Here is a 63,377-nt window from a genome sequence, read left to right on the forward strand (position 1 = left end):
TGACTTTTCTTTTTTGGTATGTGTTCTCTTCGTTTCATGTAGTTTCGTTTTGCGGTGAACGTGCACGCATCTGCAGCTAGCGTGCGACATGAAAGCGACATTATTTAGGGTGTGTTTCGAGCTCCACCAGAAGTTTGCACATTCTAGACGCTTTTGCAGGGTTCACTATGACTTATGTATGCAGTCTTTTAGCTTCGAATGTACACCTGCACGAATTAATTTGGTTTGTAGTGATTAACGTTTTTAACGTCCCGAAGCGACTAAAGCTATGATGGAGGTCGTAGTGGATTGCTCCGGATAACTTTATTTAGGTCGCCAATAGATGTTTAACATGCACTTTGATCGTAGAGTCGTACGTGGGCCGGTAAATTCCTCGTTGGCGTTTCATAATTCTCGCGTCGGCGCGGTAGCGCTACGTTAGAAGTTGGCGCCTCGGCGCCATTGTATTTCTTCAACAGATTTTATTTACTAGTTGGAACAACGTCTCATTATTTCGTATTATTGACGGCGCCTCCAGGGCACTAAAGCAGCAATGGGAACACCAAAGCTAGAACCAGGGCTGGATGTGGCTCGCCGAAGCCTGTGCATGCCAAGGGGGTGCAAGATCGGCTGTCCGCGTTCGCGGACAGCCAATTCGTATGCGCACACTTCCTGCGCCGCCTGCGTTATTGTAATTTCGCGTGCTCTTCAGATGTCTCCGTTAGCCGTTGAATGTGCCGTCCTGAAGCAGTACTTGCCAAAAAAAAATCTATTGTCACGATTACCAAAGCACCCCGCAATGAAAAAAGCGCCCGCGACTGCTGCAACATACTGCGCCCGTACGAGGAGAATTACGGAGCACCAACGAGGAATCGTTGTTCAAATTATCTATACTGCCTATGTGTGAAAACGTTGCTCATGGACACAACCTGTGCATGAGCTACGTACATCTGTAAAAGGCACGGAACAGAAACGGCCCTGCTGCCAGGCATTGCTGACCGCAGACAGTCGGAATCTCTCACGCGCCGGCCGAACAAAAGCATCCTGCAGGTACGTAAATTAACCTACGAAACCACGTGCACATACTTTCACGCTGTCAAAACCTGAAACTCTGGTAATTACTCGCGTGTCTGAGCACACCGCGTGCTTGTGTCATGTTTCAGCAACACGAATTTTCAACGTGCGCGCGCTTTACGCCTTAAATACGCCTTGAATAATGGTGTTTTTCTCTATTTCTTCCGCAAATCCGACACGACATTCTTAAGGTCAGTTACCGACTGACAAAGCAAGATCTAGATTGAAAAAACTGCTCCGTAGGACTCGAACGAACTTTTCCGCGAATTTCTTCCCGTAGCGTGTTAGCCGTCGTCTGCTACGGCAGGCCCACCACCGGCGGCGCCACCGTCGAGGCCGCGCCGAGCGGTGGAGGAGGGAAGTGAATGGCGCTACTTTGGGAGATTGAGGGGTTTTATTTCATCCTAGTGTTCCTGTATAAGCTCCCGCAGGGAGCAGAGTTGCACATAGGTCCGCCGTCGTGATCCAGCTCTGCAGCGAAGCCACTCCTCATGCGCGCAGGAGCCAAATGTCGCGCGGTGTTCCACCTTTTTCTCTAGTGGTCGCGAGCTATAAGCGCCAATTGTTCGCAGGCGCTTAGCAAAGGGCATTTCTTAATACAGGCTACGCTCGAACGAGTCATTCGTGCAGTCGGAGGGGGTGGGCTTCCAACCAACCGAAACTTTGTAAATACCTATTTAAAAACGCATATACAAACACAAACATGAACGTACAAATAGGGGTAAGACCGTCTTCGATTCCCCAAAATAAAATACTCCCGTGGCTCGAACAGCTCCAAAGTTCGCTCGCAAACGCGCAGTACGTTGCCACAAAAGGCGGTGCAATGATTTTCAGCATGCATATGAAGTTGACTTATCACTGTCAGAAAGCAAGAAATGTTTTAAAGAGTGCTTAAAACTTCACACACGTAAGGTGGACATTTAGCGCATTTTGGCTGCCGAAACCAGCCGATTAATGACCGTCGCCAAGAGGGCTATCGTGCCTGCAGTTATGTCAGTGACCGCTAACAGAGCGTCATTTATCACTAACCATCGTTCACAACAGCTGCACGTTTTCGATACATGCGGTGCAGACACAGATTTAAGCGCATTTCAAATGTTCACATGCGCACATTTTAAGCAAAGCTTACTTTTACGATTCATTCATACCGCAGACTAATCAGCTATATAGTAGCAGCAAATCTGCAAGTAGAAAAAGATTCAAGATGCAAGAGCTTCTAGATCAAATTTATTTCATACAAGGGAATGCATGAACGGCTGCTGGCCGCAGGCCAAGTGTGCTGGTTCTTGGAACCTTTGGGGCAGAATTCAAAGAAACTGGAAAGGCAACAAGCTATTAAGAGTAACAACAGGTTATTTTTATTGCACTAATCACATCAAGATGGCAAACTTGCAGAGTAATTATTCACACAGTGCAGACTGTTATCTGACAACACATTTTTCTTTATCTCTTACCACTCGGAGGAAAGCCAGTAGTTGAAGACACTGTATCAAATCAATGAAATCACTGAAGCAGGTTTTGGCCAAAAAGCCAGGTTACAAAGCTTTGTGACCAATCGCATCAGAGGCAAGGAAATTTTACGTCATTGAACAGTGCATTCACTCCACTCCCGGCCACAGGAAACAGCATTCACCAAAGCACAACGTAGATTTCTAGCGTGTTTAAATGAACGACAAGTTTTTGTTCCACTGGCTGATACATGATGCTCACAAGTTAGCACACATACAATTGCGGCTTAGCTTCTATGGCAGCAAGTAGTTAACAAAATAAATAAGCCTGTGCGCTTCAAAACAATAAGTTGACTAGAATCCATTTTACTGTTTTCAAAACTTCACACAGAGAAGGAATATATTACAATTATCACAGCTCGAGAGCTAAATATGCATATGCCAACTTAGCACCCGTTTTATCCTTGTTCCCTTGTGTGCTTTCTGCAAAGATGTCCTATCTCTTCAGAAATTGCGGTTGACGAGAGAGGTACATATTATTCATTTCAATTTTAAATTCTGAAGCGTGCATTCAACGTCAAGAAGCCCAGACTTGTTAGCAACAACGCTCTCACTATAGTATCAGTGTGTATCCAGCTAGTTTGCTTGGCTGAAGCATTTACTCCTATAGCTGACTTCCCTGCGGTTTGTGCAGTGTGGTGCACTGCACCCCGTCGTACTGGAGTACAAGTGCCAGTACGATGTGTTTCGTATCACTTAACCAAGGTCCTTGACTTCACATCGTCGAATACCGTACCTGAAACCCGCAGCTGCTCCTCTCAACACACGATCGACGGTCCACTGATTGCAATGGCGATGGCACTGACGGAAACGACGAGTTCGCATGAGTCGGCGATGCGCCCGCAAAGTTGGCTTCGCAGCGGCGCGGATCATTTGACGTCATTTTTCGCGCTCGGCCAATAGCGGTGCGAGCGGCGCCGGAAAAGGTATGCGCAACTCTGCTCCCTGCGGGAGCATATACAGGAACACTATTTCATCCTAGACGCGAGCGCTCATTTCTCACCTGGCAGAAGAATTTCACCTCCCACGAGTGTACGTTTACGTCACTTCCCTTCGAGGTCGTGCTCGCCAGCGCCTCTCCTCTGTGCTCGCACTTAGCTTGCGCTGCGTGCGTAAGGTCTCTTGTTTGCGCCCTTTGGGAAGACTGGAAATTAATATTGCTTTATCATCTGCCACAAGAGCAAGTAAACATCATGAAAGGGTTAATGCCACCAGTGAAATTCTACCTATTCTATGAAAATGGTATGAAAAAGGCAGGCGACACACATGGATTACTGGGGCGTGCTGAACAAAGTAAGTAAACAACCGGCAAATGAAACGATCTCGTTCATTGATCGCTCTTGAATGTATGATGATTTTTACTGGTCATTCACATGAATTTCATGAATACAGGGTATATATTCATTTTCTTCAAATAAAAACTTTCATTTGTTAGATCAACGCTTGTCCTGTCTTCTTTCTCGTGTTTCGTTTGTGTGTGCACTAGCTGCGCAAGAATGGAAACAAAATTAACTTCCATTGCATGCGCTAGCAGTGGTCGAGGTTAACGTGTGCCGAGAAATTGAATATGTGCACGATGCCTTGGCCATGAGAGGAGTTCATTCCTGCATCACCACTGCACAACTCAACCGAGCTAGTTAGTGGAAGATACACGCCCGCATCTTGGTCGCGCTTTAGCATTGCTGAAGCAGAAATCATTCAACTCCTGTCTCTTGACCACTGTTAAAATATTGCCAAGCTATTTACGCTGCTGCCTCTATTCTACGTTATAGGGCATGTACTAATTAAAGTTGTATACGCTTGTCATATTTGTGCCATGTGGCGATATAATTTGCATACTTCAGCACAGTGCTGATGGAAGTCTGTTGGTTGCCAATAGAGACAACACAGACTTATAGCTAACATTTTGCGGAAAACTGCAAGAAGGACTTCAGCCAACACGCACAATGTATGGCGACGATTTTTCTGGTGGCACATATGATTTCATTTCCGTATAACTGCTCCACGTCACCCACATGGCTAAGAAGTATCTGCCCTTCTGCGACATTGCAGCCGCGAAAATATTCGTCAGCTGCACAGAGCCCAAAGGCAGATTGAAGTGTGTGCATCGTGCCCTTGTCCTTCGAGTGAGACGTCCATATACAGACACACATGCATGCTGTGCGAAACCTGCGCAAACACATGTGGTGTGAAGCACAGATTGGAGAGATATACACCCGCTGGTTCAAATTTGGCCCTGCATGCGGCGCGGCAGCACCGCTCTGTGTTTGTTCGAATGCACCATCATTCGCATGACTACACGTGAACAACCAGGCTTTGGTTGTCAGTATGGGGTGAACATATTCGTTCCATATCCAGTCACGGTGAGTCTGACTTCCTAGTTTTGTCGCATGTCCATCGGCATATTCTGTGGGTAACAATTCGGCTAGCAGGAATTAGTGTATGAAAGGTGCAATAAGTACCATTGTGATTATTTGCACGACTATAGTGTTGTCATTACTTTCTCCCGAGGCCATGTGTGAGAGCCCACATCTGGCTGCCCAACGTGGACCTCTTGGGACATCGGGTGATGGCTTTGACGGTTTTGCTTCGTTCGAGACAACCTTTGTTTGAACCGAACCATAGTGCTGACATGGAGTTTGATCGCTAGTGTCGGCACCATGCTTTCTTGATCGAGGCGACAGTTACAGTAGTGTGCTTGAACTTTTCAACATGTTGAGACTTTTTGCAAGTGTTTCTTTTTTTTTTGCTTACACGGCCAACATGGAGACTGCCATTAACAATACCTGTTGGGACCATTGCTGCTAGATATTGGACATATCAAGCCTTGAAAATCGGTTAGTGACCCCTTCTAAGCAGTTTCCAAATTCACCTTGCACCTGGCAGGGTAGAGAGTGCAACACCTAAAACTTCCAAGCATGTGCTAGGTGTGCCTATATAGAACTGCATTATCTAGAACTAGCGGGTTCTTCACTGATGCCTCAAAATCACAAGCAAGAGTATCGTTCGCAGTGGGACCTTCTTTTAATGTATGTGACGGCGTTAATATGCGAATATCCATCTTTACAACCAAAGCACTATTTTCATTATAAAATATAGGCACAAGCATTCATAAAGTTGTATTACTACACACTGACTGCCTTAGCACAGTCAAAGTAACGGGAACATAGTAGTAGTATAACACTTTTATTCAGCCAAAAATTACAGGCCGAGCATATCGACCGCCTGGGCGGCCAGTCGACGCTGTTCTTCTTCACCTTCAGCGCCAAGCCAGACGAGCCAGGTGGTGATGGAAAGCGAAGGGGGAGGGTAGGAACTTGATTGCTGAGCAGTCGGACAGTAGAATAGGCAATGGGATAGGTCTGCATAAGTAGACGGGCAGTTGGGACAGGAGGGGTCGGAGTGATAGCGATAGAGAAAGAGGCGGGAAGGGGCAACCAGTGCATTCATTTGGATGTGCCGCAGAAGGCGAGCCTCCGGCACAGTGAGTGATGGATGAGGGGGAGTGTAGAGGCGCTTGTCGAGACGGAGCTGGAGGTAAACTTCCTTGATAGTGCGGCGCAGGGAGAGTACCCCAGAATCCTGCGAGGGCCCCGACCAGGGGATCAACGGTGCCCGGTTAAAAACATCACGGGCGAGCTGATGGGCCAGCTCATTGCCGTCAATCCCCGAATGCCCAGGGACCCAGCGGAGGAAAACGGTGGAAGGTTGCAGTGCGGAGACCGCTCGTTCGACCTCTTGTTGGAGTGAATGGGGTAGGGTGCGGTTCTGTATGTGGCGAATGGCGGCTTGGGAGTCGGTGTATATCGTGTACTCTGGGAGCGAGGGCAGGGAGGGAAATGATTGTAGGGCATGTACAATGGAAAGGACCTCGAGAGAGAGTGCATCCGGAGGGTGTAGGTACGGCCCACTCGTGTGAGTTTCAGGTGCTGGGAGGTGGGGATGGTAGATAGCGTAGCCACAGAAACCTCGAGGGGCTATGAAAGAGGCATCCGTGTAGGCTACTCCCTGGGTAGTAAAGAGGGGGGAATGATGCTGCGCGGCCGCGTGACGACGGCCGGCATGCAGGACAGGGGACATATTAGACGGGAGGGGGAGAATGCGAAGATTGGGCGCCGGGGTGGATTTTGGAGAGGTAAAGGAGGAAACGGGAATGGGAGAGATACCCGCCTGGGCCAGTAACCACTGACCCTGACGGGTAAGAGAAAGCCGGGCAAGCTGGGAGTCACGGTGGAGAGAGAGAAGAGAACGAAGAGGATGGAAGAGGCCTGTGGCAAAGAGCTTAGCAGTGGAGGTGGTGATAGGGAGGTTAAGAGCTGCCTTGTAGAGGCCAACAAGGGCGGTCTCGAGGGTGTTAAGCTGAGTGTGGGTGAAGGAAACGTAAGGCACAAAGTACAGGAACTTGTTGAGGGCGAGCGCATGGGCAACTCGGCACGCATGAGCCTCGTGGAGGCCCGAGCGCCGAGTGACCACGCGCCGCAGGAGGTGAGTTACCGAGTGACAAGTCCTGACCGCGTGGTGTAGGGCTTGTAATTACATAATAAACGAACAATTGAAGCAAAAGAAATACCCTGAAGGCAGCTTTTGTAGGCTAAAATAGCTTCGCTGTTCAGAGAGCACACTATACTCGCACAGATACTAATGCAGTCTATACTTTCTAATAAATCGCACCCCATAGCAGCTGACATCCTTGCCCAACTATACTTCCTTTCTCATCACAGACATCACGTGTGAACCTACAGTATCCTTACAATAAATGAGAGCTCAAAAGTACACATCAGCATTCCCATAGTTTCCATGTCTCAATTTTTCTTCTCTTTGATGCTGTCTGTTATATTCATTAGCTTTCCTAGATGATTAAGTGTGGCAGGATGTCATAGCTTTCACATAAGGCTGTCCTTTGTGTAAAGTGGAGAAGTGTGCAAAAAATAGGAAAATAATTAATGTTGTAAACGGGATGAGGATGGTGATCAATTCTTCATTGCTCTGAACATCATACCCACGAAACACAAAACCTCTTAAAAACTTCTTGAAATGGCTACAAACGGCTATAGACGTCTTGGTCTATGATAAGACTGAAAATAGAATTTCTTCTAAACATAACCTCAGCACTTGGAATATGCTAGCATGTATTCTATCTGCGGCAAAACCCACTACGGGTGTCACTTGTCCGTTTTGGTAAACGCATTCAGAATGTCTAACTCAATAACTTTTCTAGATCTTTTTGTCTAAAAGTGCATGAAATGCCAAACGACGTGTTAAATGTGCGGTTACCGTCGGCCGTCGACGTTAGCGAATAAAAGACGCCTCAGACAAATCGAACTCGTTCGAAGCAACATAAGTTAATTGGATTTAATATTAAATAATTTCACACCAGAACTTCAACAATCAAGGGCGTGTTATTGTTTTCCATACAGGGCGCGCACACGACGCCTGGAAACCATTCTATGCTCGCGCAGCAGCAGGAGCGAAATGCCGGTGTTGCACAGCGGTTTCACAGAGCCACCGCGCTGCGATCACTTCGGCGGTGTAATCCAAATTTGTCGGACATCTCATTCTGTGCTGGAAACACTGGGAGGCAGGAAGTTTGAAAAAAACGGCCACTCCCGCCCGCAATGTCTCGGTCGTGGGTTCGTTAGCCAGTTGTTGAAGCCGCTCTGTACATTTATACTGGATATTAACTGGAGTCATTTAGCTGTGCTGATGCTGTTTGCCGTGTGTTTTGCATCAGTGCTTCGTGACATCGGCTGTATTGCGTGTTTTCGCCGACGGCTTACTACCACAATGGCGGGATCTGCGTTCGCCGCCTTCGTGTCTCGGTGCATCTTTGTACGTCGCACGTTCGGATAACACTTTTTCCGGTAAGTGAAATACATTGCGCTTCGTTTTTCGTCAACAATGCGAATATATTTAGGTGTTAGCCGCGGCAATTCTTGATATATGGGCTCTTCTGCCCTGCGAGTTTTCGTCATTACTTTTATACGAGGGTTCTGCATGTGTTCAGCCGTTCAGCACTACCGCGCTCCACGACTTCCGCAACAACAGTCAGAACTTTACCCTGGTTGTTAGGCTGTGGTTAACGTAGCACGAGCCAACCGAAAGGAGTGCATTCGAAGATGACGCGCTGGCTGTAATGCTGAACCAGACTGAACTCGCCTTATTTTGTGTCCTTTTGTACTTACGTGTGCGCGCGTGTGTCAGTGACTATGCAGTTTGTAGCTATCCCACTTTATAGCAAAACAAAAAATATAACTGCAATGTTTACTTCATCTATACACTTCCAAATTAAATCGTCTGCTGATGTACAAATTTCACTTGTTTTGTTCTAAATAAGCAGCAAAACCTTTAACCTAGTAGGTGCTTCATCTGGCAGGGAAATCACGACAGCTTGGCATTTATTAATCAATGACTGTGACTGGGTCACCTTATGTGTAATTGCAAATCTGCCTTTCAACTGACTTGATGCTATCTTATTTTGTCCCTTTCATTCTATAGACGGCTGGACATCCTTCTTGTACCTTGGCGCTAGCTGGATGACGGGACCTCATCATGATCAGTGTAAGCCAATGTACTGTACCCTCTCTGGTCCTCCCAGTGCTTTTTATGTGGCTTAAGGCCAGGGAGCGCTTCGTGGTAAAATAGCAAGTTGGTGTCTCACCAACGGCCATTTTTTAGCTCTGGTCCATTATAAGCTGCCACTATTATAACCAATTTCTCAGTGCCAGTGTACATACACAGTTCTACTAATAATTAGTTACCCCAAGCCTTACAAAATTTACCTGTAGGTAGTCATTGCTATGTAAGAACTCACAAATTAACTCTGCTTTGTCATAGAAGTATTCCATACATGAGTAAAAATTTTCTACAACAGTGTACATTACACCTTGCTTCCCTAATGCACAAATGTATTCAAGCCAGTATTTGATTAGTTTGGTATTCTAAATGTTTTCTGTGTGATTTAGTTTCTTTACAGGAACTTACTGTACAGCATCATCAAGCAGTCTTATTTAAGATTTATGTGTGCTGTAAAAGGTGTGCTTTGCCGCTAGAATTGATAAAACATGGGCCAAGGCTTCCATACAAGGACAAACTTCAATTTCGTTCTACCACCACGAGCACTTGGCTGGTGCTTGCAAAATGAATCACATCAAGTAGCTTGTGCCAGACTGTTTTTTAACCTTATTTTGAGGAGATCACAAAGTGATCTGTGGATGCGCCTGCGTCTGAGATATAGATTGCGCTTCAACATATGTCCGTGTAGAACAGGCATGATGCTGAGGGTTCCAGCAGTTTGCAGAGGTGCTTTTAAAATTTTGTCATGACTGCAATTTTACCTGTGCTGTTTTTTATCACCTATTTCAATAATATCATTGGATGTGTTATCAGAATTTATCAATCTATTTGCCCTGGCCCATTAGCCTGCCACATTTGCCTCTTCACTAGGTGGGCAATTATTCTGCATGGACCATTACTTGAATACACCTTTTTGTGTGCAGTAGCTTCTCAGTTGCAAGTCAGCATAGATGCTCAGAATTACCTGAGAGTATAGATACACTGATAATTTGCCACCTATACGAATCACTTCGCACTTTCTCACGCAAACAGCATGTTAACACTTCCAAGTCAGCGGGCAATGTTATCGTTTGATCACATCATGAGATACTTTCAACTTTGTATGAAGATGTTGCATCATTTGTGTGAGGTATTGCCCGAAGCCAATTAGGGTCACTTGAAAATATATCAACAAAAGTGATTGATCCAGCTAGGAGTGTTACTTTGGAACACTACTTTATCACCAGTCCTCCTTTGCATGCTACCTGCTTACTCTGTACTGTGTCATGTTTAAGTTTGAAAGAAAGGCAACAGCTAGGCAGCGCAAAATGCCAAACTTGCTTTTAGTTCAACAATATAAGACGCTATTTAACTTAATTAAGTTAGTATATCATTTACCTGCAGAGTGAATTACTGTTTTAAACTGAATATATTTTGCAGGAAGCTTCTCAGACTTGTTTGACAGGTTGATAAGTGGCTTTTTAGCCACAAAACACCATACAATAATTTAAAGGCTGACTTTGACTCTGCTATGCAACTTAATGACTATATGCCAGGAACAAGGCCTCAGAAGGGGCGCTGGCTAACACTCCCAGTGTTCTACTAGGACACATAAATACCCAAGAAAGTGGATGGGAAAACGACGCCGCTGTAGCTCAATTGGTAGAGCATAGCACGCGAAATGCGAAGGTTGTGGGTTCAGTTCCCACCTGCGGTAAGGTGTTTTTTCATCCACTTTAATTTCCATTAATTTATCGTTTATTTAATTTATTAAGCACAAGTAATTTCCCCTATGTTGTCCTTGGTGTCAGTGTTTGTTGGCTTCTCATGATAGGTAATATACTAGTCATTTTAAACATCATCGCATACATACCTTAAGATACCCGTAATTTAAGAGAAAGGAATGCTTAAATTTATTTTTAATGTGAGCCAAACTTCTTACGTAGCACATATTGCTAATTGAAGTTCCAATTTCAACATTCCCATTTCCTCCCTCTCCCTTTTTTTCTGTTCTGTGCAGGTATTGCTTTCCTATGTCTACAAGAACCATCATGGGTGGCCTGTGACAGCAAGCTTTTGTGGGCAGCCAGTGCTCTCCTACGAAGGCTGGCCTACTCTGGCAGCGGCGGCAATCATCTTCAAGATTTATCGATGATCACCTTTGCTGCTATTTGTCACTCTTCTTAATTACACTTTCTGCATCTTTTCTAATCTATTAGGTAATAAAGTATGAGTATGTGACATGGTGTGAAGTTGATGCCTTGCTGCATTTTAGCTTGCAATCACCTTTTATGCCTGAAAAGCTCATCATGCAATTTATGAAAAAAGAAATAACAGCATATTATGATTTATCTTTCAGTATCTTGTAACATGCAACATACAAGGAATTCACTACTGGATGGTATGTCGAAGAACTGGCCATTATTTCTGCGTGATGCTGTGCAAGCATTTGGCGTTACCTTACAAGAGGCACCCGGAAAGTAAGTTACAATTTACTTTTAAATGAAGCATGGACATCAGAAAAAATATATTTATATTGCTAGTTAGAGTGGTTCAGAGTTTTTCCAGATGTGTACTATCCTTTATTTCTTAACTCATTGCAGCACAGTGTTCTGTTTCGTATACTGGTGTAAGGCTATTGTGCCCCCTGTAGCTGAAAGCAGGATATAATTTTTGCCTGAACTGCAGCATCACTGACAAAATTTTTCTTTGCTAGAAACTATTTCAATTTGGTGGAGACCCAGCAGGGCGAAGTTTTGTCAATAATGGTGTGTTTCACGCAGAGATGTTCTTGTTTAGGTCAATGAGTGAACATTGGAAGTATATCAGCATACAATACAGATCTTGTTTGATTTGCAAAATAATTCTGACAGGTGGCATTCAATTGATTGGTCTAATTAAAAAGCACAAATTGACCAATGAGGCTGTACTACACTATTCCCATGTTTCACATCTGGAAAAACTACCTCTGCATCACTCTATCCGACAATAAAAACTTTTCTTTTCTGATGTCCATGCCTCGTTTAAAATAAATTGTAACTGTGGGCAAACGTCGTGTTATTGTAAGAGCTGCCGCAAAAATTTGAGGGAATGTCTAATAAAAGTCTTCAGTTGTTCTTGTCAAGCTGTCCAATAGCCAACTTTTAGCGTAACGTTAGCAGAGCTAACTGAAGTACTTCTAGACGTCCATGGCTACAAAATGTCTTGATCAAGACAGCTACTAGGCTTTTGAATTAGCCGTTGAAGACATCTTTTAGACATCAAATAGCTGCTTGCGTGTTTCGTGGGTAGTCGCACAGTGTCCTCCAGAGAGACTGATTTCTCGTTCATAGCTACATGGTTACTTCTGCAAAGCTTTATTGTTTTATTGGTGCTGTACGGTGCCATACAGCAGGAGCTAAAAAAAATTCCATGTTTATGGAAGGATCTCTGAAGAACTGAGAAGAGAGAGCTGCGACCAATTTAGAGATTTGTTACTGTAGCTGGATTACATGCTTGCACAATTTAAGTATTTGGATTGAGATAAGACAACTCAGTACCATTATTGCCCTCACTTTTTGGATGGTGACATCAAGTGTAGCCTAAAGCACTCAGTCAATGAAACTGTGCTTGATAGGTGCATGCATTGCCAAATTGGAAAACTTGCGAGCTGGTGAGTCACCTCCACCAGTACTTGGGTCAATTCTGCATACGTATTGCTGCGTGTGTAATTCACTTTTCCAACTCGCGACGCATTCACGGACAACTTTTAAGAGTTAAAATGAGTGGTAATCGTTCTCTTGTCGAACATTACGGTGGTTTCAAGTTACTAAAGAGCGCAGAAGCGAATTTTACAACGTGTACAATGAAACTGTTGAGTACTTTGCGAACTCTATACACAATGTGATTTATAATAATCTGCTTGAAAAAGGCAATATGAGCGGCTATTTAACGCTATTTTAGAGAGCAGCGCGCGGACTACACGCTCCGACATTTTTTAGTTTCGGGCAGACAACTTTTGGAGCCAAGTGACCGATCAAAGCCTTGTGATATCACTGTCACTGTGTTAGCAAAAATCATCAACTAGACAAGACGAGACGGTCATTTGGGGAATCGCCAGTCCACGGGATTCTAGACAAGCAGTTCGTCACAACACAACAGCTGCCGTACTAGTTGCAACGCCGCACAGCCGCCCACCGCGTACCAGACGATGGATGGATGGATGGATGATTGTGGCTCAACCCTTTGAATAGGGTGGCGGCGACGCGCGCCACCTAGCCTTTAATCGTTCTGTATGCATGCATACCTATGTATTTACTCCTTTACTTTTGCGTTGATATTGTCCACTAATCAGATAGCGTCCGTTTAGTTATTTCTACCTGTTCAAAGTCTATTCTACTTTCACTGTCTTTAAAACCCAAGGCTTTGAATAGTTCCCCGTTAGATTCAACTGCAGGGTGAAGTTGTTTACAAGCAAGTATCAGGTGTTCCGCCGTTTCCTCCTCCTCTCTACACGCCTCGCATACCAAATCTATCTCCTGGTATCTGGCTCGGTACGTTTTTGTCCTCAGTACACCTGTCCTGGCTTCGAACAACAATGAGCTTCCCTTAGAGTTATCGTAAATATTTTCTTTGGCTATTTCCTGCTTAAACGTCCTGTATGTCTCCAATGCCGATTTGGTTTGCATCTCTGTACTCCACATACCCCTCTCTGCCTCCTTAACCTTTTTTTTGACAGATGATTCCTTACTTGTTCCCCCGCTACTGCCCAAGTATTTGCTTGTCAATTTTCTAGTTCGCTTCCTCCACCTCGTGTCAACATTCCTCGTGTTAAGTAATTGAAAACCTTCCTAGCCCACCGAATTTCCCCCATTTTTCTCAATCGCTCCTCAAAAGCTATCTTGCTACTAGCCTCTCTGCCCTCGAAAGAAGACCATCCCAGATCCCCCTGCACTTCAAGATTTGGTGTCTTGCCATGTGCTCCCAGAGCGAGCCTACCCACCCCACGTTGCCTAATTTCCAACTGTTGCCGGGTCTCTGTTCTAATACATAGAACCGCATTGGCAAAAGTCAGGCCTGGTACCATTACCCCCTTCCATATCCCTCGTACCTATTGTAGTTCCACAGTGCCCTACTCTTCATAATCGCTGCACTTCTGTTACCTTTGGTCGTTAGATATTTTTCGTACTCTGTCAGATACTCAATGCCATTATTTATCCACACCCCAAGGTACTTGTATTTATCGACTATCTCCAGCGTGGCCTCCTAATGCTCGCCGCAACTTTTTCTTTGCTAAACTTCAAGCCTAATCTGTCTCCTTCTGTACCACATATGTCCATTAATTCCTGCAGATCTTCTGCATTGTCAGCCATTAATACAATATCATCCGCGTACATCAGTCCTGGTATTGACTTTTCAATCAATTTTCCTTGCTTGAGAAATGATAGGTTGAAGCCGAGTCCGCTTTGCTGTATTTTGGCCTCTAGGCCTTGTAGGATGGATGGATGGATGTTATGAGCGTCCCCTTTGGAACGGGGCGGTGGCTTGCGCCACGAAGCTCTTGCTACTATGCTGCCTAATATCCTACCTAGGTTAACCCATGAGAAAAAAAAAACACACTATGAACTACCACGTCCAAATTTTCTGATACCCTATTGCGAACTGTGCTTTTGTACGGCTCCGTCCTTTGTCGTTTCCCTACTTTTCTTCCACCATCCTCCAATCGCCTCTTACTGATGTCTATTGCGGACCTGTTTGCTTTACCACTGCTCCCGCTGAACCCAAGGGCTTCAAGGAGGCCAGTGGTGCCTAAATCGACCGCTGGATAGATGTCTTCACATTCTAATAAAATATGATCCGTCGTTTCCCTAGCTTTACCGCAGCAAGCACATGCTTCTTCTTCCTTTTTATATCTCGCTTTATACGTGCGTGTTCTAAGGCATCCCGATCTCGCTTCGAAGAGTAATGAGCTTCCCTTTGAGTTATCATAAATGGTTTCTTTCCTAATTTCGTTTTTTCCCCTTAAGTAGTTACTCATGGCAGGTTTCTTTTCCATTGCCGCCACCCATGAGATTAATTCAGCCTCTCTGACTCTCCGCTTGACCTTCTTTGTTGCTGTGCTGCCCACCCCACAGGCCGCATACTTGCTGGTAAGCTTCCTAGTTCTTTTCCTCCACTGTGAATCAATGCTTTGCCTGTACAGATACCTGAACACTCTCCCAGCACATTTACTTTCCTCCATATTCCTCAGCCGTTCTTCATACTCAATTTTACTGCGAGCTTCCCTCACTTCAAAACTAGTCCAGCCCATATCCCCTTGCACAGCTTCATTTGTAGTCTTCCCGTGAGCGCCCAATGCGAGGCGACCCACTGACCTTTGGTTCCCGTCGAGTCCTGATTGTACCCCTGATTTAAAGCAAACAACCGCATTTGCAAAAGTAAGTCCTGGAACCATTACCCCTTTCCACATACCTCGGAGGACCTCGTACCTATTGTATCCCCATAGCGCTCTGTGCTTCATTATGGCTGCATTTCTCTTCCCCTTGACTGTTATGGTTTTTTCCTGTGTTTCCATATATCCGTTGCCTTCGTTTATCCATATAACAAGGTATTTATATTCTGTTACCCAAAGTATTTCTTGGTCCTGTATCTCTACTGTCTGTTCACTGTTATCATTAAATACCATAACCCCTGATTTTCTAACACTAAATTTCAAACCTAAATTGTTGCCTTCCTGTCCACAGATATCAGCCAGACGTTGCAAATCACTTTGCTTGTTAGCGAGTACACAATGTCGTCCGCATAAAATAAACCTGGGAGTTGCTGCTCTATTACTGTACCTGCCTGTTTGTATGAGAGATTAAACCCGATATTACTTCCTTCTAGCGCCCTCTCCATCCTCACCATGTACATCATAAACAGCAGCGGGGATAAAGGGCACCCCTGCCTCAGTCCCTTGTTGATATGAACTTTCTCCGCGCTCCTCATCCCTTCCCATTCAACGCAAACAGTATTTTCTAGGTAAATCTCTTTCAAAAGCTGTATACAATCGTTACCTAAGCCTTCCGCTTCCAGAATATCCCACAAAATGCTGCGGTCTACGTTGTCGTATGCTCCTGTAATGTCCAAAAAGGCCACATACAACGGTCTGCTTTCTGCTTTTGATATTTCAATACACTGAGTAAGAACAAACAAGTTATCATCCAAACGCCTACCTATTCTAAAGCCATTCTGAAGCTCTCCCAAAATGTCATTATTTTCTGCGCATGCTTGAAGCTTTAATTTGATTGCCTGCATTGCTAGCCTGTATATTACCGATGTAATGGTCAACGGTCTATACGAGTGAATTCTGTCTTTCTCCCCCTTACCTTTATACATTAAATTCATTCTACTTTGTCGCCAACTGTCTGGTATTCGTCTATCTTTTAAACTTTTTTCAACTGCTTTCACGAGAGCTTCCTTACTTTTTGGTCCCAGTTCATTTATCAGCCTAACGGGAACCTCGTCTAGCCCTGTGGCTGTGCGCTTAGGAATTTTCTCTTCCGCTTTCTTCCAGTTTAAATTTGTAAGCACTAGCTCCTTTCCCCCTTGGGTCTCTTTCATGCTCTTTTTTTCTTCAAATACAACCTCGTCCTTGCCTTGGAAAGATTCGGCTGTTACTTTTTGGATGTAATTTATTGCTGCTTCTCCTTCCAGTCTGTTTTCATCTTCGTCTAGGATATGTTGTTGTATTGTTGTTGATTTCCTGCCTAATAATTTTATGTGATTCCAAAATATTCTAGGTGCGGCCTTCTTTTTCTCACGTATTTCTGACAACCAACTTTCACTTTCACCTTTTAATTTTGCTTGCACCAGTATTTGAACCATAGACTTTTTCTCCCGGTATATTTCCCATTTACCGGTTACTTCATCCTGTGGCAACTGCGCCTTCTTTGCCTGCCTGTGCTCTCGAGATGCTTTCTGTCTTTCGGCGATCTCTTCTCGTATCTCCTTGTTCCACCAGCTTTTCGGTTTCCCTTTTCCTTTCCAATGAACGTGTTGTTTCTCTTTCCGTATTTCTGTCGTTACTACACTTAGAAGCTCACCATATTCCCACCCCTTACTTGGCGACTTGCTAATTTCTTCCTCCACTCTAGTGACTATATTTGCTATTTGTTCAGCGTTCAAATTTGGGCTGGCCATTTTGCTTTCGTTGCTCTCTTTCCCAACTACATATCCCATTTTCGAAATGATGCGTTTATGGTCACTCCCTATGCTGCTAAACCCTTCCTCATCGATGACCATTTCTCTCAACTTATCCTGAATTCCTTCTGTCATCAGACAGTAATCAATGGTCGATTGCCGGTTTCCCACTTCCCACGTGATCTGTCCTTCACACTTAGGCCCTGTATTCTCGATCACGAGGTTATGTTGCTCGCAAAGGTCTAGCATTAACTTCCCGTTATTGTCGGTATAGCCGTCTAAATCCTGTATGTGGGCATTCATGCCACCTAATAGGACTATCTCAGCACCATTCCCGAAACCCCTAATATCAGCGCTTATGCATTCCACTAACTCTTTATTCTTCTCTGTGCAATTTATTCCGGTCCACAAATACGTAACTCCAAGCCAAGTTTCTTTCCCACTCATTGTACCTGATAACCAAAGATGCTCTTGACATTGTGAATTTACTCTTTTCCATTTGGCTCCCTGATGGATGAGCATTCCGACTCCCCCTCCCTTTCTTTCCGACTTAGTTCTGTTGCACCCTTCCCATACATAATTCTCAATAACTGGCGGCTCTTCTAAGTCTCTAAGGTGCGTTTCTGTAACCGCATACACCCCTATTTGTTCTCTATGTAACTGCTCCTCAATCTCTGTCCACTTTTCCTTTCTTCTGCCGCCCTGCATGTTTATGTAGCCTATTGCATGGCGAGCTCTTGTTCTTGCTTTCCTCCTTTTTCTCTTATCGACGGCGATGCTCTTCTGCTGTTCCCCTAGGGGACCTTCTTTATTACTACCTACTCTGACCTCCCGAGCGCCCGCGGGCGCCCTAAAGAAGCAACAGCGCGACCCCCAAGCCGCCAGCCCACTTCTCGTGCTAGCCTGTAATTGAAGTGGATCCCATCTCGTTTAAAACCACCACAACTTCTCACTTCCCTGTTTACTTCGACAACCTCGAAGCCTTTCTCTCGGCTCATTTTCCATATTGCCTCATTGGCAGCCATTACGGCTCTTTGTACGTGACTGTCACGCACAGGCACCTCCGGCACCGTGCACACCACGATCTGCACCTGAGGGGATAGCTCGCGCAAGTCGTCCACCCCCTTCGCCAAGCGCTGGGCTAGTCCTGGCCCTTTCCTGTTCAGGACGTCATTTAGCCCACCTGCTACTACGACAAGGTTGCGCACGTGGGCATTTTCCGTGAGCTTTTCTTTTGCTCGCTCCATGACAGAACCCAGTGTCTGCCCTGGAAATGTCCCTACCGCCACTCTTTTGTCGCCTTTCACCCTCTCCACAATTGCTTTTGAGCACCCAGCCATGTTGGAGTCGCCAGCGATAATCACCCTTTCACTCTCTCCTACCTCTCCCTGCTTCCCGGCTTCCTGTGGCTGCAGCGTCGCCTCCCGCGGGGCGTGTTGCGCTGCTTCGCTATAACTACGCCGATTCACCGGCGGCGAGCTGACTACCGCTTGCCCTGCCACCCTGCCCCCGACTTCGCATGTAGGGTCTACCCTACTTTCGGTGCTTTTGTCTCCGGCTTGGTGTCCCGACCCATCATTCTCCGCTGCGCGCATCTCAAGCGCATCGAGACGCCTATGCAGTTCTACTCTCCTTTCCTTCTCTTCTCCAAGCTCGGCCACGGTTCTTACTAATTGCGCGGCCTGCACCGCTTCCACCTTGACCAACTCGGCGACTTTCGCCTGCAAAGCTAACCGCCTCTCCCGCTCCTCCTTCAGGTCTGCTTTCAGTTCCTCGAACTTGGCTGTCCAATTTCCTTCCAGTTTTTGGACTGCTTCCCTGACCTTTTCGCACAGCCTGCACGTAAAGCTAGACTCTTCCGCGTCTGCTAAGCTCTGGAAACTGGTCTCGTCGAGGGAGCACTAGCGCAGGCACTCGTCGCACTGCACTTGCTCCGCATCCCCCGCGGCCTTCCCTTTGTTTGGTTTCATCGCTAGGCCTACTTCCTCAGGCTCAACGAACACGTCCGCCAAATCACTTCGAAGAGCTAGCTGAGATAGTTACATACGCCTATCAAACAGGTCCCGCCTAGCACCCAGGCCCAACGAGGGAAACCGCCAGACCCAGACAAAGCCGGCACGTTTACCACGCTAACCACGAATTCAAAATTTGCGCCCCCGCTCCATGCAAAACAAAACTCTTCAAAAACATCAGCCAACAAGAAGAAAAAAAAGACCACCTAGCCACGAACGAAGTCGCTAAAGCCTCGACACAGGAGCGTCCGCACGCCCAATTACTATTTAAATACAAAAAAACAGCTAATAAAAACAGAAGCAAGCTCAAAGCATGCACAAAAACTTATGATTTCGTCGTCGCCACGGAGCCCCGAAACGCACGTCCATCCGCCACAAAATCCAAGCATTGAGCCAGGTACAGGTTATAAAAGCGCCACCTACGGCCGTCGGTTGAACGAAAGTGGGCGCAAGCTGCTCCCATAGAAGTGGGATGTCTGTGCAGGTCTGGAGTTCCAGTAGGTCGTGGGTACAACCACTCCCATTGCAGCTCCCGTAGACACTAGCGCCAGAGTTCCCTCTAGCAATTTTTGTAAGAGACTCCATGGGCTTACGCACGTGGTGAGCGGGCAGGTAAACAAACTTCCCTGCTGCTGTCGCTTACGACCACTTCCAAAGGTAAACATGGATGAGTGCACGAATCAGCTCATTATACCTACGTCCGTTGCTTTCTTTGTTTATATTGTAGCGGCACGCTTGTACAAACAAAGAAGAAAAGGAGCGGGTGAACAGGATTTTGTGTTTGCTGTAGCGGCCTCGCTCCATCCAGTCCTTTAGTGCCGAGCCTTCTAAATAGACGTCTCCCACCTTGTAACAATATGTCATGCGCATAACTTTGCATCCGAGGTCGACATTGTAGTAACACAAATACGGTATGTGACACGGGTAGTCTGTCTGCTTTAATTTTGTCTGCTGTTTTTAGGACATCTATACCGCGCTACCCGGACGAACGCTACGCATTCGAGAGTTTACAGCTAAAAGAACATTTTTTCTTGTTGCGCGAGGAGCACATTTTTTCACTTTGCAACAGTTACGCGGTGAAGTGCTCAAGGCACATATCCCAGGATGGTTGTACCGTCATTTGTCTAATTTGTTTTACTGTGCTACTGCTGTCGTTACAGCTTCTTCTGATGTTAGCTGGGCCCGTCAAGGTCTAGCCTAACTCTGCACCGGTGACAACAATTAGCTGCAAGCGCTGATTGCTGCTGGTTGCTCAGTCTAGAATCTGGTATGTATATTCTCTTGCTCAAGGCATGCTGATGCTTCTCTTACTTGAGCTGCTCTTGTAAAGGAAGATTGAATTAAATGTCGTTTGAGTGATGCGTGACACCATATCACTGTTGTGCTATACAGGTGGCAAGGCATTTTCAGATCTAGGCCAGTAAGGCCGGCCAGTTACCTGTTAGAAATTCCCAAAATGCATTAAATGCGTATATAAACTTGTCTAGGCCAGAACTCTTATGATACTGTGGTGCCCTTCGTGCTTGATGTCATCACAAAAGAAACAATAGAAGAATCCAGAAAATTTGTGCCCAGCTGCCCCGAGACAGTAAATCATACAGAGATAATTGTGTTGCAAACTGTGACTATACGTCCGCAGCTGCGAGTAATTTCCTTGTGGGAATATTGTTACTTTTCAAGGTCTTTTGTGGCAGGTGCGCTATCACTTGGCAGTTGCATCCTCAATGTCTGACTCATTGTCATAAGACTGTGTCTATCTGTACAATGCAGTTGCTGCGCCACAAGCGATGCCTGCGAGTAATGGCGAAAGTGTTAGTATAGATCAGGTCTTGTACATGGGAAATGTCAGTTGGCCGAAACAATTGCATGTTAAAGAACCCCAGGTGTTCTATATTTTCGAAGTTGCCCACTGCAGTGTGCCTTGTAATCAGATCTAGGTGTTGGCTTGTAAAAACACAGTTTAAATTTTTTTAAATGGTTCAAAAAAGTTTTGTAGACGCGTAGGGTACAGTAAACATTCGTACCACAATTTGTGTGAAGCATCTCATATTAAGAGAGCTACAGACAATTACAAGTTGCCCTCCTCCATAGCCATGCATTTTCTCCTAAACTCATTTGCCGAGTGATCGGGATTAAGTTCCACCTCCACTGGCTTTGCCTCATGATGGGACGTTGTGTTGTCTACTTGTGGTTGTCTTGGAGCCAGTGTGCGAAGCAGTGTACGTTGTGAGCATTCTGTAGCAGCACCAAGTGTGTCCGATATTCCAGTAACCACAGGTGAGCTGGATGCTTTGACGGGTGGGTGGAGGCCTAAACTAAAGCCCCTCCCCATACTACTGTTGCTGTAATGAAGGAGTTTTAGCCTAGACGCATGTGAGCGGCCTGATCGGTCTACGTGGTCCAAGCAACTGGTGGTGCAGAGGTTAACCAGCGAAACGAAGAGCTAATATAGTTGTAACCAAGCCTAAACAATTTGAAACATTTAGAAAGACATGTTCATGGCTAAGTTCCTATCAAAAATTTACACCGGCAGGAAAATACAATGCACTTGGTTACTGCTATATTAGTTCTGTGGTTGAGCACTCTGCCACCAAGTGGCTGCACCTGTAGGGCGTTCACATTTCCGCTTCCACTCATCCCATAAAACACCCAGGCAAAGTCCGCTTGTGCTTGGGTTTACTTGAAATGTCGCACATGCGAGACACTGTTGTGGTATATGGTAATCCTTCAGTGTGGCGTGACGGCCGTAAATGCGCAAATCCTGGTGCCGATTGGATACCGACGAGCGCTGCAGCCACTTTGCTCACATGTTTGCCTTGCCGAGGAACATGATATTGCAGCTTGACATGTTGCCAATCGCTAGGTTTGCAGACCACAGTCCAAGGGCAATCTGTATTGCTCGCGGAAACACAGATCGAGACCAATAACGACTGCGCAGCTCATGTCATAATGGGGCATGTTGGAACACAAGCAGACAACACTTATTGTATGCCGGAAGTGCTTGAGTGTAGCGGTAAATTATCCTTGTGCATTCTCTTTCTAGTACATTCTTTTTTGTAGAAACAGATTAACTTACATTTCAACTATTACAAACCACATTTGTTCACCGTAAAGTTGGGAAAAGTATCGATAATGCGCCCTGAGCAGCGAATCGGATAGCTCGCCCTACTGGCGTCATGTGGTCACCTCAAGTCGCTTGGCCAGGGGAGGTTGAAAACTCGGAGGAGTGGCGTGCGGTGATTGGTAGTGATGTACAATCACGCTCAGAATGAGCTACAACACCAAAGCGCATGGCGAAGCGTCGCGTGTTGTAGATTATACTGAGCGTGATATTACGCTTTTAAAACCTCATAATAAATTACCCACTTTTTGTCACCTAATTATCACAAGTGCCAACTCTAACAACTCGGTACATTTCTACGAAATTGTCAAAATTCTTTCAGGGTCTGTTTAATGTGCACTTATATCTTAATGCAGAAGCGTTTTTGCATTTCACTCTGGTCGAAATGCGGCTGCTGCAGTCAGGATTGAACCTGCGACCTTGACTATAGCCGCAAAGCTACCGCTGCTAGCACAGAAGGGTCGATTTCACATGCTGCTTCTTCTGTTTTGTCGCCTAGACCCTACGGTGATGTAATGAAGCTTGGCGTGTATGCACCCCACGCCAGTTGTCCACTTGGCAAATTGCGTGTTGTCTATATTTCAGATATAGCAGAAATTTAATGTATCACCTTTAGTTTGCGAGCATGTGCTGTCTTTTTTTTTTTCTTATGTCACCCTTTCCCTCTCCCCACTCTGTATAGAAACTGGGAGGGGCAAGGCTGTTCACTCATTTCACAACTGCGTAGGTTCTACCCATCCTCTGCATTCTGTATTATCTCCCCTCGAGACTAGCACGTTAATAGAAGAGTAAAAAGCGCTGCAGTTTCTGCAATGATTTGGGGGGGGGGGGGGGGGGGGCTCACGGATAACTACAGCTCTCAAGAGGCTTATCTGGTGATTACCCTGAGGGTCTTTGGCAAATGCAGCAGGATGGAAAAAAATGAAACGAGCCTCTTGCAGCACCTTTCCTCTCTACCTCACTCCTGCCATGTACATGCACACTTTCATCCACCGCCTGAAGCGGCTTGTAATTCAGTAGCAGCAGTAAAAAATTCGAACGAACATGCAAGGAAAGATTACCTTTAAGAATCCATATATAACGACATGTTATCATAGCATGTTAGACACAACCATCAGTTATGTCTTCTGGATGGTGTTTTCATACTGTGCTTGACATTTCCATTGCTAAGTTCCCTTTAAACGAACAGTGTTAAGGCAGGGTGTAAAGGTTACCTATGAGACTTCGAATGTGCCACCATTTCCGCGCAGTGCATCTCGCAAAGCCACGGAGGGCATCGCAGCTTGGCGCAAGAAGCGCCAGCTGCATTGCATCTGCACCACTCATAATGGTACTTCATATGGATCCGGAGAGAATGAAAGAAAAAGGGCTATAAGTGAAAGGTGAAGTGGCGCCATGGCACCCCCCGTTCTGCCATTTCTCTCTGTAGGTAAGCGCGGAAACAATGTGGAACATTTGCCGTAGAAGCAGCGCAAAGCAGCAGACAGCCAATTTGTAAATGATAGTGCAGACCACGGAGCAAGAAACATTTAGGAGTGGAGACTCCGCTGTTTGCGGCGACCAGAAAACGTCACAAGCCCGCGGAACCATTTTCGTGCTGGCGGCCTGGATAGAAATTACCACCGTTTCGATTGCCAGGGCAACCAGCCGAGCGTGCTGCTCCTGTTCAGCTGCGCACGCCTGGCACGGAAGAAGTGGCCAAAGAGCACACCAAAGCCGCATGCACGCGCGCTGCATTCTTTTTTTTTTCGCTGTGGCTTCTACGACGTGCCGCATGGCGCCGCCACTGCATACGGTCCCGTTGGCGCATGCAACAATTGTGACCTTATCTGGTCGCCCGCGCTCGCTCGCGCTGACAGGAGTTTCACCTCCGAAATGTCTTACTCCGTGGTGCTGACAGAGTGCAACACCGTGTTGCTTGACACGAAGCTGCAAATTTGGAAGACTCGAAGAAGTATGAGCTTGCATTCAATGATATTGTTACACGGGAAAATGCAGACGAGAAGCTATACGCACGTATATTTACCAAATGAATACGCTGCACTTCACCAAAGGCAACAGCCCGAGCTAGCCTTTAATCATCGTCTTCACACCGCTGGCCTCTTCTGCATCGTAACTACTGGTCCATAGCACTACCCTTGTCGGTAAAAGTGCCAACCCGGTGCAACTAAAGGCCTGGCTCGGAAGCACTGTAGTAGGCCTTGAGCCTACTGACATGCACCACATCACTGGATGATCTAGTAGAGGGTGACATTGAGCTGACGACAGCAATTTCGTAGATCACTGGTGTCACCTGGTGGAGCATGCGGCAGGACCTTGTCTATCAGGAAAGGAGCTTCTCTGAAAGTCGAGCATGACGGGAGGGTTACCGCAGGAACATGTGCACACCAAGGAAAAATTGTCTGTTACAGTGGCAGGCATTGTAGAGTTGCTGCTGAGTGGCTTGCGATGCCGTCAGTCGACCACGGGCAAGTTGGCAAGCTTGGTAGGCCAAGGCGATGGCACTGCCCATACTCGCCTGTCGAGGAGGTTCAGAGAGAAATGCAGTATCCAGGGGCAAGGTTGGTTTGCGACCCTACAATAAATAGAAAAATTGTGGCAGCGTCTTGCCGAGAAGAATTATAGGCAAATGTAATGTAAGGAAGGGCAACGTCCCAAGCATAGCAGTTCTTCAAAACGTACATGGACAGCATATCTGTGAGAGTACGGTTCAACCGCTTTGTCGGTCTGTTGGTTTGAGGATGATGTGAGGTGGTCAGCTTGTGTTGTGTGGAGCAGGAACGCAAGATGTCGGTGATAATTTTTTACAAAAAGTTGTGACCACTATCAGTAAAAATCTGTCATGGGGCGCCGTGGAGCAAGGTAATGTCATAGAAGAAAAAGTGCAACGTCAGTGGCCCAACTCGTCAGGAGAGCCCGTGTGATTGCCGCCACCCTTAGTAGGTGGCGTAATCATTTGCAACGGCTACCCATTTGTTTCTAGTGGATGGCGTGGTAAAAGGGCTGAGGAGCTCTAATCTAGCATGGAAGAATTGTTCTGCAGGGACGGTGATCAGCATGTAGCGCCTGAGGCTCTTTCTGGTGCTGGCAGAAATCACAGGCAGCAACATGTTATCGGATGAGCTCAGCGTCACCAGACCAGAATAAACGGTGGCGGGTGGGGTTGTGCCTGAGAGATACCCCAAGGTGTCCTGCAGTAGATTCATCATAGAACTCAAAGAGCAGAGTGCGTTGTAGAAGTTTGGGCACGACAAGAAGATATAATCAGACCCGCCATGGTAGAAGTTCCCTCGTTAGAGAATGCCAACCTGGAGGACATATCGGCGAAGAGAGGCATTGTTAGGTCAAGAGTGCAGATGCTCAATGATTGCTCGAAGTGATAGGTCTCAGTACTGCTCAACGGCGTTGTTAGGGAAGGCAGACAGAGAAAATGCCATTGGCGGTGTTACAGACAGTGTCGTCAGGCTCGTTGACTGGGTAACGAGACAGGCAATCAGTGTTCTTGTGGAGACAGCCAGATTTGTAAATGACAGAATATGAATGTCCTTGTCAGCGCCACGCCCAGTGAGGAAGTAGACCTGTAGGGTCTTTCTGTGAGCACAACCAGCAATGTCCGTTCTGGTGTGTGATGACTGAAAAGGGTTGGCCATATAATTATAGGCATAGCTTTGCAACTGCCCAAACTAGTGCCAGATACTCGAGCTCAATGATGGAATGGTCATACTTGAAGGTTGTAAGGTGTCTGCTGGCATAAGTGGTAATATGGTCGTTGCTGTGCTGGCGTTGTGCCAGTACTGCACTGATTCCGGGGGCTGCTGGCATAGGTATGGACTTAGGTAGGTGCAGAAGGATCGCGCCTTTCCCTGTAAGTTCTCGAAAATGACGCCGTCATTAATCAGTGGTCTCTTTGTGACGCTCAGGAGAGGGTGACATTGTTATCTTGAAATGAGCTGTCATTTCTGGGTGCTTGAAAAGCTGGAGATCTCGAGCCTGACTGCCTGTTCTACTACTCAGGCAACGCTGATTGAGCTTCCTTGAGTGAACGATGAGACGTGATCAGCGCCCATGATAGCCACATGTCTGCCGGTGAAGCATCTTTTTTCTGAGGGATTGTCAGGCACAACACCCCTGCCACCAGACGGCGCATCGGGACGTTGAGTTGTTCGATGCAGCTCGGCTGGCTTGATGCTTGCATTTCTCAAAGCCATTGGGATGCAGGTTCCAAGAATTAAGATCTTCTGGCCAAAGGCATCCTAATAGGTGGGCTCCGACTTGACTGTATTGATGCAATATGACAAGCTCCATGGAACGACCTTTGCCAACCCTGCACAATGCCGCAAGCGCCACATGGAGGCCACTCATTGCCAGCCTGTACAAGTAAAAATAATCTGACAACCCCCTAGCTGAAGGGAAACCATGAAACACACGTTTCACATTAACCTGGACAAGCACGAGGAAACTTTCAACTATGTCTCCGTGCAAATAGGCACAAACGGAGTTTATGTAATGAAGCTAAGTAATCATGAATTAGAGCTTCCACAGATCAGGAAGACGAAGGGAGAACTGACTTTGATTGATTGATATCTGTAACACTTAGCACAAGATAGCTACATGATCATGACATGATGCCAAATTGCGAAATAAACAAAAGTGAAAACCATCTACAAGCCTTATCACTTAAAAATTGGCTCAGAAGGCCTGATTTATTTTGCCTTTCTTTTAGTTCACTTTTAAATTGTGGTACTGTAAGGCTACGCCCTACCCGAACAGGTGGCCATATTTATGTGACGTACCTTTGGATAATACGATGCAGCGTGATTAGAATAAATCACCAATTCTGACCTGTAAAAAAAGAACTTCCAACAAATCATGCAAACTATCGAAAGCAAGTTACAAGCAATTACACTGAGGCCTTTTATCTTCACTGACGCTTTCCTTTCTTGAGTGTTTAATTATCTGATTTTTCAAGGAAGTAATCAAACTAACTAAACAAAGTCTGCCATACCGTGAGCAGAACAGACCAACAATGTCCTGTGTTTGACAAAAGCTCCTAAAACGTTCAAAATTTAGTATTGTTGAAGAAATTGAAGTTTTTTTGCGCAATCTACAAAACGTGCCTAAAAACACTCCTGCACGTTATGACTTGTATGAACTCTTGCAAAACCATATTTTATCCACTTGCGCAACTTGTGTGTGAGCTTCCAAACTGTATGAATGAGAAGAAAGGGGGTTAACTGAGGGGCCTAGTTCTTATTAATCATATCATGAGAAGCCAACAAACAGGGAAACCAAGGAAAACATTGGGTAAATTCCTTTACTTATTAATTGAAATAAAGAAAAATAATGGCAATGAAAGTAGATGAAAAAACAACTTGCCACAGGTGGGGAACGATCCCACGTCTTTGCTTTATGCGTGCGATGCTCTAACCAATTGAGCTACTGCGGCATGGTTTCCCCATCCACTTTCTTCGGTATTTATGTTTTACTACGAGAATTAACCTTGGGAGTGTTAGCCAGCACCCCCCACTCTCAAGCCTTGTCGGCGGTTGTCAAACATCTTTTCTGCCGCAGGCAGCGTAAGTACATGATTTTTCAGGGTGCAGGCACCTGGTCAATAAACCTGCACATGCTACCTGAAGGCATCAGTGTTGTCGGATTCAAGACCCTCATTATGTAAGAATGAGAAGAAAGGGGGTTAAGCGATGGGCCCAGTCTTTGTTAATCATACCTTGAGAAGCCAACAAACAGAGACACCAAGGAAACATGTGGGAAAAAAAACTTTTATTTACTAGTTGAATTAAAGAAATGATAAATTAAAGCAATGAAAGTGGATGAAAAAACAACTTGCCGCAGGTGGGGAACAATCCCACGTCTTTGCATTACACGTGCAATGCTCTAATCCATTCAGCTACCGCGACGCTGTTTCCCCATCCATATACTTGGGCATTCATGTGTTACTACAAGAACTAACCTCTGGAGTGTTAGCCTGTGCCACCACTCGCAAGCTTTGGCAGCGAATGTGGGTCATCCTGTCTACCACAGGCAGAAAGGATGTTCCAAACTGTGTGCAACACTAACCCCGTTTGGCTGGCAATGCTACGTGTGTTGTGACATAAACTTTATGTTTGTAATTGGAGATCTAATGTGAGCCGAAAATGCTAACCACCTAACAAAATTTTGTGGCATTCCTTATGCTTCTTAAGCATTCATCGTTCAACTAAGCTAATTACAACATGAATCAAAAGAACAAAACAATTTGCAAACCTGTCTGCCTGATTTCAGATTTCAGACGAGCTGGAGAGGGTCGTGCATTTCACGGCTTTTGCAAGTTTCAGTCTTGAAGCAGGCAAAAGCCTCTAATTTGCCTGACGCACCTCGTAGCTACAACTTTAGGACAGCAGCCTCCAAGTACTGAGAGAAGATTACATTTACAGACCCACACACACACTGTTCCCGTAGGTGCTAGGCATTTGCCTTTCTTTGCCCCCGTGAGTGACCGGCTCTTGTAGCAGCCTACAGGATGCTTGCCTTTGTCCCTCTGCTTATGAAGAGACGGCTGCAGTGCTGTTAGGTGACTGTTACTACGTCTGAATCTTCATGAAGCTCTCCTTATTGCAAAGTGTGTCACGTCGATCTCTGGAAACGCCTAAGCTGGGGATTTATCGTCCTTTGCCTTTTTCAGAGTATCCGGCTGGATCCTGACCTTCGTGCATTTGCCTGTGTGGCCTTGTCGCTTCACATGTTTGGTTCCATGCTCCTTACCCCATCTGCCTTTCTCATCTTGGGCCTATCCCTTTGCTTCACCATCTGCTCTGACGTATGCAAACAGCCATAGGCAACTTTTCCTGGCAGGCTGGCCGAGCTTGCCACCTACGTACACACTTGGACTAATGGACCCTCCGTTTCTTGCGCAGAAAAAACCGCCGCTGTCTACTGCCTTCCCCTCGCTTCCAGCTACCAGCATGATTGACTCATCACTGTGCTCAGCTGCCTCAAGAATCATTTCATGGTCCTCTGACTGCTGCGCAATAGGGAATGCGCCCATCAGTCTCTGAGTCTCCTCCCATGTTTTTGCCCTGAAAGCTCCCATATTGGAGAAGGGTTCTCCTCATTCCGTCAGTGCCTGCTCTGGCCTATTCGACGATCAGTAGGTTACTTGCTCTGGCAGGCTGGTCGAAATTGCCGCCTCCGTACACACCTGGCCGTTCAGTGAAAGCTGTCCCATATATGGCTGCATGCTCTTATCAGAGTCCTGAATTATGACAAATACCACCCGCTTATCACAGCTTCTGGCTGTGTGGTTTTTTCCTCCGCAGTTGTAATACACAATGATATTCCGCGCCTCCAATGTGTGTGCACCATCAGCGGGAGCATCTTCGTTGCTTCTGCTACTTTAGGTGTGTCACCCTCTTTCTCCTGATGTGTGCTGGGGGGATTTGAAGTCTCCGGTTTAAAATTCCTACGGAAATACTTGTTACCCTTTGGCTTCCGGGAACCATATCCTGCTTTGTCGTTTGTTTCTGATTGTCACGGCTTACTTCGAAAACTTCGGAGTGGGCGGTAATGCTTGGCGAGTTCTGCTGCTCTCTCTTTTTGCCCTTCGAAGTCGGTTTGAAATGCTAGACAGAAGGGTCTAAAGAAATCCATAGCCCTATTGTAGTCTCACACTTTGTCTTCAGACAAGCAGTTCATGAAACAGCAATACTGAACAGGATTAGTGCTGGTGATATCTTGGTCCACAAGTCCCGGCTGACACCCTCTTTCTCAGTAAAACTTCATTTGGGCCTAGTTGGTACATAATTCTGAACTTAAACTTACAGCACAAACACCTGAGACAGACCACAAAAGGAAAATACGACACACACTCTTTCAAAACCGGCGAGGATATGAACTATAGCCTCTTCTGCCCTGAAAGTATGGAGCAGGAATTGCGCTATTTGCCATCTAAGTATCTGACTTTTCTGCTCAAGCTCTTCCATACCAAGAACATGCCATTGTGCTGCCTCCTGCTCATGCCTCTGGTGTGTTTCTGCTTCAAGTTTGCATCTTTTTGCCTCTTCATGCTCGCACCTCTCTGCTTCACTCTTGTGCCTTTCGGCCTCTTCATGCTGACGCATCGCACGCCTCTTCTTCTTCACATTTGCACCTCTCGCCTCTCTCCTGCTTCACACTTGCACCTCTTGCACTCCTCTGCCATTTGCTTTCTTTCAACAATGGTTTCCCAAGCCTCTTCAGCTTCCTGGACCGTCGCATTTTCTGCGTTCGTGACGTCGAGACTGCTTCTTGTGTTGCGGAGCTGGCGAGAATGCCCATCTCTTTGCAAATTAAAAGGAGGTCCTATGCTTTGAATTTCTCCATGGCGAATTACTTAGCCTTCAAAATTCACCCTTCCTTAAAACTGAAGTTTGCTACTTAAGGAAGGTGAATTAGTAAAATGATCCCCACTAGAAAACACAAACGTACCCTCCTAGCATCTGCTTACTTGTACTAGCAAGAGTTCTGGTGACATGAAGAGCAAACATCAGGGAATAGCTAGTCCATCCTTGTCACTATCAGGAGACTGCAGAATTTCTTGTTCTTCGTGCTCTCTTTTTTACAAAGCAATTTTCCTTGCCTCACCAGCCTCCTCCCAACTCCTCTCCTCATTCTGCAGAAGCTCTAATTGCTACCTTTTGCCTTTCGCAAGGCCAACCGAAATGTTCATCTGCTCATGACTTTCAAGGAGTTCTTGGATATGCAACTTCTCCATGCTCACAAAGCACCCTGTGTTCCTTCCCCACTAGCAATCGGCCCACGAGACACTATATTCTTGATGTATGTAATTATTTAACTAACAACACCAAACACTCTTATGGATTACCTGCACTATGAGTCTTGGGAAAAGAGAAGCAAACACGTAGCACTCACCACACCAATGTAGCCAATGCGAATCGATCTCATAAGCTGCCGGCCTGTATTGTGAAGTCGGTTCCATGTATGGTGCCGTGCCAGGTGCCGGCAAAAAGAAGGGTTCCGAGCGACAGTTACGAGAACAAGAAAAGGTTTTATATTCAGAAGTACATGGTTGAGTTTTATACACACGGTTCTTAACTTTAAGAGCGTACTTCATGCTGGAGTGTGTATGTCAGAGCTTCTTCCTTCTCGCATCCATCCCAGTCCACTTTTTTTTATGCCGTTTATTTCCCTCTTTCTCTCGTCAAGGGATTTCACAGGACAATCACAAACGCCTTACCATTCACCGCATCCTGCTCCCAACGTTGCACAATACAAGGCGGCTTCCACATGGCAAACTGAACCGGCCATTGATGCCTTTATCGGTAGTTCTAGACAATGACCCTCTCATCAATCAGTGACCTCTTCGTGATGGTCAGGTGAGGGTGCCATTGTTAGCTCTAAGCGAGCTGTCATTTCTGGGTGCTCGAAAGCCAAAGATCTGAAACGTGACTACCTGTCCGTAAGACTCGTGATGCTGATTCAGCTTCCTTGAGTGAACAATGAGGTGGGATCAGCACCTGTGATTGCCGCATGTCTGCAGGTGAATCATCCTTTGTTCTGATCGATTGTCAGGCACAACAGCAGCAAGATGGTGACCGTAAGGGTTGCCAAACAAGTTCTGCAGCAGCTTTTGTTTAAGTGTATCTCAACTGGTGCGCTCGTCTGCGTGTGTCCTAAGCCATACTTGAGCTGTGCAACCCACTGAGGTAAAATAATATGTAGGCAAGCATGACGGTTGAGTCACACTGGTTATTGGTACTGACGCGTTGGTACAGGCTGATCCAGTCATCGACGTCTTCCCTATCTTCCTTCATGAATACGCCAGGATCACGTGGAGTGGAGCGTGCGATGTGGCTCGTGTCAGAGCCGGTGATGTGATGTGTCAGAGCCGGTTGAGTCGAGCTGTCATCTCCGGGAGCCTTGACGGAAGGCTCGATGTACCATCCACTGCGAGCCCCATGACGAGGACAGGGCATGTCTACCTCCACCAAATATGTTACTTGGGAAGTCAAAGACAAGAAGCGACATACAAGTTTATTTACAAAATGAGTACACTGCACTTTGCCAAAAGACAACAGCCCATACTAGTAGCCTCTAATTATTGTCGTCACCTTCACAGTGCTGGCCTCTTCTTTATCGTAACTATTTGTTCGTAACAATATTTATGACTCTGAAAACTGGGAGTTTTGTCATCATGAAGGTTGTATCCAGTGGCCGTGCCTATTAATGGAAAAAGTGTAAGGGACCCTTTTTCACCATGAACTGCTGTTTCAAAAAGGCTGGCTTTATGCACTGGAGCAAAACCCCAATGGTAGTGATAGCATCATGGTGGAAGCTGCTAACATAACCGAGCCCTGGGAGCACGTCACTGTTTCTAGCCTCTGTGTTGCTTTCTAGCCTCTCTGTATTAAAAAAAAAAAAATCTGATAAGTGGTAATGCAAGCCCATCTGTATTCATGAATAAAAAATGCATGTTTACCTGCAGAAAGTATGTTTGGTCACTTTATTGTCGCTCTGAAAAAGTTGAGATAACTTTTCTGCAAAATTTGTTAGTCTCAAGATTTTAAATCTACAGTAAAAATATTCAACACTGAGGGTTCACATTTGGGGGAAAAATACTCTCGATGGTTTAAGATGAAGAAAATTGGGGGTGCATTGATTATTTAGAGATGATTGGCGACTTCAATGTCATTAGCAGTCTGATGATTGATGCACGATTATTGATTGTATGATTTGTATGATAAGTAATATAAAAAGTGCTCACACCTGGGCCCAATTTGGCGTCAAAGTGGTTTAGTAAAGAGCAGCACGTACCGAGTGCGGCTGCGAAGCAACTGAACAAGGCGTAGGTGAGTGCCGAATTGGAACGTATCTATTTCGGTGTATCTACTATTTTATTCTTCTAAGTAGTTATGCAACCCATCTGTATCTGTATTGAAAAATGAACAATGCATGTTTTTCTACGAAAAATAATAATTGGCACCTTATAGTCACTCTGAAAAAAATGTGTCAACTTTTTTGCAATATAGGTCAGTCTGACGATGTTAAACCTGCTATAAATAAGAACTCAACGCTGGGGGGTCGCACTTTGAAAAAGAAAAGTAGGCCCTAATGGGGGTTAAGAAGAAGCAAATTGGTGGTGCATCCATTTTTTTAAATGATTGTTGACCTTTATGTCATTAGCAATCTTATGATTGGTGCACAGTTGTTATATACGGCAGTGGTAGGGGTAGTGTTGGTAGTGGTGTCAAAGAGTTTCAATACTGGCACATGGACAATGACCCAACTTGGCATCAAAGTGAAGGGCAGCTTGTACAGTTGACCACAGATTGAAATGGATCACGGCTTAGGCGGCTGGAGCAGCTGCAGGGCCGCACCATGGCGCTGTTATCGCGCGCTCAGGATGAGAGTACCCAGAGTGATGTCAAACTTCGTCTCCGCACCCTTGTTTTCGCGCAGGTGCTTGTCGTGCTTAAAGAATTTCAAGTGTGGCATTCGGCCTTTCTGCTACTGACGGTTGGGACTAAGGGACGCGTGAATGCTAGTAGTTCCGCCAGCAGTAAAATGCCAGTAGATTTGCAAGTAGTTCAGCGCTTTACGCTGTCGTGCAGTAGTGCATGGCCGCAAGTCATCAAAGCGCTGCAGTGTGAAGGAACCAGAACCCGATGTTTTTTTTTTTCCTTTTCTTTTTTTTTGTCGGCAATTTTTAGTTGTGGACACAATAAAATGAAGCATGGCTTTGGTTCAGTAATGCGGACCAGTGCCAACTATTGAAAAGGGCAGCTGCTGTTGAGACGTCTGCTCTCGCATGTCCGTCCTTTTTAGCTCGCAGCCTCTCCAAACCTTTAGCATCACCTTAGCACTCTTTATTCATAGAGAACAATGCGGGATGATGTCGCTGTAACTGCAATGTCTGATGCGCTGCTGGAATAGGTTGTTGGGGGCGTGATTGTTCTCCGTGCCTAGCTTGTGCTGCAGCTTACGGTTGGCACCTTAAAGGGACTCTCACCAGGCCCCACAGCAAACTTTTGTTATATGCTGGAAGTTGTTACGTTTCCTCTAGGGAGCATTCTGCCACAGAAAATTTTCAAATCGGCTCATTAATAGCCGATATATAAATATTTCAGTGCCACAAACCCATGATTTCTGCAGGCGGGCTCTACTGCAAAGCAAGACAGTCTCTCTACTCGCCCTGTCTAGCCTCCACAAGCAAAATTCCTTCCCGGCATTCTCCCATACCGGACCTCGAGGATCGCGTGACGCATACATTTTTCTCACTTTTTTTTTCACTGCTATGCACTTCCGTTACAACAACGCGCGCGAGCTGTTCTCTTGTTCGTGAAGCGCACAAATTTTCCACGCTGTGTGCAGGGAAACCGTACTAGTGGCATAATTCACTGCTATGCTAATACTGAGGCAGAACAAGCGGATTGCAGGGCATGATCACGCGCTGGAACACAGTAGAACATGGCACAGTTTCGGTACCTGGCACGTGACCGCACGACCGTGGGAAGAAGCAGACGAAGCAGAAGTAGCTCTCTCTTGGTTCGGTGCGAAGTAAAACAAAAACACGTAGACATTCCGTTTGTGTGTTTTATTTTTTTCTCTAAACTTCAATTCGTCAATTCAAGCAACAGATCACACAAATAACAGATGGTGCCTCCAATAATTCTCAAAGTCACGCGTCGCCACGAGCAACGTCACACTGCAGACACGACTACGTAGGTGCAGGGACGGGAGTATATCATCCTCCGGCTTGGAGCGTGGCGGCTGCGAGAAGGAAAAACAGCGTTCGGTTTAAATTTCGGATCTTTCCGCGGCACATGGCAATGAAATACTTTGCAGGCACGATTGTTATCACATACTGTATGCTCTGCGCTTGTCAGCTCAACATGGCCAGACCTGGTGAGGGGCCCTTTAAAGGGACCTTGAAACGCTTTTGACGATTTTCTACAGACATACTGAGTCGTTAGAGTAGGTCCTTCTGGTCATTAATTGACACATCTAAGTGCTCTGCGTAAAGCGTGTAATTTATTATAAGGTTTTAAAAATGCACATCGCTGCCGATCGCAGTGCACTGCTCGGCGGAATTTTAAGCTGCCCCTACCCATATGACCGAAATCACCCATATGACGTCAGTGGGGCGAGCTATCCGATTGGCTGACGAGGGCGCATGATAATTTTTCCAACTTTATGGTAAACAAATGATCTTCGTAATAGTTGGAATGTTAGTTAATTTCTTTTTATAAAAAGAAAGTAGCATAAAGAGAATGCACAAGAACAATTTTTCAGTACACTTACGCACTTCCGGCACACAGCAAGTGTCGTCTGCTTGTGTTACAACATACTCCATTTTGACGAGAGCTCCGCGGTCAGAGTTGGTCTCAGTCTTTTCGTGAGCACTATGATTCGACTTTGTTGCCTTGTGGACTGCAAACGTAGCGACTGGCAATATGCCAAGCTGCGACATCGTGTCCCTCTGCAAGGCAGCTTACGAGCGAACTGGCTGCTGCGCATCGGACTGCCACTATCCGATCGGCGCCAGGATTTGCGCGTTTGTGGCCGTCACTTTACACCGGAAGATTACTAACGCAATAGCGTTTCACGAGTCCCGTATTATGGCAAACGTAAGCCGTAACGGGATGAGCCGAGATGAGCAGAAGGGCAAATGTGAATGGTCTGCACGGTGAAGCCACCTGGTGGCATAGAGCTCAACCATACACAGTAGCGGCAATGAAGCATATTCTTTTTTGCTCCTGGTGCGTATTTTTCGCAGGAGTGTAATCATCAACACATTGTTTTTATAAATGGTTAAAATATTTTACACTTGGTTAGAGCAATATTAGCGCTTTGTTTGGCTGGTTAAGCGCTGCGCCAACAAGTGTCTGGACTGTGCAGACCGATCAGGCCGCTCACGTACGTCTACGCCAAAGTTCCTTCATCAGCTTGAGTTTATGCCTCCAGTCATTTGCCGAAATGACCAGCTTGCCTGTGGTTAACAGAATACCAGACACATTCGGCGCTACGAAAGAATGCTCGCAATGCACGCTGCTTTGATAGCTCTCGCTTGGGGTCGACAGCCAAGCGGCTAGCAGAGAGGTTTCGCGCGGGCAGGGGCGGGCTCAAAACAACCGGAAGTGGACGATGTGACGTCGCATCGTGACGCAAGAGCAGTGAAGGCGGAGCTTAGCCCCGCTTGCTCGGCGAACGAGTTGAGGACGAAAAGCATGGCTGGAGAGGAGGGTAACTTCTAATAGCTTGTAGCTTCATTAATACATAACGCTTCACTTAAATTGTGGGGCGAATGTTCTACTTAAGCTGTACCCCACGCGTCTACAAAATTTGTCCGAACCGTTTCAGGGGCCCTTTAAAGGGACACTAAAGGTTACTATTAAGTCAACGGGGACTGTTGAAATACCATCACAGAAGCCTCGAAACGCTTGTTTCGTGCCAAGGAGAGACTTATTTTACGAGAAAATGCGTTCTGAAGCGTCCGCGTACCTCTAGCGCAGTTCAAATCGCCCGCCCTCCGATCGAGGAGTACTGACATCATGTTCTCTTAGTGACGTTGTGCCATCGGTGAGTAGAACGGCATCCGCAGACGGCGCTACGGCTTTTCTGCGCAAAACGCAAACGCGCGGCCAGAAACAGAGCCAAGACAGAGCCGACAGCACAGCGAAAGCGGGAGTATGGTGGCTAGCGGAAGGAGAAACGAATTACGTCTCACGGCACACGGAGAGTCCGTTTTCGTTAAACTATAGGCTGCTGCGAGCTCGCAGCGTGGTTGGCGTGGTCTGTGAGCCTTTTTGCACTCGCAACAGGGCATAAAAAAGTGCGAATCGACGCAAAACTCGTCCTAGAAACGTGCTTCGCCACAGCCAAGCTGGCATGACCCAGATGTCGTTTCCCGCACCGCCACCAGGCGCCGCTACTATACCTCAAACTCCAGCGCAATACGCCCCTAAGCTGGTACTTCATTCTATGACGCAAACTTCGACGCTCGTCGCAATGGACCCTGACACCGACAGATTGGCTCGCGATGGTGGGCTCAACTTCAGCGATTTGAGCACCGACGAGCGCGACCTGCTGCTGAGGGCTCGCACTGCCGGCGTTGTTGAGTACTACGACGGTGGCCTCGACACCGGCTCTCCGGAGCGGGAAAGCAACGAGGGCTTCCCACGACATCACATGGACGTGGCATTCTCGCTGCTTGTTCCAAATGAAAGTTTTGCGAGCCAGCAGAACCCTCACAGCACGACGCGATAACGAAAGTACTGAAACTCCAAAGCGTGTGCGGCGCAGAGTCGAGCATGCAGAGTCGAGCGAAAACGAAACCTTTCGAACACCCATATTACTGAAGGGCAATGTCAAAATGTTACTTTTTCTTAGAATCGAACAGACGTAGACAAGCCGCATTTTTTGCCGTCTTATAATCGAATGAAATGATATTTTTAATACGAGTAGTTGAGTATTAGTAACACAAATTATGAGGAGTCCTTTCGTCATCGGGCTAGTACCGGATCGTCGCTGGGGGGTCTCAAATCGTGTCATGCATTTACCTCAATTTCTCGGTTACTAAAGCTCTGTTCGCGATTAAATTGACGCCTTAGACGTTCTAGAACATTGCTCTACCACATTAACTTGAGTTTCTGGCAACCTTTAGTGTCCTTTTAAGCAAGAAAATTTATCTCACTGATTTTTCCAACAAAATCAATAGTTGCCTGCATCCATCATCTACTTACAGCGAAAAAAGTTTCCAGTTCATCCTGACTCGGAAAATGTCCAGTGACCCGATCGAGCCAATGTTTGGCTTTCTGAGCCGCATTGCCGGGTACAATGACATGCTGGACGTAAAGAGTGCAGCATGTGCAAAGTGCAGAGTGCAGAGTGCAAAGATGCTGAAGACCAGAATCGTGGCAGCTTCAACTGAAAGCAATGTTAAGAGCTTGGCCACATTCTCATCGTAGCATCTTCTTATTCAACAGGAATTGCATGGTGCGACAAGCACCTTTCATGAGGTCCTGAACTGCCTTTCAGCGCGACCATTTGTCTCCACCCCTCAGATCGCCAGCGTGGCCATGATTGACAAATACACTGTGCGTGCGGCGAGTGAGCACATTCCCTGTGCAGGCCGTATAGGCTTCCTACGGCGAGCAAAAAGCAGCACTCCTAAACACAGGCCCATCGCTCATCGAGACTGTGGTGGCCTGTTTTATCGATCTCGGGGAACTGCTGAATCTGCTCATAGGTCTTCAGAGATTCGTGGATTGTGTGCTTCCTCATTAGAGGCCCGTCGCGAAGCCCTTGAACTTTACCCACAGAGGATTGTGCAAGAGCCCATGAGCCTACCAGTGATGAGCTGTGGAAACACCGACACTGACCACCGCAAAGAGCTGCTGCTGCTTCTAAGTTCCAGGAAGTTTATCAGGCTGCCTTTTAAAAATTTGGTCAAGGAGTGGCTGACAGGAATGCTGCCGCCAAACTGCTTGAAAGGAAACCGCCTGTCAGGAAAAGTTCTCAAGTTATAGTCGAAATTTCTGCAAGGTAATGATTATCGCGATCTTGTCGTGCATCCCTGAAGCATAATTTGTGAGTAATGGAAACAAAGCCTGCTGACTGCTGAAATACCTCTTCTCTGCCTTTGCCTCCTCCTTTCCCTACTTTCCCCTTTCCCTCAGTTGGCATATCGATGAAGTGCAATACTTTAAACGGCTGAAGCAAGGTGCTTTGATCATGTTCTGCAGCAAAGGTTGAAGTGGACGAGTCGATGAACAGCGCCGAGCTGGATGCCTGCGGGATGTAGTCATTGGACAGTGGTGTGGAGACTTTTGATGAATCGTGGTCGTCATTGTCGAAGAGTCACGAGCAGGGATGCTTGGGGAGACAGCTGCTTGAGCATCATGTCTGCTCAAGCAGCATGCATATAACATGCAGACTCCGTCTGCATGTTATATTATTTCTCTAAACTTTAATTCGTCTCTTGAGACAGCAGATTACACAAATAACACATGTTGCCTTGAATAATTCTTAAAGTGTCGCATGTCACTATGAGCAACATCACAGCATACACATGTACCTAGGCGCTTTTGTTGATATAAGTCATCCCCTCATCTTGGAGCGCAGGCCCGTGAGGAAAAGAGCGAACGGTGTTTAGTTCGAAATTTTAGCTGTTTCTGTGGTGTGTAGTGATGTAATTTTAGCATCCTTGATTATGAGTCCGCATTGTATGCGCTGTGCTTGTCAGCTCAAAATGGCCAGACCTCGAAGGGCCCTTTAATGTGAAAGTGGGGGAAAATTGGGTGGGGGAACAGGTGACTGGCAACTATGTCATGAACTCTAGAATTAGAAGATGAAAGATGCGGCAGACTTCATGGAAATAAATTGTCCCTGAGTTATGAATACCTTCTTCTGGAAGCGGAATGACAGGAAGTGGGCCTGGAAAAGTCGTAATGGGGACACAAGAAATGAAATAGATTTCATACATTGTGCCGACCCTAGCATAGTGCAAGTTGTAGAAGTGTGAGGTCGGGTAAATAGTAGTGATCATAGGTTGGAGAGGTCTAGGATTGTTCTCAATTTGAAGAGAGAAAGACCAAATTAGTTGGGAGGGAGCAGGCCAGCACCCTAGACACAGTCAGGGTAAAAGTAGATGACAAGACAGGGGTGATTGGAGATCACTGGGAGAGGCTGCTCATTGAACAGTGGCACATAATAAGTACCACATACCCAGTGACCCAACCTGGCATCAAAGAAGTTTGTTGAATAGCAGCACATGCCCATTGTTACATGCTGAGCGACCGAAGTTGGGCCGGCAGTTAGTTTTGAACCCAGTTCCCATTAACAGCACAGCGACCAAATGCTCTACCCATTTGATCATAGACTACACACAAACACAAGTTGGCAGGAAAGAGGTTATGTGCAGTCATACATACATACGTACAGATCTACCGCTAAGTGGGTAAAGTCCTAAAGAATGCTTTTGCATTGAAAATGAACTGTGCACCAGCAATGTAATGTGTAGGGCGGGTAACCGGTGGCCTATCAGGGTTACTGAATTGTTATCAATCGAACTGTGGGCTCAGCGGCTGTGCCTCTAGCATGTCCACTAACCCGCTGCTCTTCGCCATGCAGGTGTTTACCGAGACAATCATCCTGACGCTTCTTCGTGTTCCGGCCGTCCCCGTTCCTTCGTGCATGCCAGTTGCGTGTGCATCATGGCCCTACTCACACGATGACCCGCTGGCGATTACGACGCATCTTCGAGCATCTACTATCAACGGAACCATACAATCGGTATCGCCCTCGCTGTTCCTGGACCTCGGTCAAGCCAATCAAGCACCATCGTCATCGACAGCCACCATCACGGCAGCTATAAATCCTCCGCATCTGTGCGACTCGTTTCGTGGGCTCAGCGGCTGTGCCTCTAGCATGTCCACTAACCCGCTGCTCTTCGCCATGCAGGTGTTTACCGAGACAATCATCCTGACGCTTCTTCGTGTTCCGGCCGTCCCCGTTCGTTCGTGCATGCCAGTTGCGTGCGCATCATGGCCCTACTCACACGATGACCCGCTGGCGATTACAACGCATCTTCGAGCATCTACTATCAACGGAACCATACAATCGGTATCGCCCTCGCTGTTCCTGGACCTCGGTCAAGCCAATCAAGCACCATCGTCATCGACAGCCACCATCACAGCAGCTATAAGTCCTCCGCATCTGTGCGACTCGTTTCATGGGCTCAGCGGCTGTGCCTCTAGCATGTCCACTAACCTGCTGCTCTTCGCCATGCAGGTTGGTTCACCACGCAGTTTATTTGCTAAAAGGACGAACAATTACCTCTTGGTACAGCTGCCGAGCCCCCAGTGTTTGTTTTCTATGGCGTGTGAGTGCTTTGCTGTTGCCCGTTTCCTGTTGCTGCAATCAGGCGATATTGAGCTGAATCCTGGACCCCATACGGTGGCAGTCTTAGAGGAGCTAAAGAAGCTGTCTTCTGGGCAATCTCAACTTCTCTCTCGGAAGTCCAGGATCTTAAACAGAAGTTACTGGCAACTAATGACGCCCTGGTCGAACTCAGTAAACGCTTAACAAGCGTTGAAGCAAACTGCCAGCAAATTGAGCCCTTGAGGCAGCAGCTCGGAACCGTGCAAACTGACACCGCTGAGACGGTTCATCGGGTTTGTAACCTTGAAGCTCGCCTTGATGATGCCGATAATCGCTCTCGGCGCAATAACTTGATTTTTTATGGTATAACGGATACTAACAAATCTGAATCATTTGCTCAGTCAGAAGAACTGGTTATTTGGCTGTGTTCTGACCAGTTAAATGTTTCTTTAGAGCCAAGGGAAATCGAGCGAGCGCATCGCCTTGGTCGATACATTCCCGGTCGTAACCGGCCCATCATTGCTAAACTTTCCTGCTTTAAAACAAAAGAATCCATCTTGTCGAATGGCCGCAAGCTTAAAAACACTTCATACAGCATGGGTGAGGATTTTTCTAAGCCAGTAGAGAACGCGCGAAAACATCTTCTCGCTTTTGCACGAAACCAATCAGTTCCTTTTTCTCTCCGCTTTAAAGCATTATTCATAGGTTCGAAACGCTACATTTTTGATCCAGCTTCCCAAATCGTAAAAGAACTATAGCTATCGCGTAGTCACCAGCATTCGTCCCGACGTGCTCTGCCTGTCCCCCGAGAACCTTTTTCAATCTCCGTTATTTTTACTAACATAAGAAGCTTTCTTCCGAAAAGGCAACAAGTATCCGATCTAGTATCTTCGTCTGGCAGTGACTTACTCATACTAACTGAAACATGGCTTACCAATGATATAACTGACGGTGAAGTTCTGAGTGAACTACCGAATTTTGATGTTTTTCGTAAAGATAGGCAGGGTACTCGGGGTGGTGGCGTTCTTATCGCAGTAAAAAAACATCTAATGTGCTCCAAAGTTAATGTGGCCACTGACCTAGAAGTTGTGTGGCTTATCATTCGCGCTAATCCGCAGCTACTACTTCTTGGCGTCTGTTATCGTCCCCCCAATGCTAATCCTGACTTCCCCCGCCAACTCAATAACACCTTGAACCAATTAACAGAAAAATTCCCGAACGCGCGCATCTTGCTCTTTGGGGATTTCAATTACCCACATATCGAATGGTCAAATTATTCTAGCACAGTTACTAGCACGACAGGAACTAGAGAATTCTTAGATATCTGCCTTAATTTTAACCTCTCCCAGATGATAACTGAGCCAACGTGTGCAACTCATGTCTCGGCTAACATACTAGACCTCATACTAACCACTCATCCTGAAAGCATGTCCTCCATTAGCTACCTAAGCGAAATAAGTGATCACAAAGTAATCCATGCTGTTTTCTCATTTTCACCTACAGTACGTCGTTCAGATCAGAAAACAATCCGCATGTATGAAAAAGGGAATTATACCACCATAAACAGCGAACTCATTGCATTCTATCAATCATTTGAATTAGGTTTTGAAAATCGCTCAATGCAAGAAAACTGGTTACTCTTCCAAAATAAGATGACTAACCTCGTTGCGCAGTTTATACCAACCACCTTACTTCGCTCTAATCGCAATAAACAATGGTTCACTAACGCACTAAAGAAACTGGAAAACAAAAAGAAACGTCAGTTTTGCTTCGCTAAACTGAGGCCAAGCCCTAGCTCCTGGGAAAAATACTATGTATCTGAACGCGCCTACCTGATAGCTATCCGGCAACAGAAGCACTCATTTTTTCATTCAGACCTACCCCGCATACTCAGCAGTAACCCTAAAAAATTTTGGCAGGTTATCAATCCCCAGTCATTCTCTGGTGTCAGAATTTCGAAAGATGGTGAAATCTTACCTGATATCGACTGTGCGAAACTGTTTAACAATGCATTTTCATCTGTGTTCACCACCGAACTACACGTGCCTCTTCCTGTTTTCACTGTTGCTGCCATGGCTCCAATGCCGGATATTATTTTTTCGCCAGATGGAATATCCTCACTAATTGATAATCTTAAATTATCTTCATCAGCTGGTGTTGACGATATCACGTCAAAGCTTTTAAAAAACACGAAGCGCATCTCTGCCATGTATTTAACCCTGCTGTATTCCCAATCACTATCATCAGGCACGCTTCCTAACGAGTGGAAAAAGAGCAAGGTCGTTCCAGTCTACAAATCAGGTAACCGTAATTCACCTTTAAATTATCGTCCAATATCCATAACTAGTATACCTTGCAAAATAATGGAACACGTCATATACTCATACGTAATGAATTTCCTAGACAGTAATAACTTTTTTCATCCGTCGCAACATGGCTTCCGTAAAGGGCTGTCATGTGACACTCAATTAGCTACATTTCTTCATGACCTACACTCAAATCTCGATACTAACACTGTGACCGATATAATTTTTCTTGACTTTGCAAAGGCGTTTGATAAAGTAGCTCATCAACGCTTATTATTAAAACTTTCTCGCTTGAACTTCCACCCCAATGTCCTAGCATGGATAAAAGAATTTCTTAGTAACCGATCACAGTCCGTCAGTGTTAAAAATACTACCTCAGAATTTCTTCCTGTAACATCAGGCGTACCCCAAGGTTCAGTCTTAGGTCCCCTCCTGTTCCTAATACACATTAACGACCTTCCATTGCATGTTTCCTCTCATATTCGTATGTTTGCTGATGATTGTGTTGTCTATCGAACTATTACTAATAGTAATGACTGCATTTATCTTCAATATGACCTGAACAACATTACAGCCTGGTGTGATCAATGGTTAATGGTAGTAAACAATAATAAATGTAAATCTATGTCAATTTCCCGCAGCCGTAATCGGCATGACTTCATCTACACAATTAATGACACTCCAATCGACACTGTTAACTCTATTAAGTACCTAGGCATTACGATCACGCATGATTTAAACTGGTGCTCGCATATAACTAACATAATATCATCTGCTAACAAAACCTTGGGATTTCTGAAACGCAATCTCCGCAACGCTCCTCAACAAGTAAAACTACTAGCATATAAAACACTGGTTAGGCCAAAACTCGAATACGCATCACCCATATGGCATCCTCACCAGATTTACCTCAGCAACGCATTAGAATCCATACAGAACCGTGCCGTAAGATACATTCACTCGACATACTCATATGATATCAGCGTATCACCATTAAAAGTAGAATCTGGTTTGGACACATTAGCGCACCGTCGCCGTATCGCGAGCTTATCATTATTCCATAAATTCTTCACCAGCTCGCTTCGCCATGCACCTTACATTGTACCACCTTCACGCATATCGCTGCGCACAGGCCACCCACTAAATGTTGCTCGCCCTAGCGCGCGCACTGTCACCTGCTCGTCATCATTTTTTCATCGTACAGCTAAAGACTGGAACGGCCTTCCCCACCACGTCGCTGCCATCACCACCTCATCTGCCTTCGTGGATGAAGTAACGAATATTCTGTCTTCAAAATAAGATAGTGGGCGACCTCCTGTATTTTTGTACCACCCACCCCTTATGTAATACCCCGCAAGGGGTCTTTAAGGTAATAAAATGAAAATGAAAATGAACTGACGTGCAATCCTGGACAGCAGACAGGTAGAGTGATGAAATAGAAAATTTGCAAGCACGGCATGGTATTGTCACGTAGTAGTGACGGTGAGTAAAGCAGCAATACTAAACGTGAGAAAACTAGCGTTTTATTGGGTCAACTTGTGCCCTCAAAAAACATGTTATACTCAGAGAACAGCGATAGTGCCAAACACAGTCCGTGATCGGTGAAAATCTGAACAGTGGGTCAAGCACGTCGGCTTTTATCGATCAGTCGTCAAATGTTCCATAGTAGCCACTGGGACCTGCGTACCTTCCACAAAGTTCTACACCATTTGTGTCGTGCATACATGCACTCAGCTTATGCAAGGTTTGGCGACAACAGACAGCGGATAGAAGCATCGATAACATTTAAAAACTTCCGATACATGTAGATGCGTCCTGCGCTGAGCGATAACACTTTGTAGATGGTAAAAGCGCTCACCCGTAAAAAATAAACGAGGTCATGTGTCAATATCATCTGGCACAAGGCATGGTGTGACAGGAGATCCTACAGTTGACATTAAATATGCTGATGTCAATGACCTTAGGATGGTGCAATAACTTTTCATTACTTGGACTACACGAATAGCTTTATAATGCATGAGATGAAAAAGTGTCTCAAATAGGTTCTGCTGTCATAAGCCTTCCACAAAGAAAAGGTTGCCCTGCATTCGAGTATTCAGTGTGGATTGTCCTTTGTAGCCCTGTAGGAATACTGAACTGGAAGGGTTATTTTCTGTTCCTTGGCTATGCTCCTGTATTTATTCTATTGTATTTTACCTCTTGTTCTTGATGCTGTAACAGTACTGCTATCGCCTCACTTATTTTCTGCAGGCCTCACAAATGCGATGAGCCTAGCTGAAACCATCACTGCCAAAATGGCATGCCATGCCCCTTCAAAGATCGGTGGTCAGGTCGAGGTTGGCATGCAGTGCAGCTTGCCTCTGGCTGACAAGTCTGTTGGGTGCTCGTTCAAACCAGGGAGTGAGTCTAGGAGCGTGCAGACTACGGAGGCTGTGGAACAGTTAAGCTCCACCTCAGGTGGGCAGTGACCGGCACTTCTCTTGCGTTTGCTTGCTTGTGTGTGTGTGGTAAATGGCCAAGCCTGCCTAGCTTGGGCACAACTTGCTCAAGCGTGTGCAACGTTCTGCTGCTGATGACAAATTAACAGGTTTTTTATTCTTGTCTGCATACTGGTTGAGGCAAAATGCGAAAATAATGCTAGCACACTGAAGCACCTTAGATTGCAGAGCTTAATGCAGAGCCGTGTTGAGCTGGTGTTGTTGCAGCCCTTACATTGCTTTATGATAACCTTACACCCAGTGAGTCTCTTAGCTATGTATAGATAGGTGTAGGAGTGTATGACCAGGAATATAGATCAATCCAGAATGTAAGTTGACCTCTGAGTTCGATGTGAATAAAATTCAAACAAAATTCTTTAATGCAGTCAACTATAATACATACCTTGTTTTTTCAATATGCTCATTCATTGAGCGAGCTGAATACGGCACGGGAGCTGTAAGGATTCTTGTCCTGGGACAGGTTTTGGTCACAACATCCCAGAGCACATCATTGGTGATGACTAAGCGGAACTAGGCATGCGCAACACTGCCCTCAGGCAATGAGCAGCATGCACTGGGCTCCTGAGTTGCACGCCAGCAATCGCTTCAGATGACCTGCACGCATCTTGAGATGGTTTTAGTCCTCTCCCGTCGATAGCAGCTTCAGGTTCTTTTTTTCCATGTTTACAGCCTGCACTGGCCGACGGGACCTCTTTTATACCACCTGTTTGTGTCAGTGGATAGTTATTCCATCTCAGCACCCTTGTTACAACGTGTTATCCACCTGTGCTGATGCGAAGAGTGAAGCCTTTTCCCTCTGATAAATGAGGCACTAGTGAGCAATTCAAATGCCTTTGCAATGAATTGAATCTGCTGTCATCAGGAGAACTGGTGCGCGGTGCTCACAAGAAAATTCAATTGCAGTATCTTCAAGTTTACTGTCAACAGGGTAGCCATTGCACAACAAAGCCTCCAATGGAAATCGACATTTGCTCTGTTTTACTTTCTATTCATATAAAACCATATGACGCACTGCCACAATCTTGCTTCGCGCTTCCACCCATTTTATCACGTTTTCAGACGCACTTATAAAGCCCTGACATGTTATTTTTGCACAACTCGTGTTTGGACAAAGTTTGCAAATTTGGCATGTTTGCCACAATAATGACAAAAACTATGATCCTTTCTCCACTTTGACAACTGCAAACAAGAAAAATTTATTTTGTTTCACAGTATACTACATGACAGACACAGGAAGATCGTGCTAGTTATTCTGCGACAACTGACCAAAACCCAACCTGTCCTTGGTAATTCAGGTGCGTACAGTTGCAGTGTAAGATTAGCAGAATGATTTACAACATGTTTAATAACATGAAGTCGAATTCGAATATGTTTTTTTTTTCACAGCATAATAATGACACAATCGCCGACTGATTTTTTGGATGGCCTATTTTCTGGGCCGGCTGGAATATTTTAATTCTGCAATATTATTGCCAATCTGTTCCATATAGTTATGTATAATAATAACATAAATTTTGAATGTTTCGAAATGTTCTCGTTTAATTTTTCTGAATTTTTCTCCCGATCGCAAGTTTGACACTACCGAAAATGCAAACAACATCGCTGTCATTTTGTTTTCCTGCAGCCTCAAAGCAGCGTTGCACACATCTCGCATGCCAATTCAGAGCTACCATTTCAGGTGCAGCCTCAATAGGCACCACTTGATGCACTCTCCCACGTGCCTTTGTGCTCTCATTGCTGTTGGCACTCGTCAGTCGCATATGGCCAGTGGTCCTCTTTGTATCGCCTCTCATGTGCATTGTGGTTTTCTTCAGCTGCATACTGTGATGCTAGGCTTAGCCACTTCAACAACCGATTCTATTCTGTGGTTTCATCGCCAGTTGTTAACAATGGTGCCGACACTGGCTTTGTCATCCGCCGCCTTCCGGCAAAGGCTTTGAAGTGAGGAAATCATAGCATAGTGACAATGGAAAAGAAGGCCACCATTATCAGGAAAGTGCACAGGGGCTTGTTGCAATCACACGTCGCAAAAAAATTACAACTCTCGAAGCAGACAATATCAGTCCACATAAGCAACAAGGTGACCATTTTGGAAGCCACTGAGAAATCTTCCCGATCTCGACAGAAGAATGTCAGCCACAGTGCCCACCCGAAACTTGAAGCTATTCTAATGTGACTGAAAGCCATGATCGCCATGCAAGATCTGGTGTCCGGTGATGTTTCAAATCAAAAGGCAGAAGCCGTAGCGCTTCATATGAACATTGAGGATTTTCAACTTAGTGATGGCTGGGTCCAAAATGTTGGGCCCCTCACCAGATGTGGCCATTTTGCGCCGACAAGCACCGTGTATACAATGCGTGCTAGCGATCGTGTCTGCTAAGTATTACATCGCTATGTGCCATGGAAAGAGCTGAAATTTCAAACCAAATGCCGTTTGCTCTTCTTGCGAGCTTTGTGCTCCCATCAGGAGAGTTGACATATTTCTCACAAGTGCGCCTACGTACATTGCACTGCTGTAACGTCACGCATAGTGACACATGACTCTGTCTGGTCTACGGCGAATTCGTCAGAAAAAGGCGCTCAAGAAAATGACAGGCCAGTGAGTGAGTTAGTGTGGACACTCAAGCAGGGTGGCTCCATAGTCGCACCTGGGGTACTCAACTGCACTCGCGACGAAAAGCAGGCAGCGAGCGCGAACAGAGCATGGGGGGTGCTAGTACGCACCTGTTTCACGCGCGTCTCAAAGAGTTGAGCAAACCCAAAACTGGCACGGATAGGACTAGGGTACACCTGTAGGTGGTCGACGTGACGAAAGGGGTTTCCAAAGAAGGGATTGCTCCTGGTGGCCAAAAGCAGCGGGTAGGTACCTCATGCTGTAGGTGTCATCTGTGTTGAAGAAAATTAAGTCCATGGCCAGGGGATCAAGCAGGAACGAGGGCTGAAAAAGGGTCTGCAGTGATGACATGCTGAAACCAAGTTGGGTGGCAGTTATATGGAGGTGGGTTTGCACAAGGCACACCCTGCGAGCGATGTTCAGGGAAGGGCACGGCACTCCTCCACTCCGCAACACACAAAAACACTTGGGCAGGGTTCATTGAGTCTGACATGGCGCAGAGAAGGCTCCAGAATCACAGCGCCAACAAGCATAGGTTTATTCAACCAAGACACAGCACAGTGTGACAGTCACGGCACCTATGGGAAAAGGCTCACCGCAAGACCGATCGAGTATGCGTGTCGCTGCGCTAGGGCTAACTGCGAAGCGGCCCACCAAGTGTGAAAACGAAAGAATTGCGGGAGCAAAGGTCCTTGTAACCACCTAGGTGCAGGCCTGTGGGCATCTGCCGTGGCAATGAAGCGCTCAGCGAAAGAGAGCTCGGGTGGAGAGGTGCCCGGGGCCTGCCACTCGGGAGGCCAATTGGGGCGTATCTTGGTGACACTGGCTCACGTGTTGATTTGACCCTGGGAGGGATAAATACGGTTTGTGCAAGAAATTAGCTTCGGCACGCTAGTTGTGTCAGCAATGTTGCCGTTATGGTGGCACTTCCCGGAGATCAAGCTAAACGCAGTGCAGGAGTTGGGGGACGAGGCACAGGAAGGCACCTCAATTCCCACACCATGCAACGTCCGGGGAACAGATGTCAGTGACGAGCCGAATGCTATAACCCAAGTTAGCCCATGATTCATACACACCTGCCCACTTGCCTTACATTGTGCGAAGGGTGTGGCAGATTCGGAGCCTGTCCAGTTGCCATCATGCTACAACACTTGATCCTCCCACCACCGCCACCACAGCAAGGACAACGAACAACACTGGCGAAGCAGTGTTTGGAAGCACAAGCATGGGTACAACATATCAACGACAGAGCCAAGGCCTCCTAAGACCATGCACAACCACAAAAAGGACACAAGCTGCTACAAACACCGTCGCACAAATGACTACGTTACCACTGAAAAAGACCGCTGCTAGCAGTCAGCCCAGTTTCGAACAGACCCGCGTGAGCCAAAAGGCTCACCTTCATTGACGAGCAGAGATATTTTCCGCGAACTACATGGAAGAGTCCGCTATCGCCGAAGGCACCCAATGACTCAACATTAGACGACTTAAGTCAAGTTCGATGGAAAGTGCTGCGACACAGGCATGATGTACAGCAGATCGTCATGCTGGTGTATCAGCGAACACCTTGCTGGCGCCTAAATCTAGAACAAGAACGGCGTGGGCAAATCGCTATTGATGAACTCGTCCAAAAAGAAAAAAAAAAACCCTCTGACGACTCTGCGGCTGCTAAGACGTTGTCAGGTGATTCCTGGGCTTCCCTTCCAGCCTGGTGGGATGCGAGTATCAACCGTAGTTGCTGCCGCAGCGAGCATGTTAGCCTGTTGCAGACTCGGAAAGTGACAAAGTCAGCAGGTACAACTTGCACTGATTCGACTGCTGGCAGCTGAAGTACTCCGTAAGGACAATGTGCTTAAAGGAGCCACCAAGAAAATCTGGACAGTGCCAATGACTTCCTCATCCATAGCTAACTGAAGAACATCAAATAGAAGGAGCATTGTCATAATCGTCCGACTTGTCAATTTCCTTGCACGTAGCAGCGTGTTGTGAACAGAAGAAAGGGGACAGAACCATGCGTACAGGTCAGGCAATACGAGGTTCCATTTATTGCTTCTAAAACATTGGTGATAATTACTGTGCACTATTTAAAAAATTTAGATACTGTTCGTTTCGGCTTTTGCTTAAAAGCACATGCTCTGAAAGCATTGGAGTTTCCGTTAGAAAAAGCCAAGTGCAACACATGGTGAGAGAGAAGGCAAAGTGTGCAGTGTGTGGGGGGTCCCTCAAGGTAGAGGATGTGCCAGGTGAGAACAGGGAGGAAATCAAGTCAATCGCCAGACATTGTGATGTCGATGCTAAGCTCAAGAAAATCGAGGATTTCGAGCATGAGCTTGTGAAACAGGTCAAAGAGCTCAAGAATTAACTAAATATGGAGTGCGATGCACGAAAAGCGGTCGAAAGAAAACTTTAAGCAGCCGAAGAATAGCTGAACCGGGCGGCCATAGTGAACGAGAATGGATGGATGGATGGATGTATACGATGAGTGTCCCCTTTGAAACTTGATGGAGGGTTGTGCCACCAAGCTCATATATTGCCTCATTTCCTACCTATGTTAAAAAAAGAAAAGAAAGGAATGAGAAAAACACCTTAATGAATTCCCATAACCAAACTTTCTGAACCACTGTTGTGAACTTTGGTGTCGTATGCATCTGTTGTTTGTAGTTTTCCTACTTTCACCAATCTTCCAATCGTCTCTTACTAATCTCTATTGCAGACATCTTTCCTTTTCCCCAGCTCTCTCTCAAACAAATAGCTTCAAGGAGGCCAGTGGTGCCTCCTTGAAGCACCTGTTGCTTTCTGTTGTTCGACGCCCACTTCTCGGATCTCCCTGTTCCGCCAGCTTTTGCGTTTCTTTTTTCCTTTCCAACGAACATGTTGCTTCTCTTTCCGTATTTCTATCGTTACTACACTTAGAAGCTCACTATATTCCCAGTTTTTGCTTGACCATTTGCGCAGTTCTTCCTCGACTCTTGTGACTATATTTCTTATTTGTTCAGTGTTAAAAATTGGAGTGGCCATTTTCTGCTCCTTGCTCTGTTTCGCAACTACATATCCAGTTTCAATATTCCCGCAGGGGCATCTGCGTCAGCAGGCGTTTGTTGTGTTGCGACACCACGTATGCGAGCACACGAGGGTTGGACCCTCCCGCATGTAGCCGTGCACGGTTTAGCCATGCTCATGGAAAGGGGGATCCTGGAGGTTGAGCCGATGCCGGGTGTTCGGACCTTTAAGGCTCCCTGGCAGAGACAACACACCTCTTTCGCCTCTCCTTCACATAGACGGCACCCCCGGACTGGGCCACCCGCCGTAAATTGGCAGTCGCCTTTTCCTTTCTCTCTCTCCTCAAATCTTCGTCTTTCTCTCTCACTTTTTAAACTTTTCTGTCTTCTTCTCTCTTCCATTTACTTCCTTTCTCCACGGTGGTGACGGTTAAGTTTGTGTTGCTATCCTACCGTGGGTATTTATATTTGGTTATAGTGGTGGCATACGGCTGGCATCGAGCAGGCTTGAACACAAACTCTGCCGTGTTACCTCGTTGGGCTCCGTGGTGGGCAGTTAGCACTATTGCCGAACAAATACATTTTCTTGTGGCTGTGCAAACTTCTGTCTGTGATCGGTGTCATAAATGATGCCGCACCATTCCAGTTCTCTTTTCAGAGCAATGCCCAATCATTTCCCAAGTACTATGTTGTCCACAGCGAAAACAACATACCAGTAAGATAGTTCTCCCCATTCCTAGTGACCAAGTGTCTAAAAGACGAAATCGGACCTACGTACAATGTCTCAAAAATGTCTAGCAGAGACGTCCTCGTAGAACTAAATGACAAAGATCAAGCGCGAAAGCTCTCGGCGCTTACTAGTATTGACGACGCGACACGGACAATTTCACCACACAGAACACTAAATACAAGCAGGGGTGTGATATCAGTGGAAAACCTTATTGGCTTGAGCGATGAGGAACTGCTGGAAGGTTTCCACGAACAAAATGTTACCAAAGTACAAAGAATTGTCATCCGCAGAAACGACCAAGAAATCCCGACAAAACATGTTATGCTTACCTTTGGAACGATTGTAATGCCTACCTTGCTGGATGCAGGGTACGTAATGGTAAATGTCAGACCATATATCCCGAACCCCAAATGTTTCAAGTGCCAAAGGTTCAGACATGCTTCACATGCATGCCGAGGCCAAACAACCTTTGCTAAATGCAGCTCCAATGATCACCAATCTGACAACTGCACTTGTTCTCCACATTGCATTAGCTGCAAAGGAGACCATCCAGCTTACTCAGTCTTGCCCTTGCTGGAAAAAGGAAAAAGAATTGCACTAATTGTGAAAGAAAAAATCTCGTTCTTTGAAGCCAGAAAGCGACTATCGTACCTTTTGCGACATGGTTATGCCAATGTGATGAAGCTGGGGGCAGCATCACAGAGGCCTCAGAAGTCCTCCGAGCCCGTGCACAGTGGTCCCATAGTGACCCCTCCCACCCCCGTGGTGGAAGCAATCAGTGCTGCTCCATCACCGTCGAAGGGCCTGTAGACACTAGTTCAGCAGGGCCATAAAATCAAACGAACCCCAAAGCCCGAGACACGTGTTTCAACGCCCAACTCTCGGTCCTCCAGCGCTTCAGAAAGAGTGATGGAGGTCGACCCAAGAACCCCGGTGTCATCGACGCCGAAGGCCAAGCGCTCTCTCGAGCACCTAAACTGGGACAAAGTCCCAATAGCCACTCTAAATAAGAAAGGGATAACCTAAAGTTTGTCATTCGTTTGTATCAGCCTTCTTTAGATCCATCTTACCTAACATCTCTATCTCCCATTCACTCGGAATGCCATTTTTTACCTTTAAATTTCATAATGTCTTTCATTATGCACTTGAATTGCACAGGTGCCTTACATAACTTAGGTGACATCAAAGACCTGTTATTTAACTTCTCTCTTGTAACCTTATGCTTACAGGAAACAAACCTATACGGAAAAAAAAATATTTTAAAAGGTTTCACTGTTGTATGGCGCGACAGTACTCAGGTGAACCGGCTTTCGGGTGGTGTAGCCATTGTTCTGCAGGGTGTCAGGATTGGGGGCTCAATCCCTTCGTCCGTGGTCCTTTGCCAAGATTGGAGTACGGCATGAATTCGAAGGTAGCTGGCCCATGCCGTCGTCCAACTTATTTACGCTGAGATCGTTGATGAAGTGAAGAACTGCTTCTCATCGAGAACGAGGAAAAAGGGGTTTATTTACAGAAATTAACTCAGTCTAACATGACTGCTCAAGAGAAGTGCGTCAGTCATTCGCACAACCACAGTTTTTATACACTCGATCCGCCGGTCCTACGACGCGGCGGCTGTTCGTTTACACATCACCAACTCGCAGCTGCTCTGAAGACCAGTTTACAGACACAAAGGCACACACATTCCGAAGCCCAAGCGATGGCGTTGAAGGTGGTGCCGTTCCGGAAAACCGACGCCGCTCGAGGGTCGCTCGTTGTTTTGCAACATGCAGAACCGTGAGAGCGCAAAAATAAGACGTTCCCGCGGTAGCTTCTTCAGGCGTGTCAGATCAGCTCCGCGTTGAGGAACTCTGGAGTCATTGTCCCCACACCAAACTCGTCCCGTCACAATGTCGAAGGGGCTGGAGGAAGGCGGCGGATTCCAGCGCAAAGGTCGCTTCTTTGAACGCCTCGCAGCTGCAGCGACGGAGAGGGGGAGGTGCGCGTCTTGCACCCCTTGTCGTAATCGGGTGGCAAGGTGGCCATCTTGTTGCGCAACTCGCCGTTCTTTACAAGGGCGGTATTGCAGCTAGAAAAGTTCCCATTAACAGTCACATAGAAGGCGTTGCTGTCACTGTTATAGCGCACAAAACCATCACCATTTGTTCACTGTATATTCCACTCCACACCCATTTTACTACTAACCATTTAGAAAATTTAACAGGTGAATTACTGGAGCCATTTATTTTAGTAGGGGACTTTAATGCTCACTGCACTCTTTGGGGCACTATCAAAACTGGCCAGAGAGGGTAGCTGGTTGAAGATTTGAGTCTGTCAAATGATGTCTGCTTTTTAAATTTAAGTGCACCATATTTTTCACCGACTTCCCACACCTTTAGTTGTTTAGATTTAGCTTTTTGCTCACCATTTCTTTTTAACGATGGGAAGCCCACGACACGTCTTATGGTAGTGATCACTTGCCCGCAGTTATCAAACTTTTATCATCACCACCAACCTTTGTCACTAGGCCACGTCGGTGGAAATTACAGCTCACTGAGTTGCTGGTTTTCATGGAGAACGCAAAACTGGAAGTCTTTTTGCCAGAACTAAGCGTTGACAGACTTAACCAAAAGATCACTGAGATCATAATCTCAGTGGCAGAAAAGGCAATACACCAGTCATCTGGTGTTGTTTGCAGAAGCCTAAATCTCTGGTGGACAAACGAGTGTACCGAAGCAAAAAAGAACAAAATAAGGCCTGGAGAATCCTATGGAAGTACCCCACTTATAGCAGCCTTTTAAATTTCAAACAGGCCAAAGCACAATTTATTTGAAGAAAGGCAGAGAAATCATCATGGCAGAAATACATATCTTCAATCAATAGTACAGTGAAATCAAAACGAATGCTGGACCAGGTGAGGAAATTTAAAGGAGAGTACACATCATACTCAGTACCACTACTTACATGTCCAGGCACACAAACAATACTACAGGACCAGGCCAACTTATTAGGCGAACGCTTTTATGTCTCCAGCTCAGCAAACTGCTTAAATGCATTCTTAAAATATAAAGATATGGCGGAGAAACATAGACTGCCCAATACAGGGGCTTCATGTGTAATTCATAATAACGCCCTCACATTGCAAGAATTGAACAGAGCTCTCTTTGCCGGTAAGAAAACGGCAACAGGTTTTGACCATGTCGACTACACAATGCTGACACACCTATCTCAAGCATCAGTAGAAAAACTTCTTAAATTTTTCAGCAAAATATGGGAATTTGGAGTAATGCCTACAGATTGAAAAAAATGCAGTAGTAGTGCCTTTTTTGAAATTAGGTAAACCCGCAATATCCCCAAGCAGCTACAGACCCATTGCACTAACAAGTTGTCTAGCTAAACCCTACAAGAGTATCATAAACATAAGACACATTCATCCTTGAATCAAGAACCCTTATAGACATGCACCACTGCAAATACAGAAAGGGCTGCTCGACAACTGACCATCTTGTTCGACTAAAACATGAAGTACGTAACGGGTTTCTACACAAACAACACTGTCTCGCAGTTTTCTTCGATTTAGAAAAAGTTTATGATACCACGTGGCGATATGGAATTGTAAGAGACCTGGCTGACTTGGGAGTTCATGGCAGAATGCTAAACGGTGTCTGATTTTATGACAGTATCCAAGCGATTCATAAGGCCCTGGCGTCAAAGTGGCAACTAGAATGGGACTTTTGAATAAATAACAAGTTACTCACAATAAAACCTTTGCTTGGCGAGTAGAAGTCATGCAGTCACCAGCAACGCTTCTGTGAGGTGATCCTATGCAGACTCCGAATTGGGCATACACATCTGACGCACAATTTTCTACTTCAAAACGAAAACCCGCTAACTTGCGAGAAGTGCCATGAACCGCTTGCAGTGATGCACATTATTATCCATGTCCACATACTGAAGCACAGAGACGGAAGCTTTTACAGAATCTCTATAAATTACCCTTGCCTTTACACCCCGCCTCAATATTCGGAGATGATCCGCTAGTGCCCTTCACTGATTTGTTGAGCTTTTTAGAAGAAACCTGTTTTTGCACAGACTATAAAGTAATGTAGCTTTCGTTGCTTGAACATTTGATTTCTTAATAATATTATATCATCGAGCGATGCTCAAGGGACGAGCCGCTGCGAGAACGACAATGAAGTAGGTCTGTGACCTTGGCGCAAGCGAGTGTCGGCCTGGTGGCCTGGTTCCAGAGTAGATACACTGTATATAGCCTCTTTCATCTGTGTTTTTCCACACGTAACATTCTGGTGGAGGTCAGCGATCCCCGTCCTCACCACGAAACTTCGAAGGGGTCGGTACATCGAACTTGTCACCATGCCTCCCGGTGACGAGCCCGCCTCAGCAATGGCTTCGGATTGTCCGACTTCTCCAATCATTACGGTTGCCAACATCGCGACCCTGGTGTGTTCTCTGGCCTCGAGGGAGAGGACGTTTACCAATGGATCCAGCTCTATGAACACGCCAGTGCTAATAACAGCTGGGATCCAACGATCATGCTCGCCAATGTCATCTTTTATCTCGGCGGCACCCCACGCGTGTGGCACCAAACGCATCAGGACGACATAAATAGTTGAGACAGTTTCAAAGAAAAGCTCGGGGAACCGTTCGGCGAGCCCATTGGGCGCAAGGCTGCCGCGAGAAAGGCGCTTGCGTCTTGTGTTCAGACATCTACAGAGCCGTACGTTTCGTACATCCGATGTCTTGGGTCTCTGCCACAAAGCTAACGATACGATGTCTGAAGCATATAAAGTGTCGCATGTGCTAAAAGGCATCGCCGACGATGCTTTCAGTTTGCTTGTTTTCGGTCACATCTCGACTATCGACGCCATCATCAAAGAATACCGTCGCCTTGAACAAGCTAAGAGTCGCCGTATCACACATCACATCACGCGGCTACCCAACACTGCTGCTATGTCGACATGTGAGGGTCGACCGCGTCAGACCACACCCTGTGACGATGTAACCCGTATTGTTCGCCGCGAGCTCGAGGCCGCCTGTTTGCCAGCTTTCTCCGCGACTCCTCCCGATCCACCAGCAACCACGATTGCGCTGATTCAGGCCGTCGTCAGACAGGAATTTGTGAACATGGGTCTCAACTCCGTGTGTTCATCATCTCCACCCACGGTTCCCCAGTTCTCTAGCAGCCCTCCTCGTCCCCGGCAGTCCTTTTCTGCCACATCTCGCCGCAACCCGCCCGAATGGCGTACCCCTGATGACAGGCCGATCTGCTTCCACTGCTTTCACATCGGCCACATCACTCGTCACTGCCACAACCGATGGCCACCACCTCCTCGGATATACACCGCTGCTCATTCCCGCCCCTTTGGACCTTCTGTTGAACCCATTGCCGCTGATGCTCCTGCACCGAACCTTCGCTACAGCCGCTCTCCCTCACCTCGACGCCATCAGTCTCGTTCGCTGCAACCCCGTCGCTTCTCTCCGTCGCCTATCGCCTCCCGGATCCAGCCGGAAAACTAGGTACTGCAGCTGCTGGAGGTGAAGCTGCGTTGTCCACCCTGCCCTCAAATCCTCTGCTCACGTTTCACACGAACCAAAACCTTCTTGACGTTGACGGATGGCTATTTTGTCATGGTACTCATCGATACAGGTGCCCATCTTTCTATTATGAGTGCCGAGTTCCGACGACGACTGAACAAGCTCCTCACCCCAGCGTCGGCACGCGTCGTCCGCGTTGCGGATGGCGGTACTGTGCCTATCATCAGCTTGTGTACGGCACGTGTCAGCATCACCGGCCGCCACATTCCTGTCCTCTTCACCGTGATTGCTCGTTGCCCCCACGACCTCATTCTCGGCCTCGATTTTCTCTCCACGCATTCTGCTCTTATTGCCTGCTCTTCCAGTACCCTTCGCCTTGAGTTGCCGATTCTCACAGAACCTTCTGACACACCCCAGTGCCGCCTACGCCCCACCGGCTTTATTCGCCTGCTGCCAAAATCAATAGCCTATATTGAACTCTTGTCTTCCCCACCAGTCCCTGATGGCGAGTACCTCGTCACTCCTCTGCCCGACATTCCACTACAGTAGGCACGGTATACTGTGCACGGCACGGGCACGGCACGGTACAGTATACTGCGAGGCATGGTATAACGTGCCTCCCAGTATACTTACTATTACTGCGAACCGCACTTTCATGCCTATCTTTAACTTTGGATTGGCAAAGCAAATTCTACCGCAAGGTATTTGCCTTGCGGTAGAATCTTGCGAGGCATCAACGTTGGCAAGCCTTGCCAACGTTGATGTCTCGGCGACCATCACGTGGCAACTTTATCGACCGATGTTTGCGAGCTTAGCAGGCCCATCGTGCCAGCCTCGGCCGCCGATCCCAAGATACAGAAAATGGTTGCGACGGACCTGTCTTCTGCGCAGGCTTTACCAACTATTATCGTCCTACAGAGATATTTTCGACTTTGACGATCGGCCTTTAGGCGAGACGCTCGCGGTCAAGCATCGGATTCTTACTGGCTACTGCTACTCCTATTCACCGATAACCTTATCGAGTTTCTGCGTCGGAACGCCGAGTAATTCAAAGTGAAGTCAACAAAGTGCTAGACAAAAACATTATTGAGCCTTCTTCGAGTCCCTGGGCGTCACCTGTAGTGTTGGCTAAGAAGAAGGATGGCACGTGGCGCTTCTGTGTAGACTACCGCCATCTGAACTATATTACTAAGAAGGACGTCTACCCGCTCCCACGTATAGACGACACCCTTGACTGCTTCCACGGTTCCAGCTATTTCTCTTCTATTAATCTTCGTTCTGGATACTGGCAGGTTGCTGTTGACGATATGGACAGAGAAAAAACCGCGTTCTTCACGCCTGATGGCTTATACCAATTTAAAGTAATGCCGTCTGGAATATGCAATGCCCCTGCCACCTTTGAGCGTATGATGTACTCCTTGCTCCGTGGTTTCAAATGGTCCACATGTCTCTGCTACCTCGACGACGTCATCGTCTTCTCGCCCCCATTCGACACACACCTTGAGCGTCTAACAGCTATACTTGATGTATTTCGAAAGGCGAAGCTGCAACTTAACTCGTCGAAATGTCGTTTCGGCCACTGCCAAACTACTGTTCTGGGCCACCTCGTTGACGCTTCCGGAGTACAGCCTGATCCCGACAAAACTCGCGCTGTCCGAGATTTTCCGGTTCCGAAGACAGCCGCAGACGTTCGAAGTTTTGTCAGGCTATGCTCGTACTTTCGTCGTTTTGTTCAAGATGTTGCGGCAATTTCTAGACCCCTCACTAATCTTTTGAAGAAAGGCGTACAATTCTCGTGGGGTACTGCAGAAGCCGCCGCCTTCTCTCGTCTCGTCACTCTTCTCTCCTCACCACCCATTCTCGCCCACTTCGACCCTGATGCTTCTACAGAATTGCGTACAGATGCCAGCGGTCATGGCGTAGGTGCCGTCTTAGCCCAGCGTCAGCGTGGCCAGGATTTCGTTATTGCTTATGCGAGCCGCCTCCTCACACCATCAGCGCGCAACAATTCCGTTACGGAACAAGAATGCCTTGCTGTAGCCTGGGCGGTTGCAAAGTTCCGTCTGTACCTCTACGGTCGCCCCTTTTCCGTAGTCACTGACCATTATGCTCTGCTGGCTCTCATCCCTAAAGGATCATACAGGCCGGCTTGGTCGATGGGCGTTGAGACTACAAGAATTTTCGTATTCCGTGGTCTACAGGTCTGGCCGCCTGCACCAAGACGCTGACAGCTTGTCGCGTTACCCTGTTGACGACCCTGACTCCTCCAATATTACCAGTGCTGCTTGTGTATTCTGTGTGTCGCAGATGCTTCATTTCGCCGACGAGCAACGTCGTGACGCCTACATCAGAGCACTCATACACCGTTTTGAACACTCTCTGGCCGATGCCACTCTACGCCTCTTCGCCCTCCACGACGGTACTCTGTACCGTCGTAACCTTCATCCGGACGGCTCTGAGTTCCTACTTATCATACCTAAACACCTGCACTCAACCGTTCTAGAAGAGCTTTACGACGCACCAACGGCAGGACACCTCGCCGTATCTCGACCTGTGACCGTGTACGGCGCCGTTTTTTCTGGCCGGGCCTTGCCCGTTCTGTACGACATTAAGTCGCCGCTTGTGAACTTTGCCAACGACGCAAGAAGCCTTCCCAGCCCCCCCGCTGGTTACCTGCAGCCGCTCGACATCCCTGCCGAGCCCTTCCATCGTGTCGGCTTAGACCTTCTCGGCCCATTTCCGGAATCTACATCAGGAAACAAGTGGGTTGCCGTCGCGGCGGACTACACGACCCGCTACGCCGTAGCCCGCGCTCTACTGTCCAGTTGCGCAACTGATGTTGCGGACTTCCTCCTGCATGATATCATTTTGATTCATGGTGTTCCGCATCAATTGCTAACAGACCGTGGCCGTACGTTCTTAGCCAAAGTCATTGACGACATCATGCGTGCCTGCTCAATACAGCATAATTTTACCACCTCCTACCACCCTCAAACGAACGGCCACAGTGAGCGTTTGAACCGCACCCTTACAGACATGCTATCTAAATACGCTTGAGACGACCACAGTGACTGGGACGAGGCTCTACCTCGCATTACATTTGCGTATAACTCTTCCCGTCTCGAAACTGCTGGCTTTTCGCCTTTTTACCTCTTGTATAGCCGTGAACCGACGCTACCACTGAACACTGTGCTTCCGTCCGTCACAGGTTCAACTAGCGCTTATGCCCGTGATGTTATCGCCCATGCTGACCATGCTCGCCAACTTGCGCGCACCTGACAAGTCTCTCAAGGCAAACAAAAGCAACGCTACGACTTCCGTCATCGTGATGTCGATTTTGTGCCCGGCGCCCTCGTGTTGCTTTGGTCACCATCGCGTAAAGTTGGCCTTTGTGAAAAACTGCTTTCCTGTTGCACAGGCCCATATCGCGTGCTTCGCCAAGTAACTGATGTCACCTACGAAATCGCTCTAGACACGCCCACTACGTCCGCACGTCCTCCGCTGTGACAACCACTGACATTGTCCATGTCGCCCGACTCAAAACCTTCGACTTTCCACGCGCCTTGGATATTTAACGGCACCGTGACGGCGCTTTTGCCGCCGGGGGGTAGTATTACGATATCAACGACGACGAAGTGGGTCTGTGCCCTTGGCGCGGGCGAGTGTTGGCCTGGTTATCTGGCTCCTGTGTAAATACCCTGTATATAGCCTCTATCATCTGTGTTTTATCACACGTAACAATATCTTGTGGCTGGCGGAGCATGGCCTTAGTTGCTCTTGCGCCATTAAACCCGAATTAACTAACCACCTTTAAAATGACGTGTTTACTGTCACTGCCTATGCTACTATACCCTTCCTCGTCAATGACCATTTCTCTCAACTAATCATGAATTCCTTCTATCATCCGGCTGTAATCAATTGTCAAATGCCGGTTTTCCACTTCCCACGTGGTCTGCCTGTCATACTTAGGCCTATAATCATGATAACGAGGTTATGTTGCTTAGAAATATCTAGCATTGACTTCCCATTGTTGTTGGTATAGCCATATAGATCCTGTATGTGGGCATTCAGGTCACCTAATGGAATAATTTCGGCACCATTCCCGAAATCCTTGATATCGGCATTTAGACATTCCACTAACTCTTGATTCTTCTCTCTGCAATTATTTCCAATCCACAAGTACATTACGCCTGCAGCTAAGTTTTCTTTCCTCTCATTGTACATGACAAACTTAGATGCTCTTGACATCTTGAATTTATTATTTTCCATTTGGCTCCCTGGTGGATGAGCGTTCCGACTGCCTCTCCCTTTCTTTCAGATTTATTTCAATTGCACCCTTCCCAAACATAATTCTCAATCACTGGCGGCTCTTTCGATTCTCTAATTGGTGTGTTTCTGAAACCGAATACACACCTATTCATTCCTTATTTAACTGCTCCTCACTCTCTGCCCACGTCTCCTTTCTTCTGCCGACCTGCATGTTTATGTAGCCTTTGCATGGCGAGCTCTCTTTCTTATTTTCCTCCTTTTGCTTTTATTTTACAATCATGCTATTCCGAGGTTTCTTTAGGGGGACATTCTTCATCACTACTTACACTGGCCTCCTGATCGTCCGTTGGCCCCTTAAGCAAGCAACCGCACGGCCAGCAAGTCGCCAGTTCATTTCTCGTCCATGCCTGTGGTTGAAGTAGACCCCCTCTCGTTAGAAACCACCACACCTTTTCACTTCCCTGTTTACTTTACAACAGGGTGTCTACCAACCTGGAAAACCAGGAATTCTCAGGGATTTTGAGTAGTCTGGAAAAACTCTGGGAATTTGTGCCTCTATCAGGGAAAATGTGCTGTAATTTTATTGAAAGGGTCGAAAGTCGTGGTAATGCTGGCTCGAGTAACAGACAGGATTCGTAATGAATCGTCATTGTTTGCCCTCGGCTGGAGGAGTTGCCAGTGTACTTTCAACAACCGACTTTCAGGATTTCCAATAATTCGGATGGATTCGCGGCGCCACCATGTAGCCCATAGAGTCAATGTATCAGATTTTCCGGACGTTTTGTTTTCACCCCAGGTCCGAAACGGCGTTAATCGAAGCCACCACCGCTGCCATTTTGATTACCTAGCCGCCTCGTGCCGGCGCTCTCGCATGCAGATCCGCTGGCATCCGTAGCCACCACTGCAGCAACGCTAGGCCTAGCTGCTTCGACGTTCGTTATGAAGCTTCTTGCCATTGGGTGCCATGTTTTTTATTGAAAGAATTCGCTGCTATCAGCAATGGCATGGACTCCGCCTTTGTGGTCTTCGCGATTAGCTTAGAAGCTTGGAAAGCACAGTGCGTTGCATAATGCCGGCATGTGCCGGTTCCCGAAAGTCAGCTTCGCCTCTGTACGGAAACGTTACTTGGTGAAACATACGTAAA

General features: G+C 46.6%; 2 long non-coding RNA genes across 7 annotated transcripts; both read left to right on the plus strand.

Annotated features, from left to right (window-relative positions):
- The first annotated feature begins 8,170 nt into the window (after positions 1-8,170).
- On the plus strand, positions 8,171-11,354 carry LOC139053229 (uncharacterized). Its single transcript, XR_011510329.1, has 3 exons — positions 8,171-8,422; positions 9,057-9,119; positions 11,134-11,354. It is a non-coding gene; the product is annotated as an uncharacterized lncRNA (long non-coding RNA).
- Positions 11,355-19,742: 8,388 nt separating this feature from the next.
- LOC139053228 (uncharacterized) lies at positions 19,743-47,369 on the plus strand. 6 transcript variants are annotated; one of them, XR_011510325.1, is made up of 7 exons: positions 19,743-19,942; positions 20,446-20,552; positions 23,657-23,788; positions 40,533-40,789; positions 40,863-41,192; positions 45,839-46,045; positions 47,299-47,369. It is a non-coding gene; the product is annotated as an uncharacterized lncRNA (long non-coding RNA). The 6 variants fall into 6 exon arrangements; XR_011510323.1 differs by having other exon boundaries at positions 40,533-41,192; XR_011510328.1 differs by lacking the exon at positions 19,743-19,942 and adding an exon at positions 20,056-20,196 and having other exon boundaries at positions 40,533-41,192.
- The last annotated feature ends 16,008 nt before the right edge of the window (positions 47,370-63,377 follow it).

Source organism: Dermacentor albipictus, unplaced genomic scaffold (assembly GCF_038994185.2).
Source record: "Dermacentor albipictus isolate Rhodes 1998 colony unplaced genomic scaffold, USDA_Dalb.pri_finalv2 scaffold_83, whole genome shotgun sequence".
NCBI classification, from domain to species: domain Eukaryota; kingdom Metazoa; phylum Arthropoda; class Arachnida; order Ixodida; family Ixodidae; genus Dermacentor; species Dermacentor albipictus.